The sequence below is a fragment of the Pistacia vera genome, unplaced genomic scaffold (genome assembly GCF_008641045.1).
Source record: "Pistacia vera cultivar Batoury unplaced genomic scaffold, PisVer_v2 Contig116, whole genome shotgun sequence".
Classification (NCBI taxonomy): Eukaryota; Viridiplantae; Streptophyta; class Magnoliopsida; order Sapindales; family Anacardiaceae; genus Pistacia; species Pistacia vera.
In genome coordinates, this window is record NW_022195204.1 from 25,757 (window position 1) to 97,845 (window position 72,089).

At 34.8% G+C, this 72,089-nt stretch overlaps 4 pseudogenes; all 4 read left to right on the forward strand.

Moving 5' to 3' along the window:
• Positions 1 to 25,950: 25,950 nt before the first annotated feature.
• Positions 25,951 to 35,542, forward strand: LOC116105045 (annotated as a pseudogene).
• A 13,614-nt stretch (positions 35,543 to 49,156) lies between these two features.
• LOC116105056 lies at positions 49,157 to 50,539 on the forward strand (annotated as a pseudogene).
• LOC116105064 lies at positions 50,536 to 53,762 on the forward strand (annotated as a pseudogene).
• Positions 53,763 to 70,779: 17,017 nt separating this feature from the next.
• On the forward strand, positions 70,780 to 71,991 carry LOC116105078 (annotated as a pseudogene).
• The last annotated feature ends 98 nt before the right edge of the window (positions 71,992 to 72,089 follow it).

Below are 72,089 nucleotides of genomic sequence, written 5' to 3' on the forward strand. Positions count from 1 at the left end.
CAAAATAAGGAGAGATATAAGGCCTTCTCCAAGATATAGTTATGTAGACTTAATCTATATGACTCTGATTGTTGGTGGTGAAATTCAAAGGGCTGAACCTGCCACTTATGAAGAAGCTGTAAGTTCGAAGGACAAAGCAGTGGCTGGCTGCTATGAGTGAAGAAATGCACTCCTTAAAGGTGAACAAAACCTGGTCACTAGTTTAGAAGCCTAAGGATCAGAAATGTGTAGAGTGTAGATGACTGTTCAAGATAAAGAAGACGTAAACCTTTTAAACCCTCCAAGATACAAGTCTAGGTTAGTCGCAAAGGGCTACACACAGAAAGGTATTGATTTTAATGAAATTTTTTCTCTAGTAGTTAAATTTAAAACAATTAGATTGATGTTGTCTATTGTTACTCACTATGACCTAGAATTAGAACAATTAGATGTTAAAACTGCAATCTTACATGGTGAACTGGAAGAAACTATTTTTATGAATCAGCCTATTGGTTTCATTGATAAAAAATTGCCTGAGCATGTGTGTTTATAGCATAAATCACTTTATAGACTTAAACAGTCCTCTAGATAATGGTATAAAAGATTTAACTCTTTTGTTGTTGGGATTGGCTTTAATAGGAGCAAATATGACAATTGCTTTTACTTTGCACTTACAAATGACATGCCTATATATTTGCTTTTGTATGTGGATGACATGTTGTTGATTAGTGAATCTAAGTCCAAAATAAATGGCTTAAAGGCATAATTGAGTGTTGAATTTGATATGAAGGATTTAGGGTGTGCAAAAAGAATCCTAGGAATGGTGATAGAGAGAAATAGGAAGTCTAATAGACTAAAACTTCACCAAATGTCATATTTGTAGAAACTCACATCCAAGTTTGGAATGTCTGACTCTAAGGTAGTCTTTATACCATTAGCTAGTCATTTTGTACTTAGAAAACTGCAGTGCCCTAAAATCGAGAGTGAACTAATCAAAATGGAAAACATACCTTACTCTAGTGCAATAGGCTCTATAATGTATGCTATGATCAGTACCTGACTTGATTTGTCTTTTGCAATTTCTTTACTTAGTAGATACATGTCAAATCCTGGTATTGAACATTGGGTTACATTAAAATGGTTGCTAAGGTACATAAATAGCAATGTGCATGTTGGTTTAAATTATTGTAAAAGATATGATACACTTGATCTTGTGGGGTATGTGGATTTTGATTTTGCAGGTGATAGAGATAGTAGAAAGTCCATTATTGCCTGCTGTTTTATGCTTGGAGGAAATTGTGTGAGCTGGAGATCCCAATTGCAACCTTTGGTTGCACTGTCCACGACTGAATCTGAATATGTGGCAATCACGGATGCTTTCAAGGAGGCCATATGGTTGCAAGGAATCCTACAAGAAGTTAACCTGCTGGATGAACTTGTGACTATCAATTCAGACGGTCAAAGTGCCATCCACTTGAGCAAAAACCTTGTGTATCATGAGAGAACCAAGCACGTAGATGTGAGGTTTCATTTTATGAGGGATCTCATTTCAAAAGGACAACTACGTTTGGAGAAGATACAAATTGAGGAAAATCTAACAGATATGGGAACCAAGGTTGTGACTGCATCAAAGTTCAAGCATTGCTTGGACTTATTGCATATAAGGTAACACATCAGAGTTAAGAAGGAACATTGAGATGCTTGTTACACTAATGGAGGGACAACCTGGAGGAGTTTGTTAGCTTCAAGGTGGAGAATATAAAAGTGTGAAGGTAAAAACATTAAGTCTGATGCTGCCGTTTTGGTCCAAGCTTCATGCAATCCTAATGGTTGATTCAAGGCTCATCTAACGGCTGACATTTCCCTAAAAATTCAAAGGTATAAACAGGGTTGCTCTTCAATTAAAGCTACAGTGAACAGATCAATTTTTTCTGCTCTTCTTCGACTTTGTAAAATTCTACTTTGTTGGATTCTTTAGTTTACTATAATTCTTGTAATCTTTGTGCAATCAATTGGGTTGTTAAGCGAATGTGGTGTTTTCTTCACGGGTAGAGAATCTTAGGGAGTCTTTCTCTTGGGTTTAAAGGTTACAGTAAAAGAGTTGAGTGATAGATTAGCAAAGTGAGCTGGGTAGTGTTTGAGAATCTGAAATTGTACTTTGTAAACGATATTGATCTTCTTAGTGCAGCAAGCCTTGGTGTTCTAGAGCTCAACGTGGACGTAGTAAACCATGGTAAACTCTTGTGTGTGTTTACTTGTTCTTGATTTCTTTTGTGATTAATTAGTTGATTAAAGTTTAAGATTAGTTCCAAATCGCAACACAGTCGTATCTGTGACATGCATAATGCTCAATAGTTACTCAACAATACATCCTCTTTTATTTACATAACGTAAGATAATTGCCATCCACTCTTTGTTGGATCCATCACGAGCTTCATCAACTAATATAGAAAAAAAAGCATCTCCAAGATCACTAATTAGTTTCTTGATGGTTTCAACTGCAAATGTATTGATTGTGTCTTTTTGGATACTAGGAGCAATCAATTTATCATGTCCAGGAGCATTCTCCAATGCTACTAATCTATATTCTTCATTTTGCTCAGTTGTATTGTGTAAAAGTTCAAGAAAGTTTCCCCGATTCATTGAGTTATCAAACTCATTATGGCCACGAAAAGGCAATCATATCCTTGCCGAAGAAGAAGCCGACTAGCAGAAATTGATCATTTCAACTGAATACGATAATCTTCTTGCTGTTGGTCAAATTTCTTATTAATAATTGTACTCATATGCTGCTTTTGGTTCATCAAAGCTTGACAATTTTTCAAAGCTTGGTTATGATAGTTGTTAGGACCTCTAATATGATATTTATAATTTTCAAGTCTCTTCCAATTGCGAAACCCAATAAAAAACAAAAGAATCACCACCACTTTGCTCACCTTTATCTGGTTTGAAAAGATAACAACATAAACAATATGCAGTATCATTCTTAACACTATATTCCAACCAGTAAAGATATTTGTCAAACCAAGAACATTGGAAACTCTATTCATGATCACCAGATTTTGATTTGGGAAACTTATGTAGATAACGCATTCTGACTTGGTCTCGAACATTAGAATGATAAAACGTAATTCTTGGTCGAAATTCAGGATCAAAAGGAAGATTTTCCAAGTTAACTTCAAAGCAAATTTTCTTTGAAGAAGGTTGGTTTTCATTATCCTTGGCACCAGAACAAAGTTGAGATGTCTCAGCAGTTGACTTTCTTTTAAAATATTTTTCCATATCTAAATAGAAAGAAATAAAATTATATAAATAGAAAGAAATAAATTAACTCACAAATTGAATTCTATAATAACTATGAAAATTATAAATTTTCCAACTATTCTTTATCTTTTCCATAGTATTCATCTAAATAATTATTGGTCTTAAATAATCAATCACAATTTTGTCACTTCTTAATGATTTTTGAGCATGGAAAAATGAAATTGAGTAGGATTTATATATATAAAAGTTAATGGAGCAATTAAGAAAGAAGTATTATAATCTCTCTCTCTCTCTCTCTCTCTCTCTCTCTCTCTCTCTCTCTCTCTATATATNTATTTATTTTTTTTTTTTTTTTTTTTTGTGAAACTAGTAAAACAATTTATTAAGCTGATTAATTTGCAACAAAAGATTAATGGTTACCTTCTTAACATAAGGGTGTTTATATATATATATATATAGTGATACTCTATATACAGTAAAACATCTCTATAGTGATACTTTATATAAAAATAAACTCTACACAGTCATAAAAAATTCTATTCCCAACTTGGGATAGTTATAAATAAGAATAAACTCCACATTATAATAAGTTATAATTTTTCTAATTCCTGTCTTAAGGAAAATTGCCTCCACATAGTAATAATTATGTGTATATTGCAAAAAAATAAATTATTTGTTACATTAAAGGTTTAAGATGAAATAAAATATTTATTTAAAATTGTTTAGGAGAATGATTTATGCTTTAGAGTTGTTACCACATCGTTTAACTTGCAAGTATATTACTCGTTAGCATGGACATGTTCTTGTTGAAGCCAAAATATTTATAGCTTCTCGAGCATGTTTGGAGCTTCTTGGCACGAAACTTTTTGTATTTCTGTACTATCATCCTTATGATTATTTCCTTTCTTTTCTTGTGTAATTGTAGCAATGATTTCTTTTTCAATTAAAGTGTACATGACTTATTACTCATTTGAATGATTGAGGAAGACATTAATATCCATTCGATTAGTGTAGTGAAATTGTCAAATCTGATCACTCAATTCTACAATGACTCTTCGATTTTTCTCATCCTCTTTATTTATAACTTGCAATTCATCGACATCAGGGGTCATAATTTTGTAATGTTTAAAACAATTAGCGATTGCCTGTGGCTTCACATCAGTTTAACCATATAGTAACTGTATTTACAATTCCACGAGTTTGTACGCACGGGTCAACCTGTACTCATCAAAAAAATATAGGGTATGTGTCCACCCTTATAGACCTGTAAAAATTAGACCTAGATCCGGCCTTGCCTTTTTTTGGCGGGTGGGTCAGGTATACCTATACTCGCATAGGGTAGGGTACAGTCCAATTTTTAGGGTTCGTTTAAATCGATTCATTTTAGACCTATATCAGTTTGAACATGTACCCTTTGGACCCAGTCTGTTCCCAGTCCATCTACCCATTTTGCCAGGTCTATCTATACTAACTATTATCCTTGGAATTCCTGCCAATCCTAAAGAAACGATCCCCATGTAGACTTGAACAGTAGAAAATGTGACAGTGAATAAATATAAAAAAATTGCTATTACTAATATTCCTCGATTCCATGTCTAGGAAACTTCCCATTTGAACGTAGTTGACAATTGACATGAGCCCCGACTATTTGCAAATTTCATGGTGATGTGTGAGTTAATACTTACATAAATGGTCTTATGTAAATATTTGAGTAAAGCCAGTGTGCCATTGAAGGAAGCAAATGTATTTCTTGATTTTCTGATGTATCATTTAATTATATTCCAGTCTTCCAGGAATACAGTATAGGCCAAAGGTCTTATCAGGTAAGTTTTAACGTGTAATTTGCAACTGCGATTTGTTACTATATATATCCGCATCAATTTGATGTTGAATGTTCTTAGTATGGTATTTGCTTGTTACAAGTTTAATGTTTCTCATTATAAAATCATATTATTTCCTTGAAAATTATTAGGATTATGTTTTTAGTATCATTACATTTCATGAGATTCAATAATCTACCTATGGTTCATATTATGGTAGGAATAAAGCTGAAGAATGAGAAGTTCTTCACTAATTTCCTTAGTTTCTGATTTGTTTTAGAGATGTTTGGATGCAAAGAAAATGAGAAAAAATAAATATAATTCTAGAAACAAAGAGAGCTTAATGATAGGCTAATATGAACATATAGACTTGTTAGGATTCACACTAAACATTTAAATACATTTATAATTTGTGAATTTGTATTGCATAATCTCCCTGGACATTGTCATGTAATGGAATTTCTTGTTTCTGAAGCTGACCAGACAAAGTGAGTGGGTCCAATACATGATAGAAAATTAAGTGTTAATCGTGATACTAACGACCATAATTAGATGCTTTGAATGCTATGAGTCGGTAGAGCCCATAGTTTTTGGCCAATTAGTATTGCATTGCCTTCACAGGGAAGTAGTTCAAGTACTTACCAGGATCAAACCATTAATTGGTTTATATTGGTTTTGGTGAATCTGAAAACATTTAGAACTTGATGGAAGCTCGGAAAGTCAGGTTAGTGATTCTTGGAATGGGGTTACAATCAATATGTTGTTTTCAGATTCTCTGTTCTTTTATTTTTCACTGGGAATATAAAAAAAATATCATAATATAAACCCAGTCAAAAAGAAAAGAACAGAGAATTTGAATTAAAATCTTCAAACCACAGGGCAAAATCTTCCCTACATAAGATGTTGATACATCTATCTAATCATAAAATGTTATGTTAACGTGAGTGAATAATATACTTACCCTATAATTGAATGGTTGTAGTAGCATCTATTAGAGGGAAAAAGATTTCGTGACATACTTAATCAACTTGTGTCTATATAAATATGGTTTCTATCCCCCAAGCTATGCAGACTTATGATTAGTACAAAATAATGGACATAGTCATCAAATATTGTTTAACTTTAATTATTGCTGTAACATTTACAACGTAAAAGTGCAAAAACCGATTTTGTATTAAATCAGTTTACTGTATTAATGGTTCACGTTTTGCTTTAGTTTCAAACGTTTCTTTTCAGTTTTTGTAACCATTATAACCGGAGTTATGACAATCATTAAGTTTGACCATTAAAGCTTGATAGGAGCTTTGGCTATAAATTGAGATTTTGGTCCCTAGGCTCACTCACTCAACTCAAACAAAATACACCATCACATTGAGTGTTCTGAGAACTTAGAAGAGCCAAAACGCGAGAGAAAACAGTGAGTGTGTGTTTGAGAGCATCAATGGCTAGAGGTAAGTTTCTTGTATTATCTTTAGTTATTTTGATCCCTTTAGTTTGTTAGTTTGTCAATTCCGCATCTAGGATCAAAGATTATTCAACATTTGGTATCAGAGCTAATAATAACTTTGCCTTGATGTTTTCCAAAAATTTCTAGAGCTCTCTGTTCATGGCCGTTTGAAAAACAATTTCTAAATCAAAGTTTGTTTTTTAGTTGTTTTTAATGCAAATAAATGTTAGAAATCATTAGGAAATTGGATTTCTATCATTTTTGAGCTTTGAAACAATGATTTTGGCGTTTAAATGGAGGATTTCTAGCTAAGTTTGGCTGCTGGCTCCACGGGTATGAACCGGGTCTGTGCTATAAAGGCGCACTCCTCAAATCAAGCACAAGATCATGTCACTTGATTTCAGGAAGGAAATATGCTTGTATCAGCTGTAAATATTCTGTAACAGTCTTGCATATCACAGCCATAAATCTTGTAACAGTCAGGGCTTATTTTTAGCATTCCTTCCTAGAATAGATTTTATACTCTTGTATATATTTCCATGTAAAAACTTTGTAATTGTGTGGTGAAAAATTCCAACGATAGCAATAAGAGTTTTTCAATCTATTGCTTTTCAAACTTCATCATGGTATCAGTAGAGCCTTCCTCCACCGAGAACTCGATCCCTACCACTAAAAACAACCATAACCCGATTTCTACTCCACCATCCCCAACAAAATTTCCCCTTATTGCTCTCAATATTTCTTCCTAGATCAATGAAAAACTCACACCCTTAGCCTTTCCCCAATGGTGTGCTCAGTTTGAAGCCCTTCTCATAGGGTACAACTTACTTGACTATGTCACTAGTGACAAACCCTGCCCCAATGCCACCGATCCCTCCATTTCCACCCTTTGAAAAATCCACTGGATAAGACATGACAAACTCATCCTCAGTGTCATTTTAGCCTCAACAACCACCACCATTGCCAAAACTTCCTAACAAGCTTGGCAAAAATTACATATCCTGTATGCGAGTAAATCTCGCACCCGTGCAATGCAATTGAAAGAAGAGCTCACTTTGATCAAGAAAGGAAATCAACCAATTCAAGATTATCTGCATATGGTCAAAGCTCTTGCTGATGAAATCTCCCTCATTGATCATCTTATCTCTGAGGTTGATCTTACCCTTTACATACTCAATGGTCTGGGAACCGACTTCCGCGAAATCGCAACTCCAATCCGTGCACGGGAACGTCCTCTTCAATTTGAGGAATTACATGACCTTCTTGTAGATCACGATGCTTATCTACGGTGTCTTGAAGCAACCTCCCATCAATTGGTTGCCTCAGCCAATTACTCCAATCGACGCAACGGCTCCTCCTTTGCAGGTAACAATTCTAAGGGTTATTCGAAGTCCTCTGGGTCTAACCGAACCAATCCCTCTCCACAACAACATTCATCCTTAGCCCAAAATCACCTAAATGGTGGCCCACGTGATAATAAGAAGAATAAACCCATTGGACAACGTCGGTACATACCCAAATGCCAAATCTGTGATCAACTGGGCCATATTGCAAAATATTGTTCCCGTGTGTAGTTCTCTAAAACAACAACAAATTATACCTCCACCTTACCAGTTGCAGACACAAAATGGCTCATTGACTCGGCGGCGTGTCATAATATCACTGGTGATTTGGCTAATTTATTAGTTCACACTGAATATGATGGCACCGACGAGGTTGTAATTGGTGATGGTTCAGGTTTGCGTGTTTCTCACATTGGTTCATTGGTTCTCTACTCACCTACACACACCTTTCATTTAAATGATACTCTTTGTGTTCCTTATACACGCAAAAACCTCATTTCAGTTCATCACTTTACTACCCAAAATCATGTTTTTGTTGAATTTCACCCTTTTTTTTCCTTGTTAAGGATCAAACCACGAGGGCAGTTCTACGCAAAGGTGCATGTGAAAATGGTGTCTACACCCTACCGAAATCAATGGTAAAATCTCCTCCACAAATTATTGCGAATGTGCATGAACGCACATCCATCGAAGGTTAGCACAAGCGGCTTAGACATCCTTCTAATAAAATTGTCCGTCATCTTGTCAACTTTTTTTCTCTTCCAATAATAAATGAAAAAGTTTCTTAGCTTTGTACCTCTTGTTTTATTAATAAAGCACACAAGCAACCATTTCGTCCCACCAGTCTTCAAAGTCACGCACCATTTGACTTAATCTATACTGATGTTTGGGGTCCCTCAAACTCGATTGGCATTGACAACTCATGTTATTATTTGATTTTTGTAGACCATTTCACAAAATACATTTGGTTCTATCATATGGAAACAAAATCTAGGGTTAGCACAATATTTCCTCAATTCAAACATCTTATTGAAACTAGATTTCAAGCAAAAATCAAAAGTCTTTACTCGGATTATGGTGGTGAATTCATGGCTTTAAAAAATATTTTTCTATTCATGGAATAAGCCACTATACCACTGCTCCCCATACACCACAACAAAATGGTGTTTTCGAGCTTAGACACCATCATTTAGTTGAAACAGACCTCACTCTATTACATGATGCTTCTTTGTCCTTAAAATACTGACCCCATGCGTTCTCCACCGCTGCATATTTGATAAATAGACAACCAACTCCTCTCTTAAACAACAAGTCACCCTTTGAAGCCTTGTTTCAACAACCACTGAATTACATAAAATTAAAGAAGTTTGGTTGTCTTTGTTTTCCACTCACTAGGTCATATAACTCCAACAAGCTTTAGCCCAAATCAATACCCTGTCTGTTTGTGGGCTAGTCGTCGGCCCAAAATGCATACAAATGCATTGACCCAAAGACCAATCGCATATATTACTCTCAGCACGTTCTATTTGATGAAACCTAACCTGGTCTTCCTTAAGCTCCCGAACCCTCATCGTCCACCGTCGTGTCACACATCCATGCGACAGCTCCAACAACACCGCCACCAGTGATTTCAGTAGGGGTTAACACCATTCTAGTACCTCCAGGTACCACCTCTGGTCTTTCTTTTTCTACTTCTTGTAATTTTGCTTTTAATCATGTATGCCTTAATTTCTCTTCATCGCATGACACTAGTGCCTCTTCATCTGATTCACACACGAATCTCATCACCCACGACAACACTTTGCACACAAATCCTTCCTCTGTACCCTGTGATTCCCCTGCACAGACCCCTGCCCGAACCCATTTCATGACCACTCAGTCAATGAACAATATTCACAAACCAAAACAATTAAATTCAGCCACCAAACACCCATTCCCAACACCATTGAACCAAGCTGTGTGGGACAAGCACTGCATGAACCTTATTGGAGAACAACCATGTCTGAGGAACTTACTGCTCTCATGTGCCATGGAACTTGGGAACTAGTTCCTCCACCAAACAATTGCACCCCAATTGGTTGCAAATGAGTATTTCGTGTTAAACACAAGGCTAATGGGTCTGTTATCAATTTAAAGCGAGACTTGTTGCTAAAGGTTTCAATCAACGGCCTGGTTTAGATTACAAGAAAACCTTTAGCCCCGTTGTTAAACCCGCTACAATTAGAACTATTTTAACCGTTGCTGTGATGCAGGGATGGTCCTTGAGACAAATTGATGTGAATAATGCCTTTTTGCATGGCCAGTTAACTAAACTGTGTATATGGCTCAACCCTTGGGCTTCAAAGATGCCTCGAAACCGACCCATGTTTGTCGGTTGAATAAAGCCATTTATGGCCTTAAACAGGCTCCTAGAGCTTGGTACTCTACACTGAAGTTGACCATCATGAATCTTGGTTTTACAAACTCGAATATGGAGTCCTCCTTATTCATCTATCACCAACACTATGTTTTTTTGCTATTTATTAATGTCTGTGGATGATTTGGTCATCACCGGCAGAAACAATAATTTTGTGTCACATATTATTCAACAACTTGGAACTCATTTCTCATTAAAAGACATGGGTTAGCTTCATTTCTTCTTGGGAATGGAGGTCATTCCGACCACATTAGGGTTGTTTCTCTCCCAACACAAATATATTATGGACCTTCTCTCCAAAACAAACATGATGGGTGCAAAAGAAGTCTCCACTCTATTATCCACAAGCACAACCCTAAAATTAGTTGATGGAACTACCTCTTTTGACAGTACTGAGTTCCGAAGTGTCATTGGAGGGCTTCAATATTTGTCTCTCACCCGTCCCGACATTTGTTTCTCCATAAACAAACTATCCTAGTTTATGCACAAACCCATAATAACACATTGGGCAGCTTCAAAGAGACTCCTCCACTACTTGAAGCAAACACTTTTTCATGGGATTCACATAAAAAAAAAAAAATCGGGTTTTGACCTCACAACATACTCGGATGTTGATTAGGCGGGCAATTTTGATGATCGTACATCAACATCAGCATATATAAGCTTCCTTAGATCTAATCCCATCTTTTGGAGTTCAAAAAAACAAAGAGCCGTAGCTAGATCATCGACAGAAGCTGAATATAGATCTCTTGCAAATGCCGCTTCAGAAACTGTGTGACTGCTATCCTTATTTAAAGAACTTGGGCTACCAATGAAAGCTTCACCCAAACTTTTGTGTGATAACTTAGGTGCCACTCACCTAAGTTTTAATCTAGTACAACACTCTCGATGAAGCATATCCAGATTGATTTACTTTTTGTTCGTGATATGGTTCAACATGGCATTCTCAATGTTCATCATGTTGGCACTCAAGATCAACTTGCAGATTTATTGACAAAACCATTATCAAGACAGCGCACATATTCTCTCAAGACCAAGATTGGCTTAGTCGATGGTAGCTCCATCTTGCGGGGGCGTATAAAGGAGGACTTCGTAAATCAAGCACAAGATCATGTCACTTGATTTCAGGAAGGAAATCTGCTTGTATTAGCTGTAAATATTCTGTAACAGTCTTGCATATCACGACCATAAATCTTGTAACAGTCAGGGCTTATTTTTAGCATTCCTTCCTAGAATAGATTTTGTACTTTTGTATATATTTCCATGTAAAAACTTTGTAATTGTGTGGTGAAAAATTCCAACAATAGCAATAAAAGTTTTTCAGTCTATTGCTTTTCAAACTTTATCATGTGCGACTCGGTTGGAGGTTGAAGATGACGATTTTTTTTTTTTTTTTTTTTTTGCATTTATTTAGAAATATGTCTAATTTTGCTCATTTTAATTATGTATATTATATTCATTTTGGTTTAATCATATGCATTTTGGATAAGTTAAATTGTGCAAAATTCTAAATTAGTTATGCTCATATTTATTTTTTCATGAATTGATTATCTTTTTTCTAAATTAATACATGCAATTATATATGGATAAAAGCATGAAATTAAATGTTATGCATAATATTACAACTTTAAATTATGCAATATCTTATGCTTAAGTTATGAGAATATTTCGTGATAATAATAACATGTAAGTTATAGTTAAAATTATGCAATTTATTATTCTTATATTGAGTTTTTCTTATGCTATATATGAATATTCTCAGAAAACTTAATTTTATAATGTCCTGTGATCCATATAATTTTAATTAATTAGGGATAAGCCACAACATCTTTAGTTAAATAAAATTATATATTATGATGAATATAATTGCAATTAATTATAATTAATATAATAAATTTTATCCCACAAGATTTTTTGTTATATTAATATAATTAATTAGGGTAGAATATCAAATTATATTTCTTAATTTACCCACAGGAATTATGAGAGAGAACATAATTTGATAGTTTTATCATAAAGATTAGGATAGAATATCAAATTACTCTCATAATATACCCACTAATTATGAATTAAGAACATAATTTGATGATTCTATCATAAGCTATACATGAATCTATTTGAATTAAAATTTTAGCTCAAAGGCAAATTTTATGTCAATAGATTCAATTCTTACATGTTTTGCATTGGTAAAACATGCAATTTATTTAATTAGAACTCAAATTTTTTATATAAGCAATTTTAATTAATGCAGCTTCACAACCTGCTAATTTCTTTGATATTCGTTGTGATATCCCTAAACTGAAAGGTGATAACTATAAGGTATGAAAAGAGAGAACTCTCCTCCATTTAGGATGGATGGATATTGACTATACTAGTAGGAAAGACGAACCACCAGCTATCACCGATACCAGCACTCCAACAGACATCTTGCTTTATGAACGATGGGAGCGATCTAATAGCCTCAACGTGATGTTCATTAAGACTAAAATTACTGCTAGTATATGTGGTTCTGTCAATCAACATGAAAAGGTCCAAGACATACTGAAAGCCTTTGATGATCAATTCATCACTTCATGTAAGGCGCTGGCAAACATCCTAATCGTGAAGTTTTCATCCATCAAAATCACCTACGTGAAAGGTGTGCTTGAGCACATCATGCATATGAGGGACATTGCGGTTCACTTAAGAAACTTGAGGTTGAGATGTCTGAATCTTCCTGGTGCACTATATCCTGAACTCCCTTCCACAATAGTACGGGCCATTCAAAATCTCGTACAACACACATAAGGACAAATAGTCAATCAATGAATTAATGACCATGTGTATTCAAGAGGAAGGGAGGCTTGTGATGGGGCTCGGTGAAAGTGCAATACTGGCAACAATGTGCGAGAAAGGCAAACCTCAAGCCAATTAGAAAGGGAAAGGTAAAATACTGCCCCAAGTTGATATCAAGAAAGAGGCCAGATGTTTCTTCTGTAAAAAGAAGGGACACATGAAGAAAGAATGTGCCAAATTTCATAAATGGCTTCAAGATAAAGGTAATCCAACCTCGTTTGTTTGTTATGAATATAATATGTTTAATGTTAATATTGAGACCAGGTGGATTGACTCTAGATCCTACAATCCATATTGCAAACTCCTTGTAGGGTATTCAAAATCTAAGGAAGCCAATGGGAAGTGAGCAAAGCATCTTATCTGGAAACAGGATGAGCTCACATGTGGAGGCTATAGGAACATGTGTTTTAACTTTAAGTAGTGGTTTTGTATTACAATTGGATAAGACCTTCTATGTTCCAAGTTTTTCACGAAACTTGATTTCAATTTCTAGACTTGTACTTTTGGGATATTCTTTTAATTTTTCAAACACATCATTCAGTTTATTTTATAATTCTGATTGTGTTGGGAATTGTATTTTGTCTGATGGTCTTTATCGTATTAATTTACAAGACAATATCACTTATAATTCAATGCATATTCACACTAGGTCTAAGTGGTGTATTATTAACGAGGACTCCTCTATGTTATGGCATCAGAGATTAGGACATATCTCCATAGATAGAATTACGAGATTAGTGAATGATGAAGTACTTAATACTCTAGATTTCACTGATTTTGAAACATGTGTGGATTGCATTAAGGGAAAGCAGACTAACAAATCTAAGAAAGGTACCAATATGAGTTTAGACATATTATAAAACATACATACTGATATATGTAGTCTAGCATGGACTCACATGGTCAGAGATACTTTATCACCTTTATTGATGATTACTCATGATATATATATCTCTACTTACTTTATAACAAGAATGAATCATTAGATACATTTAAAACCTTTAAGGTTGAAATAGAGAAACAATGTGGGAAGCAAATAAAGATCATGAGATCAGATAGAGGTGGATAGTACTATGGTAGATACACTGAGGATGGATAAGCACTTGGTTCGTTTGCTAAGTTTCTTCAAGAACACTGAATAGTTGCCCAATATATCATGCTTGGTTCACTAGACCACATGGTGTGGCAGAAAGAAGAAACCGAACATTGTTAGACGTGGTGAGGAGCATGGTTAGTAGCTCCAATCTTCCTAAATCCTTGTGGACTGAAGCATTAAAGATGGTTGTATATATATTAAACTGAGTTCCAACCAAGGTTGTCCTAAGGACACCATTTGAATTATTGAAAGGTTGGAAACCAAGTTTGTAACATATGTACATTTGGGGATGCCCGTCTTAAGTGAGAATCTATAACCCACAAGAGAAGAAGCTGGACTCAAGGACTATTAATGCGTATTTCGTTGGATATGCTAAAAGGTCTAAGGGGAATAGATACATGGAATAGTTGCCCAATATGCCATGCCTAGTTCATCAGACCAAAATGGTGTAGCAGAAAGAAGAAACTAAACATTGTTGGACATGGTGAGGAGTATGCTTAGCAGATCCAATCTTCCTAAATCCTTGTGGACTGAAGCGCTAAAGACAGTTGTGTGTTTATATATATCTTAAATTGAGTTCCAACCAAGGTTGTCCCAAGGACGCCATTTGAATTGTTGAAAGGTTGGAAACCAAGTTTGCGACATATGCACATTTGGGGATGCCTATCTGAAGTGAGAATCTATAATCCACAAAAGAATAAGCTGGACCTAAGGACCATTAGTGTGTATTTTTTTGGATATGCTGAAAGGTCTAAGGGGTACAGATTTTACTGTCCATCTCACAGCACTAGGTTTGTGGAATCAAGAAACGCCAAGTTTCTTGAGTATGACTTGATTAGTGGGAGCAATCAAATCAGGAACAACGGTCATAAACATGATCATTTAGATTCTCAACCTTCCACCTCAAGTGATAGATTGGTCATAATTCACAGCACCCCTAAAGTACAAACTAGTGTTGAACAACCAATCATTGAAGTTTTATGAGCTGTTGAGAATGTTCCAGTGGATCAAGTAGTTTAGGAATTACTAGAACCTCCTGAACAACCAGTTGAACCATAAGTTTCTCATGAAGATAATGATACAACATTAAAGAGATCCACTAGAACTAAGAAGTCAGCCATTCCTAGTGATTATGTAGTGTACCTACAAGAATCTGACTACAATATTGGAGTTGAGAGTGATATTGAGTCCTTTTCACATGCCATGAGTTGCAAAGAGTCAGAATTATAGTACAATGCCACGAAGGAAGAGATGAGTTCCATGAAAAGTAACGAAGTTTGGGATCTTGTTGAGTTGCCTGATGGTGCAAAAGCCATTGGATGTAAATGGGTCCTTAAACAAAGAAAGATTCATTAGGCAACATAGAGAGATACAAGGCGAGACTCATTGCTAAAGGATTCACTCAAAAGGAAGGAATCGATTACATGAAGACCTTTTCTCTTGTATCTAAGAAAGATTCCCTGCACATCATTTTGGCATTAGTGGCTTATCTTGACCTTAAGTTGCAAGAAATGGATGTGAAAATGACATTTCTTAATGGAAACCTAGAGGAGGATGTTTATATGAAACAACCTGAAAGATTTCCCTGTAGTGATGGTGAGCACTTTGGTCTGTAAGCTCAATAAATTCATATACGGTCTAAAACAAGCGTCCCATCAATGGTATTTTAAATTCCATGGAGTAATTTATTTATTCAGATTCATTGAAAACCTCATGGATCAATGTATATAGCAGAAAGTTAGTGGGAGTAATATATGTTTTCTTATTTTGTACATAGATGACATTTTTCTTGCAACCAATAATAAGGGTTTGCTACAAAGGTAAAACAATTCCTCTTTGAAAATTTTGATATGAAGGATATGGGTGAGGCATCTTATGTCATTGGCATAAAAATCCATAGAGCAAATTATGATGTATCTTGAGTATCTCTCAAGAAACCTATATCAGAAAGGTTTTAGAGAGATTTTGGATGAAAGATTGTTCACCAAGTGTGGCTCCTATTGTAAGGGTGATGAGTTCCTTTTGAACCAATGCCCCGAGAATGATTTTGAAAGGGAACAAATAAAGAACATTTCATATGATTTTGCTGTCCAAAGCCTGATGTATGCTCAGGTCTGTACAAGGCATGACATTGCATTTGTTGTTGGAATGTTGGGATGGTATTAGAGTAATCCAAGTATGGACCACTGGAGAGCTACAAAGAAAGTGATGAGGTACATTCAAGGAACAAAAACTACATGCTTATATATAGATGGACGAAATATATAGAAGTAATCGGCTATTCAGATTCAGACTTTGCTGACTGTGTTGATTCATGCAAATCAACATCAGGATATGTTTTAATAATGGCTAGTGGAGTTGTATCTTGGAGAAGTGTCAAGTCCTTGATTGTTACTTCCACCATGGAAGCTGAGTTCATTTCCTGTTTTGAGGCTACTTCACATGGTGTATGGTTAAAGAGTTTCATATCTAGGCTTAAAGTTATGGATTCCATTTCTAGACCATTGAGAATGTACTACGAAAATTCAACTATTGTCTTTATGGCTAAGAACAAGAAAAGTGAAAGTCGAAGTAAACACATTGACATTAAGTGCTTAGCCATAAGAGAACATGTTAAAGAAAAGAAAGTGGTCATTAAGCACATAAGTACTTAATTGATGATCGTTGATCCTTTGACTAAGGGCATGCCACCATTGAAATTCAAGGATCATGTAGAGAAAATGGGACTTGATTCCACTATGTAGTTGTATATACAATGTTTGGGTGAAACTCTAATTTATTGTGATTTTTTCTCATATTCATGTGCATTTTAATTTTATTTGATAAAATTCAATTGTAGAACCAAGTATAAACATAAGGTTTATTCATTAAGTAAAGTTTCCATATATATAGTGAACTTGAGAAATTAAATGTATTGTAATACATGGAAGATAATACTCATTTTTAGAGGACTTGTCGCCGTGATTCATGTATTTGTTTCTTAAGAAAATAATGGTTTAAATGTGTGGATTGTGGACCAAGTGGGAGAAATGTAACATTTACGTTACATACAATGTAAAAGTGAAAAAACTAATTTTGTACTAAATCGGTTTATTGTATTAATGATCCACATTTTGCTTTAGTTTCAAACATTTCTTTTCAGTTTTTGTAACTATTATAACCGGAGTTATGGTAGCCATTAACTTTGGCCATTAAAGCTTGATGGGAACTTTGGCTATAAATTGAGATTTTGGTTCCTAGGCTCACTGACTCAACTCAAACAAAAATACATTATCACATTGAGTGTTCTAAGAGCTTAGAAGAGCCAAAACGCGGGAGAAAATAGTGAGTGTGTGCTTGAGAGCATCAATGCCTAAAGGTAAGTTTCTTGTATTATCTTTAGTTATTTTGATTCCTTTAGTTTGTCAATTCCGCATCTAGGATCAAAGATTATTCAACAATTGCATCTTATAATCAGGTCAAACACAACTTCATTAAGTCTGTTAATTATTGTAATGACATGAAACCCACCAATAAAATGAAGTTTCAAGCAAGATGAACATCCTACCATACCTTTTTACTAGAAATTGTTGGAAATGAGAGGGACAAAAATAAAATCTTAGACCATGAAAGATGAACACTTGTGTGGTGAAGAAAGAACATTTTTTATTCAATGAAACATTGACAGGTTCTCCACAATTCATACAACTCTAATTCCCTTTTTATATATTTGTAAAAGGATTAGATTACATAACAATTAAGAGTAGTTTAAACATATAACTATAAATAACTATAAATTGATTCAATCTAAAACTGAAGATAACAAAATTTGAAAAGAACTAAAAAACTTCAGTTTACAAGTCATGCCGCGACATCCATTTTTGTGTGCCACGGCATTAAGCATTCTAGATTCTTTTGGTCTTTTGTTTTTGCATTTCTGCCACTGCATACATATAGTACTTTGTCGTGGCATGTCTTCTTCTACCAAAAAGGGTTATCTTCAGTAGCAACTTATATGCATTATTGCCTTTAGACATCATCACATTGATTAACTTTCACCAAGCTTGCAACTATATATTAATTACCACCAAATTAAAAGATTAGAACTCATCACCTATAACAATTAATTCTAATCAAATAGTGACCACTATATTTTTTTGTTTCTTTGTTTGAGTTAGTAGAATAAGTTGAATGGATATCGAGAAGGTAGTTGTTCCTTCTCATAAGAGGAAACTACAAATAATTTTCTAAACCGTCAAATGTTTCATAACATGGTCATAATTGTTGATAAAGATGACACCGAGTCTTGTAGTTGCGACATAAGTGAAATGCAAGGCAGCGTTGATGAGGCTTTTGATTATGATTTTGGTGAAGATGACAGTGAGTTTAGTGAAGTTGATGAGGGTTGTATGGGCAAAAAATCGTATTGGGCTTGACGAGGCCCAATAATAAAATAAACAGACTATGGCCCAAGGTTTTAGCCCAATTCCGGTTAGGCCTATGCTTAAATCCATCTTGGGAATTGCCTTTTCTATGAGTTGGGTTATCCTGCAAGTTAAGCTAAGATAGGTCAAGCCCACAACAGTCCATAAATAGGAAACATAATCATATTGTGTTTCCACTTCTGTTAAGATCTCGGATCTCATAATGTTTAAGCTTAACCTGATAAAGGAAAGGGGTCTTATCTTCTTCCTATTTGCAACTCCTTTACCTAGTAGGATTCAAAGTCCTACTAGGATTCGAATCTCTTGGGTTCACTATATAGTGGAGCAAACCCCCTCATTATTCATTCAGAAAATCACCTGCAGCACCTAAGCTCTCAAAGTTTTTGCTCCGAAGAACCGCCGCATTATTCCAGTACTCCTTCTCGTCCTTAGCCCTTACTAAAATAGCCTCAGCCTCATTGACTTAAGCGTTGGAGTGTCTATGATAGGCACCACACCGATGTCTATCTAGCCTTCACGTTCTCTTTTGCTCTTTGTGCAGGTACAACAGGTTGTTAGTGGCTCACTTCATATAGGATCTGTCCCTCTCGATTTGACCGTAGATTTTACTGTGACAAGGGTGAGGTCAGTTGCAATAGCTGCAAAATGTGGTTGTCCGATAGTTTGGGATATCTGTCAAAGGAGCAAGAAGAAGAAGAATCAAGCTGGGCTAGTTTCTATTTAAGTAGACAGATGAAGGATGAGATGGAGGATAGACTTTTTTGGGAGACATGTATGGCTGTAGGGTATCCATAAAATTTCTTTACACACACACACACACCCCTTATTTCATTTATGTTATTCTATAGGCACGTAGTCACGTACAAACATCATACAAACATGTGGGTTCAATTAAAAATAAAATAAGTCTTTATATGTTATGAAATTTACAATTTTGACCCCACTTAAATTCATGTTGATCCCACAAAAATGAATTATTAATTAACACTTTTTTAAATTCTCTCTTCTTCATTTCCTCTTTTTTCTCTCATATTATCTTTTTCCGTTGGTTGAATATTCAAGAAAGGTCATCCCTTTGGATTACAAGGTAAGATGATTTTTTTTTTTTTTTTTTTTTCTTAAAAATCTTTTCTTTTAGCTTTCTTAATTGATGAAATATCATGAGGTATGAGTTTTTGTTGAGTTTAATAAATGAGTTTGAATTTGGAAGATTAAATTCCTAGATTTTGATGTAAGTTTTGATTTAATCTTATTTATGTTGAGTTATAGGTTAATTAGTTGTTGTTTTAAGTTGGGTTTGATAAATTTTGGTTCTTTATTGAGTTAATTTTGAATGGGTTTAATGAATTGATGAAACCTTAAGTTGTACAGATTTGGGGATTTGGTTTAATTTTGATAAATTGGTTAATTGTTTGATATTTAGAGTTGAATTTGATGAGTTTTCATGGGTTTATGAGTTGAATTTTATTGGGTTAATAGAAATTGCTTGAAAAGTCTAAGTTATAAGATTTGGGGCTTCAATTTATAGTTGATGATTTTGATAAATTAAGTTGTAATTGTTGTGGGGAATGTACCGGTGACAGTTAGAATTTTCAGTAGAAGGGAGGTGGAGGAGAATGTACCGGTGGTGTTGGAAATTTGTAATAGTATGTAGGTGGTAGGAAATGTACTGGTGTTGGGGGGATTTGTAATAGTATGGAGGTGGGGGGGAATGTACTGGTGGTGGTGGAGATTATATATATATAAATATTTCATTTTGCCTGATTTTAAGTTTGTTTGTGGAATATGATTATTTATTGTTTCTTTCTGAATTGATAATGTAAAGAATTTCGTTTCTTCTATGTAACAACTGTTTCTCCATTTATATTAATTTGACTGGCGATAAATTATTGAGAAGTCATATAAAAAATTTCTATTCATTTTTGGGACTTATCATATGTTCCAATTGGAAGTTAGGTCATTCACATATCTTCTGATTTTGAATTAATTTTTCATTTATGGGAATCTTTTTAAGAAATATTTATATATTACAGATAAATTGAATAAGAAAACTATTCAACTATATATCAATTTTTTTAATATATTAATTATCTTACATTTCTTCGATATATGAGTGGGCCTGAACTCAATAAACTATGAAGCTAGTAATTAGGGTTTCTCTATCAATGGAGATTGGAGACAAATATTTCAATCTTCTGCTCAGAATTTTATTCGGATATTCAAAGAGTACAGTTAAGGAATATATTAAATTAAAGCATTGACTTTGACATTTGTGTTTATATTCATAAAATTAATTATCCCTTGGCATTTTTTAATTTATAATATTCTTCCTATATTTTTCATTAATATTATGTAGGTGATATATATATATATATATATGTCAAGTGACGAGGATGTTCTTCAACATTTAGATAACATAGAATCTTATCATGTATCTACATTGACAAAAAGTTTCATTAAAAAAAATTAAAGATATTTCTCTTAAAAAAAAAAAAAAAAAGATAATTGTATTTGTTATGTGTGATTTTTCCATTAAGTTCGAAGAAGTCAGAACCTCACGAGGTTATAGTTTGACCTATAATTAGTTCAGTTTAATACTTGTCTGACCCAATATAAATTCGTCGAGATATAGCTTGACCCAGTATAAGCTAGTCACGACCAATCCTGATAGTTGTTTGAACAGATCATAGATAAGCTTAGATCCTTGATATTTCGGAAGAGATCAGATCAACAACAATGATAACACGATCTTAGCACCTAATCGTGACAATATTAGAGTTGCATTCTAATTTTGATTGTAATTCTTTTAATTTCGCTATTTTCTTTGTAAGAAACTTGTATATAAACCCCTTCCAGTGATGGAAGAGGGGTTAACAAATTGTCCTAAGCATATTATTATTTCTTGTAAGCTCTTTAAGCAAATAAGAGAAATAGTGGACGTAGGCTTAAGTCTTAAACTTGTCAAACCACTCTAAAAATTCTCTTGTCATTACTTATATTTGCTCTTTAATTGTTCAATTGCTAATTTTTATTAAATCACGCATACATCCGTTCCGATTCCACCATAATCAATCAGATCTATATGGTTGGTACAATTTTTCGTATCAACAATATTATTTTATAATACATCTTTAACTTAATAGTATAAGTCAAGACATAAGTTAAAAAAATTTATTATGTATCACAAAAATTCTCCTTGAACTAAAATTACTGCCAATACCAAATCACATCAATCAACAACCTAGAGTAAATTTACTAAGCTTAATCATGTGGAAAAGAGATCTCTGTAATAATTAACTTAATTTTGTTGGAGGTAAGAAATTTTTTGGCCCAATAACTACTTTTGGGTGGTCGAGTGGTTTAATAGGGACTCTTGGATGTATTATTTAAGAGATATTAAGTTCGAATTCTTTTTTTATTGCCAATAAAAGTAGTTATTGAAATTCTTACCCAGCTAGTAGTTCCAAGGCCTTGGAGGATTAGTTGAAGTGCGTGTAACTGATCCAGACATCTCGATTATTTAAAAAAAAAAAAAAATTGGCCCATTTGTGTGTTGAAGAGCAACTCAATATTTTACTAGATGGGAAACGTCAAATTGATCGAATTGACGAAGAGATTAATGGTTGTATATTAATTATGAATCGATTGTTAATGACATGTTTGTGTTATAATTAATTAACTTGTGATGTATAAGTTGTTAAGTAGAATCAATCAATTGCGTAAGTCGAGGAAAGACTACTGTAGATTCGGTATGACATTAATAACAAATCATGTGTAAATTATAACTAATTTAAAAAAACATAACGGTCGTCGAGGAATGGATCAACATGAGATGTATTTCATAATTTCATTGACTTTGAAATATTTGTCTTTCACAGTATAAACAAATTTGTGAAGTAACGCGGTACCTTGTATTGGCGATATATACCTAGTATCATAATATAAAGTTTTATAATTAATTAGAGGATTGATGGGATTGGTCGAACAACCCCGTGTTTGATTTCATCAAAAATTCTAAATACTACTTGCACATTGCAATTAAAAAATAGAAAGGTAGAACCTTCTAGCCTATGCTTGCGTTCAATTTACAACCAAAAATTAATAAGCTTTGACTGAGACGTATTCAATTAATATATTTTTTAAGTTTATAAAATTAATTAGATAAATATTACTCTATGATTGGATTTATGTACTTTACACAAATATATCTTTTAACTGATGATGTTGATATTGAAGGTTCGCAATACTAATTAAATTAATTGATGAGAGCTACAGTTATATAGACACGGTAAAATGTCATGTGGGTGAAATGAAATCATATACTTGGCGTAGACGTAAACAGGGATGCCTTTATGAGGTAAACGCTTTTTCTCACCCAATTCTTTTGCCTTCCAAAAAGTTTTAAAATACCTATTTTTTACCCAAATTAATATTCATTATTGTCCAAAGCTGATTTGGTGGTGAAAATTCTCTCCATCATCACATTTAATACTTCAGTCTCCTCTCTACAAAACTCCTCTCACTTTAGCACGCACCTGATTCTTACTGATTGTCGTCATCGCAAAACAGGATTTCTTTTCTTAGCTGATTTCTAAATTTCGTACAAATATTCAATCAGTCATCACCAATCGACCATGTCTCCACTCTACAAAAACTCTCTTATCTAGGTCTTGGTAACTCGCCAAACACTGGTTGAGAAAGTGAATATTTGAATATAACATATATAAAACATTGGATGAAAGAGGTATTTTGAAACTTTTTGGATGGAAAAGTGTCTTAAGGCAAACCTTGGTGGGAAAAAGTCTTTACTCTGTGTTATAATCAATAATAAAAAAAATGTCAGTATCCGTCCCTAATAATCGAAAGTTCAATTGCATACAATATTACTTGAGGCGTTTAGCCTGATAATTAATTTTAAGCAATTATGAAGAATAAATATTGTGAAGTTGCCGAAGCAATTTCGCGTGTTTTTTATTTACCCAGCCCTTTGAATATTCAAATCTTACATTCGTAATTTAAATTTGACTTATCATGATATATAATATATACAAATTTGCTAAGAAAAGTAATAGAAAAATTGTAGAACTATGTAATTGTATTGTGTGAATGAGAAATGAAAATGTGTACAATATATCGACTTAATTCTAGTTATAAGGTAAAGTAATGATTCGAAATAATAACAAGAATCTTATGACTAAGTATAAAATATATAAGAATCCTGCTATAATGCAGCGGACGAGATTTACTTAATGACGATGGGACCACGGCCCCCCAAACTAACTTTGAAAAATTAGATTGTATAAATATTATGTTTAGTTGCATTTACCCCCTTAAGACTTGACATTTTACCCTCTATAAACTTGGATTTTGCCCCCAATTTTTTTTGTTTATTTTTGGCCCCATCGGTGTGAAATACTGGATCCCACTGATTAAGGAAACAAATAAACAGATATCCATACATTAATACAGAATCCTATGCCTTAATATGATAATATATGCCTAATTTAGTGATCCTATATCAAAGAAATATTTCTAAAAAGTATACAATAATCTTATGAAGTATAAAAAATATCGAGAAACAATAATCTAAAAACTTAAAATTCGGTACATAATTTTTCAAGGCGGAATGTGCCAGAATTTAAGAAAATACTATGGAAAATACGCTTAAATGAATTTCACTATTTAACACAAAAAAGTAGTATAATTCATATAGAATTTACATCCAAAAAAGTCTCGCGACAAAATTCATATAGAGATTTCATCCAAAAAGTCTCGCAACAAAATTAATGTTGGCACTTGGCATAAAAGAATGGACTTATCAATCTTCAATCCTTTTTTTTTCCGACCATCCCTACCTCAAGACTCTTAAGATAAAAACAAACAGCAGCTTAATAGATTGAGAACCTAATCTCATCTTTTTTGTCATCTTAATACGCGAAGGATAGGAGACAAGAGGAGAAAGCAAGCAAAGGAACACAAGCACAAGACATGTACACAGGATATGTCTGGTAGGATGTCTAATTATCAGGCTTCAATCTTCATTACCAGCCGGCATACAGTCAATCACTCGAGCTTACAAGCTGTATATAAGCTTAGTTAAATATAATAAATTATCCTACATACAATAGATTATACAGCCACCATCAAGGAAATTTAGAAGCCTGGTGGTCCAACTAATCTAGCATATATCAAATATTATTCATGAAAACTAATCATATGCCATGAATTCATTTTCTTTTTTAGGCTCTGACTTCTGTGACATTTCACATTTGGTGGATCGATTGGTTCCAGCGGCAACACCAACCAGCCAAATCTTATTTAATATTGACCATTAGTGTATTCACATGATGAGAAGAAAAAAAATAAGTAATTTGTGTAATTAATTAGATCTCTCCAATGAATTAAACAAAACTTCTGCCTTCCCTTTTGTTTTGTATTGCATCACAATGTGTGTATCTTCTTCAGCGCGGGTGCCCATTTTCTCTTTTCTGTTTAGTTTGAGCCGACGAGCTCCGTTAGGATGCTATGCTCATCCTTCCTCAGTTTGGACCTGCGGGCGATGTCTCCTTTTGGATGTTTGTTCAAATCCTTTTGTCAGAAAGAGTGACAATGTCTTCTGGTCTTTTTTGGACCTCTTTGGAGGTTAACCCCTATTTATGTATAGTTTTTTCTTTTATTAAATTTACCTTTTCTAAATAAAAAAAAAAATGTATATAAGTATTTGAATAAAATTTAGAGATGATTTGAACTCTACTAATAGTTTGTTTTTAAATAAAATCGAATTTGGTTTGCATACATATGTCAAAAACTGGTTCATATTGTGCTGCCTGTCCCCATGAAACCATGATTGTTAAAATATATATAAAATATAATAAATAAAGTGTCCAACTAGCATTGAATCCAAGACAATTTCCTTCAAAGATAAGTAATTTTAGCTAGTGAGTCAAATAGATGGATGAGACAACTTCAAAAAATTAAACAGTGTGAACCAGATAACACTGTTCGCTAATCATGCCTAATTGTTTCGTTAAATTAGCTGAGGTCAATAAACACGCCAGGAAATAAATAAAATTAATATTAGTGTACCAAGTACCAAGTCAAATGAAACTTCTCTCTGAGCGATTGTTAACATCTTTTAAAAGTTTTCTTTACCTGTTCCCCAGCAAGCTGGCCTACAAATTTTGTTTAATGGAGAAAATCTAAGCCTTTACCTTGTATATAAGGGTGCTTGTGTTAGCAGTTAGCACGCAAAACACACAGAGATAGAGAGATGAAGGGTGGCTAGTTTTGTTCTTGATCACCGTGTGACAGTGTTAGGAGTTTGTCATGGAGGGAGTTGAGGAAAAATTTTACAAGGAGAGTTGCCCACAGGCTGAGGAATTGTGAAACACATCATATGGAAAAGTGTTGCGAGCAATTCAACTTTGCCTGCAAAGTTTCCTAGAATGCATTTTCATGATTGTTTTTGTTCGGTAATGCATGATTTTTTTTATCTTTTTATAATAATATGCTGCTCAAGTGTTCGATGTTAAACATTGTGAAATGGATGTCTCTCAGGGTTGCGATGGCTCAGTTTTGATAGACTCAACACCAAACAAACTCAGCCGAGAAGGATGCGATTCCGAACCAATCTTGGAGGATTTGATGATTGAAGAAGTGAAGACCCAGTTGGAGAAGACTTCCCTGGAGTTTCTCTTGTGCAGATATCTTAGCTTTAGCACTAGAGACTCAGTGTTTCTTTCCAAGTAAACTAAAAACACTTCAAAATCATAATTTTAATAATGGTTTCTAATTAAAAAAGAAAAACTCAGTAACCATGCATGCCATTATTATTGCAGTTTAAGAAGCCACTGTGGAAGGTGCTAACAGGGCGAAGAGACGGAAGGATTTCACTTGCTTCTGAGTCTCTTGCCAACATTCCCTCACCCTTCTTTAACTTCACCGCCCTCAAAACAATCTTTTGCCAGCAAAGGCCTTACGTTCATGATCTAGTTGTCCTATCAGTTAATTAATTAATTAAAGATGGTATATAAACTTTATTAACAAACGTGAAGAAAAAGTGGGGGATTAGCATGAACTGTTTAAGTTATTGGAGAAGTAGTGTAGTACTTTTTCAAACTTTGACACAATATTTACTTGCTGTGAAGAAGATTTTGCCAAAAAAAAGTTTTCTGTTGAGTAACATTTTCTGTGGCTTTTACTTGGGGCCATTGATATGACTTAATAAAGGCAATTGATATATTAATAATGGCTTATTACCTTTTGTGGTTAAATCGGCAAGTTGTATATTTCCATGCATGTTAATTGAAGGAATTGGTCATAATCGAGTGGCACACAATTGGAGTTGGCCATTGCAATTTCTTCAGCAACAGCTGTACAATTTCACTGAAATGGCGGTCGGATCCTTCTCTAAATCCACAGTACGCTTGCTTTCTTGAGAACCCATGCAGAAGCCTTGGGGACCAACACAACTTGTGCCGATGGACCCCGGGAGCGGCCTAAATTTCGATAATCATTACTACAAGATTCTTCTCAAAACAAAGGACTATTTCCAGTCTGATGCCGCGCTTTTAACTAACAAAGGCTCCAACAATATCGTGAAGAGTTGACCGACTCTGAGAAGTTTTTCACCGAGTTTGCTCAATCCATGAAGAGAATGGAGCAATTGAAGTTCTTACAGGGTCTTCAGGAGAGATTAGAAAGAAGTGCAACGTGATCAATTAAAATATTATTTAAATACAATTTCCATTGCTGTACTATGAATGTTTAGTGTGTGGTTGAAGAGATCCTAATTTTGAATAATCTATACTAAAGGATAGTTTAAGTGTGTAATAATAATAGAAAGAGTTTGTGATGATTCACGATATAATGCTCTGAGATCATATTTTGAATAATCCTGTATAAAGGATGTTTAGTGTGTAATAATAATAAAAGATTTGTTGTGGATCACCATATAATGCTATTTAATTTCAGGCTTATTAATTTATGATGACAAAGATATATCATTTGACTAAAAATATCTTTAAGTTCAGCTATAATTTTGCAATGATTCATTGAACTAAAATATCTTTAAGTATACTAGAGACCAAATGCCGCATATAATTGGTGCTTGTTTGAGATTGGATTTGAAAGTTTGGGATCAGAGAATGAGCACTGTCAAATCAGACATAAAGTAGTAGGATAGAAAAATGAATTGGGATTCCGCGGTTTGCCACTTGCCACCTGTGGAGGTCTTAGATCTATTGAGTGTACGCAGTTTGTTATGTACCTTCCTCTTTAATTGGCTGCTTTTTGGAGGTGTTTTTCTAACAGCATAAAGTTGATGCTTGATGAGACCGATTTATTTGATAAAACTTATTATTTTATTAATTTAATTAAATTTTATCTTAATTATATTATTATTATATTACTGCATAATTAAGCAAATGGCTTTCTGATGGATAGGACAGGTGATGTTTATTTTTCGGGTCGAGATATCTTGAGGTAGGGAAGGTAACGTCTTTTATAAGCCTTTTATATGTTTATATTTCTCTTTTATAATGAAAGCTTACTTAACAAGAAATTTTTGTTTTATTTATTTTTTGACTTTATAATCTTAATTAAACAGAAGAAAAGAAAAACAAATTATGGTATAAATGTTTATCATGTTTATTATTGGTATAAAAGGAAGACCAAAAAGTTAAACATTATATCCACTATTGAGGTAAAAATTTCAAGTTTTGTTATCATTTGTCCAGTATGAATCCACTAATTATAATTCTAGGTTGATACTCTCAAAAACAACATAGACGTTGTAATACATAATTTTGACCATTATATTCATTGTAAAGACACATGAAAACTATATATTATATGAAATTCAACATCAAACATTAAAATGGAACTGATAATATATATATATATTCTCCTAATTTTTTTTCTTATTTTCTTTGAAGACATTATTGTTAATTTTTTTATTATTAAGGTGTTACATCAATTTACATATCTCAATTAATCTTTTAAGATCTTGAAACTGTTAGTAGAAAAAAAATCTAAATGATGATTCTTATTAGTACTTGAGAGGATTTGAATTCAAAAACTTATATAACCTTATTTTATTAGGTAAGCATCGATAGTCTAATAATAATTGAAAACATTATTATTCCACTTGCAAATTACATATATATAATATTTTATTCCCAAAGACTAAGTGCATAGCATTTGGCACCGTCAAAAAGCTTTCGTACATATAATACAAGTACTGACAATTAGGTGACGAAAGGAGATGATTCATGCATTTCAACAACTATAATGTGAACAATAGTGCAGCCTGGCTTTATGGAAGGAAATAATAGAAGACAAGACAATAGGTCATTAAAGTCGTGCGAAATCATGGAATTCATAATTAATTAATTAGCTAAAGCAAATGGTAATTAATACCTAGATGAAGAATTAAGAATTCTGGCTTTGTTTCAACCGAAAATATTTTTTAAAAGGAAAATTAATCCCTTGCACATGCTTGTTCCCATACAACTGCTATATATAGAATAAGTATTTTACAAATTAAGTGCCGCACAACCTGCCTTGAGGATTATTTTAGTAATTACCCTGGGTTAGAATGAGCATTTACAAAATATTGTTTCACCTAGCTAGGGAAGTTTGGCTCTTCGATCTGTATTTTATTCAAGATATGAATCATCCTGATTAAATTTTTCATGAAGTTTGGTTCAATAATCTACCAATTATGTCATGGCCGTTTTGTTAACCAAAATGTGAAAAAGGATAAACTGTGGAGGTCCTTATTGTAATTTCCTTATGCTTTGTTCACAGCTCTAAAACTGTGTCGTTTCAGTTAACACAATGTCTTCTTTGTATAAAGACTCACACTGTATGTGCTACTGTAACTGTTAATCAAAGAATCAGTTGATTCACGATCTGCAGAACTTCTTCAGTCTCTGTTTTTCCATCAGTTTTTCACTTTAAACTTGATTTTCAATGTTAATTTTGATGTATTATGTAAAAGTCATTTGAGAATACAAAATGAATGGAAGAGTAAATACTAAAAGTCAAACTTATTATATTTACTATTCCATTCATTTTTTGTCACATCACTTTGTATATTAATCCTTTAAGATTTATTTGTACGTGTAGTATTACTCTTTATAAATTATCACGCATCTAAAAAAAATGAAAACGAATATGAAAAAGAATGTACCATTAATTTTTGTATAAGGCACAACATATATATGTTTATGTTGACTGGACATCTGAAGATAAAAATTAATAATGAAAGGATGAAGGCAATCAATTTATAATTAAGAAAAAGAATGTATAATTTTTTTCGCACCCATATATTATCCTCTTAACAAATTCGTATTATTTGGCAAATTATTCATGAATATTCAATGAATTTGATGCAGTAATAAACAGTATATGAACAGTGAGCAGTGTTAAATAGTGTCGATGATGTTAGAATGCGACGAATTTTGGTGTGGCACTCCGAAATGGGCAAACAAGTTAGGCTCGTGGCAATGTCACGAGTTTTTCATTTTTTACCCTTTCAGAATCATTTTTTAGGCGTTTTTTATGTTTTTGAGGGGTGTATTTGCAAACTTCTAGAGGTTTTTGGGTTTATTTAAACCTTTTGGAATGTTTTGGGACTTTTGTGATAATTGTTTAATGTTCTTTTTCTAGGGTTTTTTATTAAGGCAAACTATAAAAAGGTTGTTATAGCGGTAATAGACAGTTTTTTTTAGATGATTATTTTTATTAATGAAAGTTAAGAACCTTTTGTGGTTGCTTATTCAATCCAGTATCCGAACTTGATACAATTCGGTGGTGGTTTATCGTATCAATTGTTCCTTGATTGTTCAGTCATCTTATTGTTTCGACATCAGAATTACTTCAATAATTGGCTGAGTTAAACTTTTAATTTAGTTCTTCTTCTTCAACATTAATGAAACATGTAGAGAACTGGCTTTTGAAAGAGAATTTTTTAGTAAGTTTCTCTACAAGATTCCTGGTGGATTGTTGGTTTTGGAATGGCTATATAATGTGGTCTCCACTGGCTTGAATTTCATTCAAATTCTAAACAAAACAACACCTGAGTGTTACACTATATCATAATTTTGAGTTGTTACCAGCTAGCTAGAGATCGATCATCATGAAATCAAGCTTCATTGCCTTGTTTAAATTCACCATTTACAACGGTTGAGATGGACCCTGGAAGCATAAATTTTATTTTTTAAAAATTTGGGAATTGCAAATTTAGGGAAAGAGAAATTTTATTTTTAAGAACATTGGGATAAAATTTAATTTTTTAAACAATTAGTAATTGCAAATTTAGGGAAGCATAAATTTAATTTTTAAAATTTTTGGGGAACATACGTGGCAGTTAAGGTGGCCACTGCCACGTTAGCTGTCACATAAGGGAGTAAGAGAAGGGAGTAAGAAGAGGGAGTAAGGCTAACATTATTGTATTATTATATGCTCAAAAAATTAAGCTTATTGATTAATTTTTCTATTCATAAATAACGCTTTGATTTCATGATTTGTGAAATAAGTTGTTGGAGTTGTTGACTACTTCAGCATTAATGGGCCAAGCAGACACATTCAGGGGTCCATGAAAAGCCATAGGCAGTTTGGGCCTTTCCATGAATAGCTACTAAAGAATTCCTTTAAGTTATTAATTCTTTATTGGGTTTGGGCTTAGGGTTTAGGAATCGAAATCCTTAGAATACTATGTTTTAATCTTTTAAACCTAGTATATAAACATATTTTTCTCTTGTAATAAATGATAACAAACAATAATGTAAATTACATTTATTGTAAACGAAAGCAGTGAGGCAGTATTACAATAATATTGACTCAACTAAAAGTAGCATGTTAATTGGATGAACTAGGATAAAATCATGCGTATTTCTTCTTTCTCTTTATTGTTTGTGTTTGTTTGTTTACTGTTATTTTGGTTTTCATATCTTTCTATTCGTTCATAAGTATCGAAGGTATGAATGGGAGCCAACCAATTAATGGGCTAATGTCATTTCCTAAAAAATGGATTTGCTTAATGGGTTAATGTCATTCCCTTACTTGATTTCATGATTTGTCCTAAGCCTTTGCACTCTTGCCGGGCGTCTGTGCTCGTTTTCTCTTTTGTGTTTGATTTGAGCCTACGAGCTCTGTTAGGGCGCTTGTGCCTATCTCTCTCATTTGTTTGGAGCCTGTGTTTTCCCTTTTGGGCGTTTGTCCACATCCTTTTGTCCAAAAAGATCGGTACATCTATTTTGGTCTTCTTTAGACCTCTTATGAGGGTATGCCCTTGCTTTCTGTATAGTTTCTCTTTTTTTATGAAATTTTTATTTTGCAAAAAAAAAAAAAAAAAATGCTTAAATTAAACTTAAAAGGACAAAATGGTGCTAAACTCCTGCAAATTTTTGTGCATAATTAGCCAACTTTGCTCCAAGGTAATTTGGATATCAAAAAGTGCGAATATAATCTAGATATTTTTCCTTAATGATATCAATGTTACAACTGTTTATTATACATNATATAAGGAAACAAAATAAACAGAATATCCTATACATTAATACAGAATATCCTATGCCTTAATATGATAATTATATGCCTAATTTGTAGTGATCCTATATCAAAGAAATATTTCCTAAACTAAGTATACAATAATCTTATGAATGTATAAAAAAATCATCGAGAAACCATTAATCCTAAAAACTTAAAATTTCGGTAACATAATTTTTTCAAGGCGGAATGTTGCCAGAAATTTAAAGAAAATACTCATTGGAAAATACGCTTAAATGAATTTCACCTATTTAATCACAAAAAATGTAGTATAATTCATATAGAAATTTCATCCAAAAAAGTCTCGCGACAAAATTCATATAGAGATTTCATCCAAAAAAGTCTCGCAACAAAATTAATGTTGGCACTTGGCATACAAGAAATGGACTTAATCAATCTTCAATCCTTTTTTTTCCGACCATCCTACCTCAAGACGGGACTTAAGATAAGAATAAAAACGCAAGCTTAATAGATTGAGAACCTAATCTCATCTTTTTTGTCTATCTTAAGTACGCGAAGGATAGGAGACAAGAGGAGAGAAGCAAGCAAAGGAACACAAAGACAAAGACATCGTACCACAGGATATGTCTGGTAGGATGTCTAATTATCAGGCTTCAATCTTCATTAACCAGCCGGCATACAGTCAATCTCTCGAGCTTACAAGCTGTATATGAAAGCTTAGGTTAAATATAATAAATTATCCCTACATACAATAGATTATACAGCACCATCAAGGAAATTTAGAAGCCTGGTGGGTCCAACTAATCTAGCTATATATCAAATATTATTCATGAAAAACTAATCATATGCCATGAATTCATTTTCCTTTTTTAGGCTCTGACTTCTGTGACATTTCAACATTTGGTAGGATCGATTGGTTCCAGCGGCAAACACCAACCAGCCAAATCTTATTTAATATTGACACATTAGTGTATTCACATGATGAGAAGAAAATAAAATAAGATAATTTGTGTAATTAATTAGATCTCTCCAATGAAATTAAACAAAACTTCTGCCTTCCCTTTTTGTTTTGTATTGCATCACAATGTGTGTGTATCTTCTTCAGCGCGGGTGCCCATTTTCTCTTTTCTGTTTAGTTTGAGCCGACGAGTCCGTTAGGATGCTTATGCTCATCTCCTTCCTCAGTTTGGAACCTGCCGCGGCGCATGCTCCCTTTTGGATGTTTGTTCAAATCCTTTTGTCTAGAAAGTTAGACATCTGTTTTGGTCTTTTTTGGACCTCTTTTGGAGGTATACCCCTAATTTATGTATAGTTTTTCTTTCTTTTATTAAATTTACCTTTTCTAAATAAAAAAAAAAAAAATGTGATATAAGTAATTTGAATAAAATTTAGAGATGATTTGAAACTCTAACTAATAGTTTGTTTAAATAAAATCGAATTTGGTTTGCATACATATGTCAAAAACTGGTTCATATTGTGCATGCCTGTCCCCATGAAACCATTGATTTAAAATTATATATAAAAATATAATAAATAAAATGTCCAACTTAGCATTGAATCCAAGACGAATTCCTTCAAAGATAAGTAAATTTTAGCTAGTTTGAAGTCAAATAGATCGGATGAGACAACTTCAAACAAATTAAACAGTGTGAACCAGATAACACTGCTCCTAATCATGCCTAATTGTTTCGTTAAATTAGCTGAGGTCAATAAACTAACGCCAGGAAATAAAATAAAATTAATATTAGTGTACCAAGTACCAAGTCAAATGAAACTTCTCTCTGAGCGACTTGTTAACATCTTTTAAAAGTTTTTCTTTACCTGTTCCCAAGCAAGCTGGCCTACAAATTTTGTTTAATGGAGAAAATCTAAGCCTTTACCTTGTATATAAGGGTGCATTGTGATAGCAGTTTAGCACGCAAAACACACAGAGATAGAGAGATGAAGGGTGGCTTAGTTTTGTTCTTGATCACCGTAGTGACAGTGTTAGGAGTTTGTCATGGAGGGGAGTTGAGGAAAAAATTTTACAAGGAGAGTTGCCCACAGGCTGAGGAAATTGTGAAACACATCATATGGAAAAGTGTTGCGAGCAATTCAACTTTGCCTGCAAAGTTTCTTAGAATGCATTTTCATGATTGTTTTGTTCGGGTAATGCATGATTTTTGTTTATCTTTTTATAATAATATGCATGCTCAATGTGTTCGATGTTAAACAAGTGTGAAATGGTATGTCTCTCAGGGTTGCGATGGCTCAGTATTGATAGACTCAACACCAAACAACTCAGCCGAGAAGGATGCGATTCCGAACCAATCTCTGGGAGGATTTGATGTTATTGAAGAAGCGAAGACCCAGTTGGAGAAGACTTGCCCTGGAGTAGTCTCTTGTGCAGATATCTTAGCTTTAGCAGCTAGAGACTCAGTTTCTTTCCAAGTAAACTAAAAACACTTCTAAATCATAATTTTAATAAATGGTTTCTAATTAAAAAAAGAAAAACTCAGTAACCATGCATGCCATTATTATTGCAGTTTAAGAAGCCACTATGGAAGGTGCTAACAGGGCGAAGAGACGGAAGGATTTCACTTGCTTCTGAGGCTCTTGCCAACATTCCCTCACCCTTCTTTAACTTCACCGCCCTCAAACAATCTTTTGCCAGCAAAGGCCTTACAGTTCATGATCTAGTTGTCCTATCAGGTAATTAATTAATTAAAGATGGTATATAAACTTTATTAACTAAACGTGGAAAGAAAAAGTGGGTGGATTAGCTATGACTGTTTAACTTATTGGAGAAGTAGTGTAGTACTCTTTCAAACTTGGACACAATATTTACTTGCGTGTAAGAATGATTTTGCCAAAAAAAAAGTTTCTGTTGAGTAACATTTTCTGTGGCTTTTACTTGGAGGCCATTGATATTGACTTAATAAAGGCAATTGATATATTAATAATGGCTTATTACCTTTCGTGTTAAATCGGCAAGTTGTATATTTCCATGCATGTTAATTGAAGGAATTGGTCATAATCAGGTGGGCACACAATTGGAGTTGGCCATTGCAATTTCTTCAGCAACAGGCTGTACAATTTCACTGGAAATGGCGGTGCGGATCCTTCTTTAAATCCACAGTACGCTGCTTTCTTGAGAACCCAATGCAGAAGCCTTGCGGACAACACAACTACTGTGCCGATGGACCCCGGGAGCGGCCTAAATTTCGATAATCATTACTACAAGATTCTTCTGCAAAACAAAGGACTATTCCAGTCTGATGCCGCGCTTTTAACTAACAAAGGCTCCAACAATATCGTGGAAGAGTTGACCGACTCTGAGAAGTTTTTCACCGAGTTTGCTCAATCCATGAAGAGAATGGGAGCAATTGAAGTTCTTACAGGGTCGGTCCTCAGGAGAGATTAGAACAGAAGTGCAACGTGATCAATTAAAATATTATTTAATACATTTCCATTGCTGTACTATGAATGTTTAGTGTGTGGGTTTGAAGAGATCCTATTTTGAATAATCTTGTACTAAAGGATAGTTTAAGTGTGTAATAATAATAGAAAGAGTTTGTGATGATTCACGATAAATGCTCTGAGATCATATTTTGAATAATCCTGTATTAAAGGATGGTTTAGTGTGTAATAATAATACAAAAGGTTGTATGGATCACCATATAATACTCTATTTAATTTCAGGCTTATTAATTATGATGAACAAATGATATATCATTTGATAAAAATATCTTTTTAATTTAGGCTTATTATTTGTGAACAAATGATATATCATTTGACTAAAAATATCTTAAGTATAATAGAGACCAAATGCCGCATTATTAATGGTGCTTGTTTGAGATTGGATTTGTCAAGTTTGGGATCAGAGAATGAGCACTGTCAAATCAGACAAAAGTAGGATAGGATAGAAAAATGAATTGGGATTCCGCGGTTGCCACTTGCCACCTTGTGGAGGTCTTAGCTATGAGTGTACGCAGTTTGTTACGTACCTTCCTTTAATTTGGCTGCTTTTTGGAGGTGATTTTCTACAGCATAAAGTTGATGCTTGATGGAGACCGATTTATTTGATAAAATTTATTATTTTAATTAATTATTACTAAACTTTATCTTATATTATTATATTATTCTACGCATAATTAAGCAAATGGCTTTCTGATTGGATAGGACAGGTGATGTTTATTTTTCGGTCGAGATTATCTTGAGGTAGGGAAGGTTAACTGTCTTTATAAGCCTTTTATATGTTCATTTTCTCTTTTATAATGAAAGCTTACTTAACCAAAGAAATTTTGTTTTATTTTTTATTTTTGACTTTATAATCTTAAAACAGAAGAAAAGAAAAACAAATTATGGTATAAATGTTATCATGTTATTTTGGTATAAAAGGAAGACCAAAAAGTTAAACATTATATCCACTATTGAGGTAAAAATTTCAAGTTTTGTTATCATTGTCCAGTATGAATCCACTAATTATAATTCTAGGTGATACTCTCAAAAACAACATAGACGTGTAATACATAATTTTGACCATTATATTCATTGTAAAGACACATGAAAAACATAATTATATGAAATTCAACATCAAACATTAAAATGGAACTGATAATATATATATATTCTCCTAATTTTTTTCTATTTCTTTGAAGACATATTGTAATTTTTTTATTATTAAGGTGTTACATCAATTTCATATTCAATTAATCTTTTAAGATCTTGAAACTGTTAGTAGAAAAAAATCTAAATGATGATTCTTATTAGTACTTGAGAGGATTTGAATTCAAAAACTTATATAACCTTATTATTAGGTAAGCATCGATAGTCTAATAATAATTGAAAACATTAATTCCACTTGCAAATTACATATATATAATATTTATTCCCAAAGACTAAGTGCATAGCATTGGCACCGTCAAAAAGCTTTCGTACATATAATACAAGTACTGACAATTAGGTGACGAAAGGAGATGATTCATGCATTTCAACAACTATAATGTGAACAATAGTGCAGCCGGCTTTATGGAAGGAATAATAGAAGACAAGACAATAGGTCATTAAAGTCGTGCGAAATCATGGAATTCATAATTAATTAATTAGCTAAAGCAAATGGTAATTAATACCTAGATGAAGAATTAAGAATTCTGGCTTTGTTTCAACCGAAAATATTTTTAAAAGGAAAATTAATCCCTTGCACATGCTTGTTCCCATACAACTGCTATATATAGAATAAGTATTTTACAAATTAAGTGCCGCACAACCTGCCTTGAGGATTATTTTAGTAATTACCCTGGGTTAGAATGAGCATTACAAAATATTGTTTCAACTAGCTAGGGAAGTTTGGCTCTTCGATCTGTATTTTATTCAAGTATGAATCATCCTGATAAATTTTTCATGAAGTTGGTGTCAATAATCTACCAATTATGTCATGGCCGTTTTGTAACCAAAATGTGAAAAAGGATAAACTGTGGAGGTCCTTATTGTAATTTCCTTATGCTTTGTTCACAGCTCTAAAAGTGGTCGTTTCAGTTAACACAATGTCTTCTTTGTATAAGACTCACCTGTATGTGCTACTGTAACTGTTAATCAAAGAATCAGTTGATCACGATCTGCAGAACTTCTTCAGTCTCTGTTTTCCATCAGTTTTTCACTTGGTATCAGAGCCAACGACAAACGTCCAATGGCTACGATTCTTCGGAAAATCAAATCAAAAACATGGAGAAGAGTCTTCATGGCTCAGCTCTTCCAAGTACTCAGCGTTTTCGTCAAATCGCAAGTTGTTAGCCCTAAGTTGACACGAGATAGCTATACCAACAATTATAAGTTCTGGCGATCTCAAGTTCTGTCGCAGCAGGAGCGCATGAGCTTGAAACACTGACAGGTTCAATTCCATGTCCTTCACCTTTTATTCTTACAGATCCTAAATGTTCAAATGAGCTAAGTGATAGAACATCAGCTGAAAACCTAGCTAGAGAAACAATAAATCCAGCTATGTGCTTGGAAAAGAACTGATAAATACTTGTCACTTGGCTTTTGGCTTCAATTTCTGAAAATATGTTCTCCACTGTATCGAAGTGTCAGTTTTCTACTGAAGTTTGGTTTACACTCGAAAATGAGTTTTAATTGACTCCAAAGCCAGAGCTTTACATTTAAAGAGCCTGCTTCAGTCAACAAAAAGGAAATCTCAGCGTTAGTGAATTTGTTAAAAAGATGAAAAACATTGTGAAAATTGTACAGTGGACAAGTATTATCGATGAAGAGCTCTTAGTAGTGTTGGAGGGTTAGGGCCAGAGTTTGATGCTGTGGTTGTAACTAACTTCCAGAATCGAATCCAAATTTGATTCTATCACTTTACAGGAAGCTCAATTTCTACTTCAGAAATACGAAATGAGGCTTGAAAAGTTTAATACTGCAGATTTTCATGGAGGCTCAGTCAACATAGCTTCACTCAACAATGCACAAAGTCTGCCATCTCTGACCACCAAAAAAAATGCGTACAACAGCTGCTGGTTTGACCACTGTGTCTACAACGTCTGATGGATTACCTAATGTGTCACCTTCCTTGCCAGGAACTCAGTTTTTTACCTGTGCATGCTGGCTCTGTTTATCAAGGTAGTCAGAACCATTCATCCGATATTGGTCCTATGTACGGACAAATTGCTTCCTATTCTTCCAGACCTTCAGGATATAAATCTGGAGGTAGAGGCAGAGGTAGATCTAATGGTCGAGGGAGGCCAATCTGTCAAGTGTGTAACAAGGTTGGTCATACGGCTATACAATGCTATCATCGCTACAACTCTGCTTATAATGGGACTCCACCGCAGTTGGATCTTCTCACAATTTGGCATGTCCAACTTGTCAATTCTGGATACAACAGTCGTCCACCTTCACAGCAGTCCCATTTCATTCAACAGCAACCTCTGGTATATCTCTTATGGATCACAGACTCAACCAGCCACCACTACTGATTATCAGGTTCAACAGCATTACAATGACTCACAACATAGGCCTTCTGCCACTCATTCTCAGCAAGGGTTTCATGTTCCCAGCCAACAGACTCAAAATCTACCTCATACACCAAACCAAGCTTACTTGTGTCAACCATGTCCCATCCACTAGTCAATCCTGTAGTGCACAAATCACACCCAATTTCAATGATCCGTTGACCCAGCCTGGTACATGGACTCTGGAGCCCCTGACCATGTAACTGCTGATCTTAATCAATTAACCGTCAGCAGAAATTATGATGGAGTTGAGCAACTACAAGTTGGCAATGGTGAGTCTCTACATATACTCATTTGGTTCTACTTTTCTGCCAAATACCTTACATTCTAAAAGTCTACATCTAAAAAATGTGCTGTGTGTTCCTAGGATTACAAAAATCTTCTTAGCATATCTAAGTTCACTAAAGTAACCATGTTGTTGTTGAATTTGACTCGGATTGTTGCATTGTTAAGGACAAGGCTACCGGGAAATACTACTGCAGGGAGGACTTAAGGCTGGCTTATATCAGTTGCATATTCCATCTAGGTTTCTTCGTCTCATTTACCTACTAGGCTTGACAGTTCTGGTCCTTGTGTACCTCAGTCACTTGTGCTTCAGCTAGTCAGTCCAGTCACAATAATGTACTGAAAAGGATATGAGTCACTCTTGTTATTCTAGAAATAAGATGGCAGGTTCTGTAAAAACAACCTAATGATTGTAATACTATCCTGCATACTTGATTCTTTTCCTATTAATAAACACAAAACTTGAATGGTTCTACTTCCCTACTTTCTAACTGTTTTCATAATTTGGTGATGCTTTATCTACCAATCATACATAATTACAGTACCAATTTTTCATATCTCATCACATTTAGGCACCAAAGCACTCTCTACTGAAAATATCAACATATCACATAGTTCACTACTGTTTTTCATGTTAATAATACCAAAACACATATGCTATCTCTTTGGCATAATAGGTTAGGCCATCCTCACTCAGATGTGTTACACAAATTCTATTTCTATGGATAAACAACCTTCAGGATCAGATTCTGTTTTACCCTTCTGTGATGCCTGTAGATTAGGCAAATTGCATAGAAATCACTTTCCCTTGTCTCAATCTAGAGCTACACACCCACTCGAGTTAGTTCATAGTGATGTGTGGGGACCAGCCCCACTGACCTCCCTAGAAGGGTTCAAATACTATGTCCCTTTCTGATGATTACCGCGGTTTATTGGCTGTTTCCCTTAAGGACAAAAGCTGAAGTCAACTTTGTTTTTATAGTTTCACCACCTGGTTGAGAGACAATTTAATTGTGAAGCTTAAAGTCTCTCAATCCGATAAAGGTGGAGAATATAAGGGTTACTGTCATATTGTCTGCTGCTGGTATTCAGGTTAGGCATCTTGTGCTCATGTTCACCAGTAAAATGGAAGAAGTGAACGCAAACATAGACATATAGCAGAGACTGGCATCATTTTACTTGCTCATGCCTTATGCCACTGCATTATGGTGGTTTGCATTTGAGACTGCAGTCTTCTTGATTAATAGAATGCCTACCTCTGTTTTAAATCACATTTCACCTTATCAAGTACTCTTTAACAGACCACCAGTGTATTCGAACTTAAAACCTTTGGCTGCACTTGTTTCCCTTTTTAAGAGTTTTAATAAACATAAACTCAGTTTCATTCATCCAAATGTACTTTTGTGGATATAGTTTAGTGCATAAAGGTTATAAGGTTTAAATTCAAAGGCAAAGTTTATATCAACCTAATGTCCAATTCAATGAACAAGAGTTTGCATTTGCCACTAAACCTGACAGTCTCACTCTGTTGCTATACCACCTGATTCACTAGAAACACCTCTTTCCTTCCTAGTTTTCTTATGTTTCTGTTCAGCTCCCATCTGATATAAGTGCCAAAGTCTTCCTGCAGTGGCTAATCCTGATTCATGCCAATTCAACAGTTGGTAAGTTAGATTCTGCATCAATTTCAGCACTTCAATCTCCTTCTAATATCCTTGTAGCTCACTTTAATTCTGCTGTCTCTTTGTCTCCATTGCATCATACTACTGCCCAATAGATGCTCCTACCATTTTAGGTCCAACTTTTCTGTACAAATGTTACAGGACCAGACTCACTATAATCACACACCTTTGCCACCTGCTCTTAAGGTTGATTCTACCCATTTTAAAAACAATGGACAATCAGGTAGTCACTATCCTTGCCCACCAATCAGCCTAGTTTACAGCACTCTTCTATCTCTGGTTGCTCTCTTGTAGTAGATTAACTCCATCACAATCTCTGCTCCTGGTCCATTCTTTACCCATGGCCATTAATTCACATCCAATGATTACTAGATCTAAACCTCTTTACAACCTTCTACTGCCCCTACACAAACTTGGTCTACCATCATCACACAAATGAATCTTCACAGCAAAAACAGCCCTGCACAACTTAAATTCTCAACAACAAACCAGATCTGTACATTCTTATACTGCCCTTACATCTTCTACAACCAATGTTCAACTGAACCTGCAACGGTAAGTGAAGCTCTTGCTAGTAATGAGTGGAAAGAGGCTATGCAAGCTGAGTTTAATGGTTAAGCAAAATGAAACCTGGAGTCTTGTTCCTAAGACTCGATATGAATGTAGTTGGTAACAAATGGGTTTTCAGGACAAAATTCAATGCTGATGGGTCTCTCTCCAAATATAAGGCTAGGCTAGTTGCTAAAGGCTTTCAACAAACACCTGGGGGGATTACTTTGAAACTTTCAGCCCGTTATTAAGCCTAGTACCATTAGAATCATTCTTACAGTTGCTATTCTTCCGGATGGGACATTCAACAGATAGATGTAAATAATGCTTTCCTTAATGGCCAGCTAAATGAAAATGTTTATATGAGGCAACCTGAAGGTTTGAAGTTTCTACCTTTCTTCATATGTGTGCAAACTTAACAAGGCTCCTATGGTTTAAAACAAGCTCCAAGAGCATGGTTTGATAAACTCAAACAAGCTTGCTGGACAAGGCTTTAAGAATTCAGTTTCAGATTCAGTTTATTCATCTTCAAGGATAATGCTCAAGTTCTCTATGTTCTTATTTATGTGGACGACATCCTAATAACTGGATCCAACAACTCTTCCATTTTACAACATTGAAAACTTAAATACTCAGTTTGCCTTGAAAACACTTGGTCAGTGGACCTATTTTCTTGGTCTGGAGGTAACTAGAACACATGAGGAAATTCACTTGAAGCAGACCAAATAGTTACGGATTTGCTCAAAAAACCAAGATGCAAGATGCCCATTCCTGCCCCACTCCATGGCTGCTGGCACAAAACTTTCAGCTACAGATAGTGAGTTGTTTAAAGACCCCAGTTTGTATAGAAGTACCATTGGTGCCCTTCAGTACTTAACCTTAACAAGGCCTGATATTAGTTTTACAGTCAACAAACTAAGTCAGTACCTTCAAGCTCCTACTGAGTACAATGGCAAGCTTGCAAGAGGGTTTGAGATATCTTAAAGGAACAAAGTCTCATGGTCTCCAGTTCAGACCAGCAGTTTCTCTTCACCTTGAATGCTATGCAGATGCTGACTGGGGTAGTAACTTGGATGACAGGAGGTCCACCAGTGGATACTGTGTATATCTTGGGCCCAATCTGATTCAATGGAGCTCCCGGAAGCAAAGTGTGGTTGCCTTATCATCTACGAAGCTGAATATAGAGCATTGGCACATACAGCAACTGAATTGGCATGGCTAGAAAGTTGTTTTCTGAGTTGGGAATATCCCTCAATTCTTGTCCAGTATTTGGTGTGATAATGTCAGCGCTGGTGCCTTAGCTTCTAATCCAGTTTTTCATGCTCGAACAAAGCATATAGAGATTGATACTCATTACATCCGGGATCAAGTTTTAGCAAAAAAATTGCTGTGCAGTATGTCCTTCAAAACTGCAGATAGCTGATGTGTAACCAAAGCCCTCTCCATTACTCAATTTCAAGAGTTGAAACAGAAACTCTATGTTGTTGACACTCCACAGCCTGTAAGTATTGACTGAAATCTTACAGTGGTTAATGTTGCCTATGTGTATGAACTGAATTTGGTGAATGAAGTGGCTGTTGAAATTTTTTTTATGGTAATCTGAAATATGATGAACTGAAGTGGTTGTTGAAATGGTTGTGTTAAGTTGAAATGAGAGTTTGTGTGAGAAGTGATTGTTGCAACTGTTCTGGTGATTAAGTGGGTGTTACAGCCTTGTGACTAAAAGTTGCAGTGTGTTAAATTTTGTGATTGAGGCTGCAGTAGTTGCAGGTGTAGTTTCTGATTATTGAAATGCTCTGTAGTTGGAAAGGGTGTTTTGCAGTTGAAATTGGTAGTTGAAATGAATGCAAATAGTAGTTAAAGTTGTCTCTCTATTACTGAAATGCTCTGTAGTTGGAAAGGGTATTTTGCAGTAGAAATAGTTGTTGAAGTGTTGAAGTTGCTGTTTGTATTGAAGTTGAAATGGTAGAAATAGCTGTTGAAGTGTTGAAGGTTGAAGTTGCTGTGTGTATTGAAGTATTGAAATGGTAGAAATAGCTGTTGAAGTGTTGAAGTGTTGGTTGTTGAAGTGTTGAAGTTGCTGTTGTATTGAAGTATTGAAATGGTAGTTGAAATGACTGCAAACTGTGTGTGAATGTTGAAGTTGTTGGTTGTTGAAGAGTTGAAAGTTGCGTTTGTACTAAAGTGTTGAAATAGTTCACTGAAATGTTGAAAAACTGTTTACTGAAAGTGTTAAAGCTGCTGTTAAGTGGTTCACTGAAGGTTGAAGTGCTGTAGTGGTTCAGTGTTGAAGGTGTGTTTTACTGAATGGTGAACTGAAGTATTGAAGCTGCTGCTGAAGTGTTGTGAGCTTCACTGAGTGTGAAGCTGCGTTAAGTGTTGAAGCTGCTATTAAAGTGGTCATTTTTACTTTACGATTTGTTCAGTCTCTTTAAGAGAAAATGATATACAAAATGGAGTTCACAAAAGGCAGCAAAAGGATAGCAAGAGCAAAGGAGAGTCCAGTTTAAGGGGGAATGTTAACCAAAATGTGAAAAAGGATAAACTGTGGAGGTCCTTATTGTAATTTCCTTATGCTTTGTTCACAGCTCTAAAACTGTGTCGTTTCAGTTAACACAATGTCTTCTTTGTATAAAGACTCACACTGTATGTGCTACTGTAACTGTTAATCAAAGAATCAGTTGATTCACGATCTGCAGAACTTCTTCAGTCTCTGTTTTTCCATCAGTTTTTCACTTTAAACTTGATTTTCAATGTTAATTTTGATGTATTATGTAAAAGTCATTTGAGAATACAAAATGAATGGAAGAGTAAATACTAAAAGTCAAACTTATTATATTTACTATTCCATTCATTTTTTGTCACATCACTTTGTATATTAATCCTTTAAGATTTATTTGTACGTGTAGTATTACTCTTTATAAATTATCACGCATCTAAAAAAAATGAAAACGAATATGAAAAAGAATGTACCATTAATTTTTGTATAAGGCACAACATATATATGTTTATGTTGACTGGACATCTGAAGATAAAAATTAATAATGAAAGGATGAAGGCAATCAATTTATAATTAAGAAAAAGAATGTATAATTTTTTTCGCACCCATATATTATCCTCTTAACAAATTCGTATTATTTGGCAAATTATTCATGAATATTCAATGAATTTGATGCAGTAATAAACAGTATATGAACAGTGAGCAGTGTTAAATAGTGTCGATGATGTTAGAATGCGACGAATTTTGGTGTGGCACTCCGAAATGGGCAAACAAGTTAGGCTCGTGGCAATGTCACGAGTTTTTCATTTTTTACCCTTTCAGAATCATTTTTTAGGCGTTTTTTATGTTTTTGAGGGGTGTATTTGCAAACTTCTAGAGGTTTTTGGGTTTATTTAAACCTTTTGGAATGTTTTGGGACTTTTGTGATAATTGTTTAATGTTCTTTTTCTAGGGTTTTTTATTAAGGCAAACTATAAAAAGGTTGTTATAGCGGTAATAGACAGTTTTTTTTAGATGATTATTTTTATTAATGAAAGTTAAGAACCTTTTGTGGTTGCTTATTCAATCCAGTATCCGAACTTGATACAATTCGGTGGTGGTTTATCGTATCAATTGTTCCTTGATTGTTCAGTCATCTTATTGTTTCGACATCAGAATTACTTCAATAATTGGCTGAGTTAAACTTTTAATTTAGTTCTTCTTCTTCAACATTAATGAAACATGTAGAGAACTGGCTTTTGAAAGAGAATTTTTTAGTAAGTTTCTCTACAAGATTCCTGGTGGATTGTTGGTTTTGGAATGGCTATATAATGTGGTCTCCACTGGCTTGAATTTCATTCAAATTCTAAACAAAACAACACCTGAGTGTTACACTATATCATAATTTTGAGTTGTTACCAGCTAGCTAGAGATCGATCATCATGAAATCAAGCTTCATTGCCTTGTTTAAATTCACCATTTACAACGGTTGAGATGGACCCTGGAAGCATAAATTTTATTTTTTAAAAATTTGGGAATTGCAAATTTAGGGAAAGAGAAATTTTATTTTTAAGAACATTGGGATAAAATTTAATTTTTTAAACAATTAGTAATTGCAAATTTAGGGAAGCATAAATTTAATTTTTAAAATTTTTGGGGAACATACGTGGCAGTTAAGGTGGCCACTGCCACGTTAGCTGTCACATAAGGGAGTAAGAGAAGGGAGTAAGAAGAGGGAGTAAGGCTAACATTATTGTATTATTATATGCTCAAAAAATTAAGCTTATTGATTAATTTTTCTATTCATAAATAACGCTTTGATTTCATGATTTGTGAAATAAGTTGTTGGAGTTGTTGACTACTTCAGCATTAATGGGCCAAGCAGACACATTCAGGGGTCCATGAAAAGCCATAGGCAGTTTGGGCCTTTCCATGAATAGCTACTAAAGAATTCCTTTAAGTTATTAATTCTTTATTGGGTTTGGGCTTAGGGTTTAGGAATCGAAATCCTTAGAATACTATGTTTTAATCTTTTAAACCTAGTATATAAACATATTTTTCTCTTGTAATAAATGATAACAAACAATAATGTAAATTACATTTATTGTAAACGAAAGCAGTGAGGCAGTATTACAATAATATTGACTCAACTAAAAGTAGCATGTTAATTGGATGAACTAGGATAAAATCATGCGTATTTCTTCTTTCTCTTTATTGTTTGTGTTTGTTTGTTTACTGTTATTTTGGTTTTCATATCTTTCTATTCGTTCATAAGTATCGAAGGTATGAATGGGAGCCAACCAATTAATGGGCTAATGTCATTTCCTAAAAAATGGATTTGCTTAATGGGTTAATGTCATTCCCTTACTTGATTTCATGATTTGTCCTAAGCCTTTGCACTCTTGCCGGGCGTCTGTGCTCGTTTTCTCTTTTGTGTTTGATTTGAGCCTACGAGCTCTGTTAGGGCGCTTGTGCCTATCTCTCTCATTTGTTTGGAGCCTGTGTTTTCCCTTTTGGGCGTTTGTCCACATCCTTTTGTCCAAAAAGATCGGTACATCTATTTTGGTCTTCTTTAGACCTCTTATGAGGGTATGCCCTTGCTTTCTGTATAGTTTCTCTTTTTTTATGAAATTTTTATTTTGCAAAAAAAAAAAAAAAATGCTTAAATTAAACTTAAAAGGACAAAATGGTGCTAAACTCCTGCAAATTTTTGTGCATAATTAGCCAACTTTGCTCCAAGGTAATTTGGATATCAAAAAGTGCGAATATAATCTAGATATTTTTCCTTAATGATATCAATGTTACAACTGTTTATTATACATCTTCATGTCTACATAAAAATATTTAATTAGCAAGCTTCTAACCAGTGAACATCAGATAGTTTTTTTATAGAATTTGATGTGGGTCTGCTGGTCAAACACTCAACTTAACTAAACTTGACTTTGATATTATGATAGAACTTGAGGTGGGTATGAAGGTAGTTGCTTGCTCTATCTCCTCACTTGCTGGTCAAGTACTCAGCTCAACTGAACCTGACTCTGATATCATGATAGAACTTGAGGTGGGTATAAAGGTAATTGCTTGCTCTATCTCTTCACTTGCTGGTCAAGTACTCAGCTCAACTGAACCTGACTCTGATATCATGATAGAACTTGAGGTGGGTATAAAGGTAATTGCTTGCTCTATCTCCTCATCTGCTAGTCAAGTATTCAACTCAACTGAATTTGGCTTTGATACCAAATTAGAACTTGAGGTAGGTCTGACTCCTCATCCAACAAGCCCATATTAGGCTTGTTGGATGAGGAGTCAGACCCACCTCAAATTCTATCATGATACAACTTGAGATGGGTCTGACTCCTCACCCAATAATGTCTTGTTGAATGGGAGGATTATCTCCTCTTATAAACCAATAGGCTTAAGCATGCCTAGTCGGTGTGGGACTTCAACAGTTTTCATTATATAAAAAAAAAAAAAAAAAAAATTGCTGATCCAATTATTTTCATGTGCATTTCAAGATTTCCGAGAATCACCCTATTCCTATATACGCTTAAAAAATTTATCATTTTCTTTGTTTGATTGTTTTCTAAGTTTGTATGCGTGTGTGCGTCATGAATGGAGATTTAATTTATTCCATCTCCATATATTAAATAAATGATTAATTGCTCCCTAATTAGAAGCATCGATATTCAATGATATATTATTAAAAGATACATTGTGTCAAATATTTGCTCAAAATATGCTTTATCTTAGGAAAATATTTAACATTTACAATATACAAAAACAAATTAAAATATATGAGGCTTTGTATTGTATATCTACATAAAATCCAACATCTCCTTTCATATAATGTATTAAATCCAAAAACATAATAATATGCAAAGATAATAAGATTTTGAAAAATCTCTACAAGTATAATGCAAAATGAAGAATGTAAACCCCAAAGGTTGGCCTAGCATCAAGGAGGCTTACTATATTCTTTAAGTTTCTGAGTTCAAACTTTAGGGTCACCTACCAAAGTAATATTATGATTTACTTGATCCTTTAGGCTTGTAGGGTATTTCACGAACTCCGAGAATTAGTTGAGGTGTATACAAGCTGGTTCGGACACCCCGATTACAAAAATAAATAAATAAATAAAAATGAAGAATGTAGATTACCTAATTAACTGACTATACGTTAAAAAATATGTACAAGAGGACATTTATCAAAAATTTAAGCTACATTATGAAAAATCTCTACTACAGAATAATCTTTTATTTTCCCTGAAACACCTATCAAACACAACTATACATGGCCCTAGCCGCTTGCTTGACTGCCTGGCATATTCCTCTCTTTCTTGATCCCTAACCGGATTTTAGAGAAATTTTTTTATTTCTAAGTCGGTGTTATATATTTATGGATTACTATATTCCCTATATTAATAAATCAGGTAAATGATAATGTAAGTTAAGAATAATGATAAGCCCGTAATATTGGAGTTTTAATGATATTTAAAAAAATGCGTAGCTTGTTATTGACATAATTTGGGAGTCCAAAAAAATTTAATTTGTGCCTTCAATTTCATGATTCATCACCAATCCTACGGCTATAAACATCGTTAAGCCGATAAAATTATAATAAAAATGAGAAGGTCGTCACTGCTGTTTACCACTATTGCAAGTGTCCCGAATATATCTATTCATGGCGGAGTAATGAGGATCTATAGCTAAGCCATTAAACTAATCGCCTAATCGGAGATAAAGTCAGTTCATCAGAGAGAAAGATTTTGGGACGAATAAACAATTGAGTATCTGATTTGACCAAACCCACAAGCTGGGGATGAGGAGAACTTGTCCTCATTTTTTTATTCTTCAATTTAAGTAATTGAAGTTTTTGTCTCACATCAACTGTTGATTTACTTGCCTATAAAGAGCATGTTCTTGCTCGTTAGTTTGTGCACCTTTTCGCTTCTTATTCAATTCTATTCTATTACGTACAAGCAGGTGCTAGATTTATAGCTCATTTCTTTCGTCTTCCCTAGAAGAGCAGAAATGTCGATGTCTAGAAATAGCATATTCGTTTTCTTGGTTTCTCTTCTCGTGTTTGGAGTTGCTGAGGTTTGTAATGCAAAGCAGCCGCACCCAAAGTTGAAGATGAACTTTTACGTGACAAAATGTCCAGAAGCTGAGGTGCTTGTGAGGAACATCACATGGAGCAAACTTAAAACTAAACCTGCTTTGGGTGCTAAACTTCTTAGGATGCATTTCCACGATTGTTTTGTTAGGGTATGTGTATGTGTCCATATTGCCTCAATGATCCAATTACTGCAGGCAATAAACATTATAATATATTTAGAGCTACATGACGTTCTAAATATATATTATATAATTTATGAATTATGCATGATTTTATGTATATATAACTAACGCTTTGTATGTCGTTGTGAATTTGAATTTGCATGGCAGGGTTGCGATGCTTCTGTATTGCTGGATGCAGTGGACAATACCCAGGCTGAAAAGGATGCAAGACCTAATCTAACACTGCAAGGTTTTGTTGAAATTGATGAAATTAAAACCGAAGTAGAGTAGCTCTGCCCTGGAGTTGTTTCATGTGCTGATATTCTCTCCTTGGCTGCTCGTGATTCCGTTTCCTTCTTGCCATTTCTTGATCATGATTCTGATTCCATCCCGCCGGTATGCCCTGGCCTTAACTATTTATTAATTTGAACTAAAAACAATGGAAATTAAAATCTAAGTAACATAATATGTTATGGTTTAATTAATTGCACTTTAAGCCTAGTGGCCTGTGCTTACTGGAAGAAGAGATGGCAATACTTCCCTTGCTTCTGAAACAAACGGAAACGTCCCTTCGCCATTCTCAAACTTTTCGATCCTCATGAACGGATTTGACAGTAAAGGTCTTGTCGTTAACGATTTTGTGGCACTATCAGGTACAAAAATTTCGTATGTTCTTACTAGTTACATAAATGCAATTATTCTGAACTTAATTAACGTCCTTGTGCGGGTGGCCATTCAATTGGTGTTGCTCACTGTGGAACATTCTCTGCTAGACTTTACAACTTCAACGGCACCAGTGAAGCTGATCCTTCCCTTAATGCAGCTTACGTTGAAATCCTAAAAGCTCAATGTCCCAATCTAGCCAATCCTGCCACAACTGTGGAAATGGATCCGCAAAGTTCCGTATCATTTGATAGCAATTACTTCAAAATCCTTCTCCAGAAGAAGGGTCTATTCCAATCCGATGCTGCACTGCTCACAAATTTAAGGGCAGCAATCAGAGTAGCAACGTTACAGAACTCAAAATTGTTCTACATCAAGTTTTCTGAATCGATGCTAAAAATGGGAAACATCGGAGTGCTGACAGGAGATGATGGAGAAATCAGGAAGCAATGTCGCGTAGTGAATAGTAAATGAAAAAAGAAGCTAGCCAGCTGATTGCAATTCCCATGGATATTTATATCTCGCGACAAGTGATGATCTTATCTCAAAATAAAAATATTAATTTATGTTGACATTCTTATCAATAAATTAGACACTGAAGAGCAAATTAACTCTCCTCTCTTTATGGTCTTGTACACGTGAAATCCGTCCAATGAAAAATTGTCCATCCATTTGTCAATTGTTCATAGGGCTTCCAACTAGGGGTGAAATCGAGTTAGTCGAGCCGAGTATCTGGGTACTCGAACTCGACTCGATTGCTAGAGTACTAAGTTTGAGTTCGAGTTCGAGCTTGGTTGACCTGATAAATCGAGTTCGAACTCGAACTTGGTACCTAAAAGTCAAATTCGAATTCGAGCTCGATTAATCGAGTTTTAATTGAGCTTTTTGAGCTTAATCGAGTTTTAATTGAGCTTTTATACCAATTTTGCCCTTAATTAAATACCGTTCTAGATATAATTATACTCAAATGTCTACCAGATAACAATACCCAGACCCCCTACATTTTAGAATTTTGCTAAAACACCTCAGCTACAAAAAGTTTAAAAGTTAACAAAATAACCCTAGCCACCAAAGACCACCGCCAACCACCAACTACCATCGTCGGCCACCGGCAATAATCGTCATATTAACGCACTTCCCGGTGGGATTTGACCGACTGTGCACCGATCTAGCTATTTTCGACCAAATCGGAGGCAAAAAACCGCTAGATAGCCGTGGATTTGGCCGAAAACAACCAGAATAGATAGGTCAATTGTGGCATTTTTCGACTAGATCCACGACGATCTGGCTGTTTTTGGCCTTCGATCTGGCCGGAAACAGCCCAGATCAGTGTGTCTTTGATCTGGCCAAAAACAGCCAAAACATTACACGGCTAGCCTGATCTCGTTGGTTGGTCCGTTTTGGTGACTAACATCGGTGGCCGGCAGTGGTCTTGGGGTGGCTAGGGGTATTTTGTTAAAATTTAAACTTTGTTGTTGGGGGTGTTTTAGCTAAATTCTCAAATATAGGGGGTTAAATGAATTTATTTAAATAATAATAATAATATTATTATTATTATTAAAAAAGAAGGGTAATTAAGTAAAAGCTTCTATCAATAATATTTTTTTCTTCCCCACCAAACATATTAATTATTTATACTCGCTAATTTAACCAAACATATTGATATAATATTCCTCCGTAATCTTCAAGGTAATCTATCTCGGAGGTAATCCTATCTTTTCCGCAATAAAACATTCTCCAAGCCAAACGCACTCTAAAAATAAAAGAATATATATTCTCTCTCAAGAAGGTGCTTATTTAGTTTTTGTTGGGTGTTGTTTTTATGCTGATAGAGGGTTGGTTTCCCCGGCTTATATTTGTGCATTCTATTTGGAGGAATTGCCCAAAGGTCTGCTTTAATAATTGGTTAGTGCAAATTCTGGGTTTTTGTCTGATCTGGCGTTGGGCTTTTGTCCTCTTTTGGTTGGGTGCTAGGCCTATTGCTTCTGCTGGTTTGGTGGCTCTTTTTATCAGCTCAGTCGGTTGCCTATTTGGACTTTTCAGTGCTGCTGCTTTGCTCTGCTTTTTGGCTGGTCTGGTTTTATTGCTGGCGAGATTGCCTTTTTCTCAACTGAAGAGTTCTTTTTTGCATAGTGGTTTCTTGGTTGCTTTAAGTTTGCATAGATTTTTCATTTAGGTTTTGGATGTCTCCAACATGAGTCCTTTACTCCTTTTTTCTCTCGTCTTTATTCTTGTGCATTTTTGGTGGATAGGAGTTTTTCAGTTGTGGAGCTGGGTTTCTTTTGCTTGGGGTTGCACTCTTACACTGGATTATTGCGTTTGTGGTGTTGGGTTTTGGGCTCTTTTTTGTACTGCTTGTGCAGTTGATCTGTTTTTCAGAAGCCCTGCAATTTTTGTGTTGCTGGTCTTTTTGTAATAGACCTCTTTGTTCAGTTAGGTAGCTATTATGGATCGTAAATCCGTGCCTTTCCTCTTGTTTTGTCTTGCTTGGTTGCTTGGGCCTGTCTAAAGACCTTGATTTTGTAGGGGTCTTCTTTTTAGGGACTCATTCTTTCATTCTTTATATATTACTTTTTAAACAAAAAAAAAAAAAAAAAAAAAAAAAAAAAAAAAAAAATTGAAACGGTAAAAACGCTTTTTTTGCCTCTCACAAGTCACACCGTCGTCTTAATAGGTGCACAAGAGACAAAGAAAAAACAATGTCATAACTATTGTTACTTCTTTTGTTTCATATACACATATCAAGAGAAGATCATTAAAAAAAAAAAAAAAAAAAGGAACTGTTGCTAACCTTCTTTTAAAACCCCTCGTAAACACATCTAGATAGTAACCTTCTTTTAAAACCCATCATAAACAAATCTAGATAATGTGTTGTGGTCGTTACCTAGTTACACATGCTTTGGCCGCTTGCTTGATTATCAAGGGAGAGCTACACATATTAACGGTCTATTTAACTACGGCTTAAGGCTTAAGTTAAGCAAATAATGTTTTAATTATTTGCAGTCTGAGCCCATGTGGGAAGTGCTCAATGGAAGAACATATGGCAATATTTTCCTTGTATCTGAAGCCAATGGAAACCTCCCTTCACCATTCTCAAACTACACCACACTTCAGAAACTATTTGCCAGTAAAGGTCTTAACGATGACGATCTTGTGGCTCTATCAGGTATAATTATTTAATTTACAAACTTAATGTCATATGCTTTTATTTGAGTTCCATGAATAACACAATGCAAGAACGTACAAAGATTCAAGAGTTTTGTGAACTGAAATAATGGCAGGTGGCATACCATTGGTGTTGCTCATTGTGGAACATTCTCAAATGGGCTTTACAACTTCACCGGTAACGGCGATACCGATCCTTCCCTAGATGAAGCTTAAGCTAAAACCCTAAAAGATCAATGCCCACCCATTCCAACTAATCCTGCCACAACTGTAGAACTTGATCCTAAAAGTTCCTCCTCATTTGATGGTAATTACTTCAATATTCTGCTCCAGAACAAGGGCTTATTGCAATCTGATGCTGCACTGCTCATTGATAAAAACACATAAAAGAAATTAAGTGAAAAAGTTTCAGAAGTCAAAAGGTTTCTTCAAGGCTTTTGCTGATTCTATTAAGAAGTTGGGAAGCATTGGAGCCGGAAATGTAGGAGAAATCAGGAAAAAATGTCGCCTAGTGAATCCTCAACGAAAATAAGAAGCTATAACATATCCCACATCAATTGGTCACTTTGGACTGACTTTTTTGTTTATGTTTATGAATGTTCTATATGCATGAGAAATGATAAATTGTAAATGTTAACGTATAGCTACAGCAAATATATTGTTTGTTATGAGCCTGTGTACTCTTGTTGGGCGCCTGTTCCCATTTTCTCTTCTCTGTTTGGTTTGAGCTTGTGAGTTCCGTTAGGACGCCTGTGCTCTTGTCCCTCCTTGGTTTGTATTACAAATCTTCTACATTATCACAAGATTATATTTATTTCATTTATTTGTTGACTTTTTTACTTTAGGAAATATCTCTTTGATATAGGATCACGTTATAATAGGCTTGTAATTAGCAAAGAATTTATTCTCTCTTTTGTGTATATATGTGTATTTTTCTTTTACCGAAGGAATATAGAAAAACATCAACCAATTCCCATTTCATTTCTTAGTTCTGTTCTGTAATTTATTATGGTATCAGAGCAAGTTTTTCTTTAAAGTTCTTTTTTTTCAAACACAATTTCCATTCCAAATACTCAAACTCCAGCAACGCTTAAACTTTAGCAAGAGCAATTCCAATGTCCAAAGAAGATCAATCCCATTCCAAACACTCAAACTCCAGCAACAGCCATTCAAATATGGACCCATCAAATCCATTCTTTGTTCATCATTCAGATCATCTTGGCCTCATGCTTGTCCCAACAAAATTGAATGGCACCAACTATCAATCATGGAGTAAATCCATGATCCATGCCTTGACAGCCAAGAACAAAATTGGTTTCATCAATGGTTCTGTCAAGCCTCCATTAGAGACAAAACAACCAACTGAGTTTGCTCTTTGGAATCAGTGCAATAGCATGAATTTATCATGGCTCACTCACTTAATAGAACCAGATTTAGCCAAAGGAGTCATTTAGGCAAAGACAACTTATCAAGTATGGGAAGATTTCAAAGATTAGTTTTCACAAAAAAATGCACTAGCCATCTATCAGCTTCAGAAATCATTAGCATCACTCTCATAAGGTAACATGTATGTATCTTCATATTACACGAAGTGTAAAGGCTTATGGGATGAGCTAGATTCATATCGAACCATCTCTCATTGTGATCAATTGAAAGCACATATTGAGCAAAGAGAAGAAGATCGAATGATGCAATTTCTCATGGGTCTCAACGATGCCTATAGCACTGTTCGTAGCAACATCCTCATGATGTCGCCACTGCCCAATGTGTGTCAAGCACACTCCCTTGTTATTCAAGAAGAAACACAATGACAAATGACATCAGAAAGTACATAGAACTTTTCCATTGCAGCAGCAACTCAAAGCCGCCAAAGCAATTATTTCAGAAAGCCCAAAGACAAACATTGTGAGCACTCTGAAATTTTATTGCAAAATTTGCGATAAGAGAGGTCACACTGAAGATAGGTGCAAATTCAAAAATGGCACTTAGAATTCCAACAACTCAGCAACTCTAAGGAATCAAAACAATCAGTCTCAACAACAACAACAACAACAACATTGATCCCATCCTTTTCATGCTTCCAATGCAACAGAGTCTTCGCGATCTATGTGTGGAGTTAATTTTGAAGACAATAACTCACTGAACGCAACACATGGATTTACTACTGATCAATTGTAACAACTTGCTCGTGCTTTGTCTCAGATGACACCAAATCACACAACCGATAATGACAACGCATATGCAAATGCTGCAGGTCTGTTTTCTTCTTCTAATGCTATTGATTCTGTTTTCACTAAGCCTTGGATATTGGATAGCGGAGCAATATACCATATTACCACATACTCCACTCTTTTCACCCACACAGACATATCACTAACACCAATTGTAAAATTACCTACTGGATCTTCAGCCTCTATAACGTCTACAGGAACTATACCATTTAACTCTAATATCACATTAAATAAAGTTTTGTGTGTCCCATCCTTTCATTTAAATTTGATGTTTGTTAGTAAAATCACCACTGCCCTAAATTGTTGTGCCATTCTTTTTCCCACTTTCTATGTCTTGTAGGACTTGGCTACGGGGAAGATGATTGGCTCGGGTAAACAACATGGTGGTCTTTATTATATGTCTCCATTGCAAAGGACACCTACCTCTCATCAAGTTTCTCAACCTTCCAACCTATGGCACATGCGTCTTGGACATCTGTCTCCATCTCGACTAAAATTGGTATCATCGTTATTGTCTCCCAATAATAAAGTTTCCTTTGATAATAATTGTCATGTTTGTCCTATGACTAAACAAACTAGATTACCATTTCCTTCTAGTTTTATATCAACTCATGCTCATTTGATTTATTGGATTGTGATATTTGGGGTCCTCACAAAATTCCTACACATTCAAGGGCATGTTTCTTTCTCACTATTGTGGACAATTTTACAAGGTGCACATGGGTATTTCTCTTGCAATTAAATCAGAAACTTAAACTATTTTACAATCCTTCTTTACCTTTGTTCATACTCAATTTCATGCTTCTGTTAAAGCCATCTGGGTAGACAATGGCTCTGAATTTCTATCCATACGAAATTATTTTCAATTACATGGTATAGATTATCAGCGTACTTGTGTCTATACTCCACTACAAAATGGAGTAGTTGAACGAAAGCATCATCATCTTCTAACTGTTGCATGTGCTTTACTTTTTCAATCTCGACTTCCTCTTATTTTTTGGGGTGAATGCATATTGACAGTTGTATATCTTATTAATTGACTCCCTACACCATTGCTATCCAACAAATCACCTTTCGAATTTTTGTGTAATCGTCCACCATCACTCAATCATTTGAAAGTTTTTGGTTGTTTATGTTATGCAATTGTTGTTAATCCTATTCATAAATTTGAACCACATGCTAAACAATGCATTTTTATTGGGTACCCCACCGGTCAAAAGGGTTACAAATTTTATGATTTGGAGACACAAAAAATTTTTGTTAGTCGAGATGTCAAATTTGGCGAAACCACATTTCCTTCGGTTTCTTCTCAACTTGATTTTGGTTTTGTTTTACCAAATTTTTCGCATGATGCCACAAACAGCTTGCTTTTCCCTTATGATTCTAACCTAGACACTTCACCTTTCCCTTCATCATCTCTTCACGATCAACCACCAAGTCCTTGTCATGCTCATATTCCCTTAACAAAAAACAAGGAAACTCAAGGGATAGATTCTGAGCATTTACAATCTCGGTTGACTGAAACTTCACCAGAAACAGCCCCTTCTTCCAATACGCCTAACCTTTCCCCTCCGTCACATATAGACTCACCAGCTTCCCCTAATCCCCTTATACGTCAATCCACTCATCCAAAGCAACCCCTGACATGGCACAAAGACTACATTTTGTCTACTCAAGCCAATCATTCAACCTCGACACCAAGTTCAGCATCAGGTACTTAATATCCTCTTTCTCATTTTCTTTCATATTCTCATTTATCTTCTGCCCACTGTACATTTCTAGCTAACATTACAGGTTATACCGAACCTCACTCTTATGCTCAAGCTATCCTTGATCCACATTGGAAAAATGCGATGAAAGCTGAATTAATAGCATTAGAACAGAATAACACCTGGAGTATGGTTCCTCTACCGGCTGGTCATAAACCCATTGGTTGCAAGTGGATCTACAAAATCAAATATCGATTTGATGGCACTATTGAGCGTCATAAAGCTCGCCTTGTTGCTAAGGGATATACTCAAGTTGAAGGTATTGATTACCATGAAACCTTCTCTCCCACAACCAAGCTCACTACACTCTGTTGCCTTCTTGTTGTTGCTTCTACATGTCATTGGTTCATTCATCAATTAGATGTCCAAAATGCTTTTCTTCATGGTGATTTACGAGAGGTAGTATACATGGAACCTCCACCTGGTCTTCACCAACAGGGGGAGAACCTTGTATGTCGGCTTAATAAATCCCTCTATGGTCTCAAACAAGCATCAAGAAACTGGTTTTCTACCTTTTTCGCTGCCATTCAGAAAGCTGGTTATCAGCAATCAAAAGTCGATTATTCCCTTTTCACCAAAGATAGAGGTACTTCTTTTATTGTAGTCCTTATCTATGTTGGTGATATAGTCCTTACAGGCAATGATCTTCAAGAAATGGAACATCTCAAGAAGTTTCTTTTCAAACACTTTCGCATGCAAGATCTTGGTGACTTAAAATATTTTCTAGGCATTGAATTTTCTCGATCAAAAAAGGGAATTTTCATGTCTTAAAGGAAATATACAGTAGACATTTTACAAGATTCAGGACTTCTTGGTGCACGTCCAGACAAGTTTCCAATGGAGCAAAATTTGAAGCTTACTCTTACAGATGGGGTTTTATTAAGTGATCCAACTAAGTATATAAGGTTGGTTGGTAGATTGATTTATCTTACTATGACAAGGCCTGACATAGTATACTCTATTCGCACATTGAGTCAATTCATGCATGAACCCAGAAAGCCACATTGGGATGCAGCTTTACGAATTCTCAGATACATCAAGGGTAATCCTAGTCAAGGTTTACTATTTTCTTCTACAAACAATCTTACTCTTAAGGCATTTTGCGATTCAAATTGGGGAGGGTGTTGTGCCACAAGAAGATCAGTTACAGGATATTGCATTTTTCTTGGAGATTCTCTCATCTCATGGAAATCCAAGAAACAAGCCAATGTCTCTAGATCATCTGCAAAAGCAGAATACCGAGCCATGGCAAACACATGTTTGGAGCTGACATGGTTACATTACATATTGCAAGATTTAAAGGTTGCACAACCAACTCCTACACTTTTATTTTGTGACAACCAGACAGCCTTATACATCGCAACAAATCCCATTTTCCATGAACATACAAAGCACATTAAGATAGACTGCCACATTGTTAGAGAGAAACTACAAGCTGGAATGATTAGTCCTTCGTACATGCCCACACACTTACAATTGGCGGACATGTTTACAAAAGCTTTAGGAAAGGACCAATCTGTGCCGTTACGTAACAAGTTGGGACTTCATGATATTCACTCTCCAACTTGAGGGGGAGTATTACGAATCTTCTGCATTATCACATGATTATATGTATTTATTTTATTTATTTGTTGACTTTTTTTACTTTAGGAAATATCTCTTTGATATAGGATCACGTTATAATAGGCATGTAATTAGCAAAGATTTTATTCTCTCTTTTGTGTATATATGTGTATTTTTCTTTTACTGAAGGAATATAGAAAAACATCAACCAATTCCCATTTCATTTCTTAGTTCTGTTCTGTAATTTATTAGTTTGGAGCCTGCGTGATCCCTTTTGGGCGTTTTTTCCCATTTTTTTGTCCAAAAAGATGGATAAATTTGTTTTTAATCTTCTTTAGATCTCTTCTGAGGGTATGTCCCTAGTTTCTGTATAGTTTCTCTTTTTTTTTTTATGAAATTTACCTTTTCCATATATATATATATATATTAATGTACGCATCACAACAACCTTAAGTATTATGATATCTTAAAACAAAGAATATTAATTTCTCTTAACATCCTAATCAATTAATTAGTCACTTAAAGGCAAAACTCTCCCCTCTTTATGGTCTTTTACATGTGATATTTATCCTCCAATGAAAAATTGTCCATCCGTTTATTAATTGTTCACAGAGCAATTTCCCACCACCTCCCCTCAGGTTTTACGAAAAACCCTAGTCCCTCACTTAATTTGAAAAATCCAAAGACCTACCCACACTAGTTGTAATATTATGACTTTTTTTTTATTAATTAATGTTAGCATTTCGAATTAGTTATCATATTTCCATCAGCTAATAAATGAGAAATTGATTAAGATTATTATAGGTACATATCAAGAAGATGACAACCAATTCTCTAACAGAATAAAAGATTAGTGAAATCAAGCACAAATTAAACAAGCGCCACAAAGATGCAGTAACGGGGATGATTGATCCATAGAAAGTGTTTGAAAGTTTTAATCACTTTACCAAGTTGATTAAACTTATGCGGAATGGATTAATCTTGTTCATTTTGTTCTTAATGGTTGCTCATTCATCATCAACACAAACAAAAACATTCATGGCATAATGTAAAGCATGCAAAGCAAATTTACATGGTTCAACAACCTATCTACATCCATGGGACCAAGTCCAGACGAAGCTAATCCACTATAATAAACATTTATAGTTCAATTACAAAGTCCAAGTTAAGCATCAATTGAAAAACATTCCCTGTTATATCAACACTTCAAACTTCACCTTTTGGTTGCACTTCAAACTACCACATCTAGCTTCAATTCACGAGACCACCTGGTCAGCCTAAAGCTACTCTCAAGGTTCAACACCGAAGACACACTTCAGCTCCAAAAGCTTGAAACTCTGTCAAGCATCAACAAGAAACAACGTTCCAGCCATGAATAAAACAAAGTATAACAAAGGTACTTGTAAATCTACCAAGCATATGAAACCTAATTCAAAACAAAAGAAACTGCAAAGAATATGTTAGGATATATGAGGAAACAGAACCACCAAGAAGAATGGGAATTAAGAGTTTAAGGGAAGAGAACTTTATTGATTATTACTTGCCAAACCCTAATTGTTTTAGACTTTATATAGCCTTACACATTATTCTAATTCTAAAAGGACTCTAATTGCCTAATTCAAATCTAATTGCTTAATTCAAGAGATAGTCTAATTAGATAATAGCACAATTATAAAAGGATTTAACCTAATTATTTTAATTCTATCCTAATTCTAAAATAATCCTAACATTGCCTTCCCTTCTGGCTCAACCTTATCCTCAAGGTTTAAAGGTGTGACACCATCAACAAAAGTTATCGTGGTTCATCCTTGCGCTCAGCACCATCCTCCTCCATTAGCAAGAGAAAGAAATTGGCCTTGTAACGATGCCCAGGTTGAAAACGCTCATTGCAATTATAGCACAAACCTTTGTCACGCCTTTCTTGCATCTGTGCAGCCGTGAGTCACTTAACAGGCAAGGAACCCGATTGGTATGGTGTCGGCAAAAGGGCCTGCTATGCTGAAGGAACATTAGGAGCTGATTTATTAGGATCCCAAGATATGGGACCGACAGATTGCAAGTATAGGTGTAGATCCTATAGCTTGTCCCCTTGCAAATGGGCAAGACTCATGGTGTGGTTGAGGGTATATGGCCGGAAGGTTTGCACCTCCCTTTAGATTTCCGGTTTGAGCCCTGATATGAAGCAACTTAGAAGGAACTTACCTGGAAGGCCAAAAACTTGATTAAAGAGTTCCTCAAATTCTGTTTAATAAGCGACTACAGAACCTACTTGAGTTAGTTTGGCCAACTGCCGTTGGTAATTGACAAATTCCAAAAGCACAAAACGAACATCTAAACCCTATAGGAAAGAACTCCAGGAACGGATCTATCCCTTGGAATGCATCCAGCGATACCATGAGAGAGCGGGCCCATCCATGTGGAAGGAAAAGATCGTTAACCGTTGCTTGGTAAGGATATTATGGTAATCAAGGAATTGCTCGGCTTTAAACATCTAGCCGCGTGGATTCGTGCCATCAAAGCGGGGCACCTCCAATCAGAAAGGCTTAAAAGGTGGTGTAGACCTAGAAGAACACAAACTCGAGCCGGGTGAGGGAGTGCCATTGCCACTCGCATCATTGTCCCCCATGGTCTCTTTCTGTTGTTGTCCTTATTCTAGCTTGGTGTCAATGGTAATTTGTTTTAGTGTAATAGCCTTCAAAAGACCTTCTAGGGAATCAAGTTTGCCCTCTTGAGCATCCAATTTGGCCCCATGTTAAGAGACAAGCTCATCCAGAGCCTTTAGGCGAGAAGGGTCAACCATGGACAGGGAACAAGAGCACCAATTGTTAGGATAGTGTTTTTGCTTTATACGAGGAAACATAACCTCCAAGAAGAATGAGAATTAAAAGTTTAAGGGAAGAGAACTTTATTGATTATTGCTTGCCAAACCCTAATTGGTTTAGGCTTCATATAGTCTTACACATTATTCTAATTGACTCTAATTGCTTAATTCAAGAGATATTCTAATTAGATAATAGCATAATTATAAAAGGATTTAACCTAATTATTTTAATTCTATCCTAGTTCCAAAATAATCCTAACAAAATATGCAGAGAACTTTCAAAGTGTAAGTGTGAAGACCGAAACGGTGTCGTGTCACTTAAACCGATACGTTGTCATTTCAAGTATGAATCTGGACTATCAGTTTTGAGAAGATCCAACGGCTGTGCTTAGTCCATCCTAGTCAATGATATATAAGTGAACTTTTCTCTTTAGTCTTTAGGTTTTTGATTCGATTGAAACAGGGTTAGGTTTTTGCTCTTTTAGGGTTCATCCTTTGTTCTGAAATCTTGGTTCTGTGTAACGGGTTGAGTGATTGATTTGTCATTCTGTTTTGAGGGGTTTTGTCTCTCGATTGGCTAGGATTCTGAGTGTATAGTTTCTTGGGCTATTAGTTACCAGATAGGGTGATTTCGGGTTTGATTGAATCTTTGTGTCTGTAATCTGTAAATTGATTTCCAAATAGTGCAGTGAGCTTCAACGTTTCCGGAGTTCAACGTGGACGTAGCCTTCCTAATCTTGGAAAGGTGAACCACAATAAAGTTGTGGTGTTCTTGATCTTTTGTGGTTGTGTGTGTTATTGGTTATAATCTGTGTTTTGTGAGTGTGTTATTACAACAGTGGTATCAAAGCCTTTCACCTTAGAGCCTAGAGTGAGTTTGAGATCCGAATTTGAGAAAATTAAATTCTAGGGTTTCATCGAAATTGGGGGTTTTCTAAAATTTCTAGTTCTAGGGTTCTTAGGAGTCTTTAGTATTTCTCCAAACCAGAAATAATCTAGAATCAACACTGATTTTTGATTATGAGCACTATTAGTTCAACCCGCATGGAAATTGCGCAGTATGACAGAAAAATTGACTTCAATTCTTGGAAGAAGAAAATGAAGGCCCTACTTTCGAACAATAAAGTAGGGATTGCACTAGAAAAGGATGCTGAAAAGTGGTCAGTGGACAAGTTAAAAAGAAAGGCAGAAATAGACGAGGAGGCGTACAACTTGATCGTGATGAACTTGGCATACAACGTGCTGAGGAAAGTGGACGGATTGGAGGCTCCAATCACACTCTGGGGTAAACTTAAAACTCTGTATGCTTTACAAAATGCACCAAATCTTGCTTTCTTGAAGGATGCACTTTTTTCATATAGAATGAACAATAGTAAATCAATAAAAGATAATATTGATGAATTCTTGAAAATGACTATAATCCTAAAGGGTATTGACCAAGAATTAGGTGAAACGAGTTTAGTAATGATCCTACTAAACTCACTGACAGAGGACTATTAAGTTGTTAAGAACGCTTTACAGTATTCAGGCACAATCCCTAGTGTAGATCTTATAGTATCAGGACTAAAGGCTAGGGAATTAGAATTGGGGGTTCAGAAAAGAAGTGGCAACAATCTGTTTGTAAAAGGAAAACCTGATCTAGGTAGTTCCTCTAATGGCATGCAAAGAAACAATTGGTCTAAGGCTAAAAAGAAAGGAAAAAGGGGTAACAAGAAAGGGGAGACTAGAAAATGCTTTCACTGTAATAGGCCTGGTCATTTAAAAAAGAATTGTTATAATTAGATTAGGAAACAAAAATCAGTGAACACTGAGAGCAATGTTGCCTGTACTGACAAAAATATTACTGATCCAGAAGTTCTAATTATGTCTAGGACAGATCAGACTCAGGACTGGGTATTAGACTCTGGATGCTCCTTCTATATGAGCCCTAACAGAGAGTGGTTTCAGGATTTTAGGGGTGGTGAATATGAAATTGTCTATATGGGTAACAATAACACTTGCAGAGTGTTAGGATTAGGTAACATTACCCTAAGGCTAGATGATGGAAAAATTATTGTGTTATCAAATGTTAGGTACATTCCTAAACTAAAGAGGAACCTAATATCCCTAGGTACCCTAGATGAGTCAGGCTATAGCCATAAGGCTGAAAGGGGTTGTATAAATGTGTTTAAGAATAACCATATTGTTCTAAGGGGATTGAAGAAAAATGGGCTATACATTTTGTGTGGCAGTTATTACTCTGAGAATGGGAACAGTGCCTTGGTCTCCACAAATCTGAATGATGCTGATAAGTGGCATTTGAGGTTAGGTCACATGAGTGAAAAGGGTATGAGTATTCTTAGACAATAGGGGTTATTTGGTAGAGATAAAATAACAACCCTAGATTTATGTAAAACTCGTGTTTTAGGAAAACAACATAGAGGTAGTTTCATCAAAGGTATACACCTATCTAAAAACCGTTTAGACTATCTCCATGCTGACCTTTAGGGGCCTGAAAGAATTAGATCTCATGGGAGGAATTCCTATTTTTTTTCAATTGTTGATGACTTCAGTAGAAAAGTCTGGGTATACCTACTGAAGTCCAAAGATGAGGCACTGTCTAAGTTCAAAACCTGGAAGACACTTGTGGAAAATCAAATTGATAGAAAAGTGAAGGCTTTAAGGACAGACAATGGTTTGGAATTCTGCAATACGGAGTTTGACAATTACTGTAGGGATCAAGGTATATTAAGGCATATGACAGTTAGGAAAACCCCTCAGCAAAATGGAGTTGCTGAGAGAATGAACCGAACATTGTTAGAGAAAGTCAAGTGCCTCTTGTTCACCTCAGGTCTCCCAAAAACTTTTTGGGGAGAAGCATTGACCACTGCTGCCTACTTAATAAACAGAAGTCCTAATAGCTCCATAGGTTTCAATTGTCCAGAATCAAAATGGTCAGGAAGAGAATTAAACCTTAGTCATCTAAGAGTGTTTGGATGTGCTGCTTATGCACACACTAGTGATGGGAAATTAGAGCCCAGGTCCATAAAGTGTATATTTTTAGGATACCAAGAGGGCACTAAAGATTACAAATTGTGGGATAGGATTACACCAGGGGTTAAGATCATTATTAGCAGAGATGTGATTTTTAATGAAAGGGATTTCCTCTGCAAGTTTGCTAATGTTGATGCAGGTTCTCCAAGCAAAGATGTAACACAACCAAGCACTACACCAATTGAGGTGGAGGCAACCATTAGGCAACCAGAGAATAGCCATACTGAAGGGGATCCTACACTAGAAGAAGGAATAACACCTGATGAACCTGACCAAAATAAAGATGAAATAGAGGAGGGACAAGGCCCTTTGCAGGATGATTTGCAGGATTACCAACTGGCAAGGGACAGGACCAGAAGAGACTCATTTGCAGAGCTGGTTTATACAGCCTTAATGGCAGCAACTGAAATTTTGAGGACAGAACCAGAGTCATACTCTGAAGCAATCACCTCAAAAGACAAGCATAAATGGTGGCAAGCAATGACAGAGGAAATGAATTCTTTACAGGTAAATGGGACTTGGTCCCTAGTCCCTAAACCTAAAAACAAGAAAATTATCTAGTGTAAATGGTTGTATAAGATTAAAGAGGGTGTAGATACTAATGAACCACCTAGATACAAAGCTAGATTGGTGGCCAAGGGGCTCACCCCAAGAGAGGGCATAGACTTCAATGAAGTCTTCTCTCCCGTTGTTAAATATAAAACCATTAGAATGATGCTATCTGTAGTAGCTCACCAAGACCTAGAGTTAGAGCAACTTGATGTGAAAACAACATTCTTTCATGGGGACTTAGAAGAACAAATTTACATGGCCCAACCAGTAGGTTTTTTAGACTGCCTTAGACCTGACCATGTATGTAGACTGCATAAGTCCTTGTATGGACTTAAACAGTCACCTAGACAATGGTATAAAAGGTTTGATACCTTTATACTTAACCTAGGATTCACTAGGAGCAAATATGATAACTGTTTTTACTTTGCCTTGAAAGATGCCATGCCTATTTACTTGTTGCTTTATGTTGATGATATGCTACTGATTAGTAAATCAAAATCAAAGATAACTGAACTAAAATCTGGACTTAGTTCTGAATTTGATATGAAAGACCTAGGAGTGGCTAAGAAAATATTGGGAATGATGATAAACAGAGACAGAACCAGGAATACCCTAAAGGTTCATCAAACACTATATCTGTAGAAGTTACTTACCAAATTTTGAATGTCTGATTGTAAGCCTGTAACAATGCCTCTTGCAAATCATTTTATTCTGTCTAAGTCTCAATGCCAAAAGAACTCTGCTGAAACCATTAAAATGGAGACTGTCCCTTATTCAAATGTGATAGGGTCTGTGATGTATGCAATGATTAGCACCAGACCAGATTTAGCTTTTGCAATTTCTTTATTGAGTAGGTTCATGTCAAATCCAGGAAGTGATCACTAGATTGCACTGAAATGGGTACTCAGATATATAAACTGTACTGCATGTATAAGTTTAGAGTATTGTAAAAGAACATCTACACTTGATCTTGTGGGGTTTGTGGATTCAGACTTTACAGGTGACGGGGATAGCAGGAAGTCAACCACTGCCTACTGCTTCACCCTTGGAGGGAATTGCATCAGCTGAAAATCACAACTCCAGCCTTTAGTTGCCCTATCAACAACTGAAGCAGAGTATGTGGCACTAGCAGATGGTTTCAAGGAGGCTATATGGATGCAAGGATTATTGACAGAATCTGAATTAACTGACAGCAAAGTGACTATCTTCTCAGACAGTCAAAATGCTATACTGTTAAGTAAAAATCCTATCTATCATGAGAGAACAAAACATGTGGACGTGAGATTTCACTTTATCAGAGACCTAATTACCAAAGGGCAGATTGAGTTAAAGAAGGTTCCCACTGAAGAGAATCCAGCAGATATGGGAACAAAAATTGTCAGTCTAGCCAAGTTCAAGCATTGCATGAACTTGCTATTCTTGAAATAATCAAAGCATCACCAGAGCTATGAGGGAATAAGTTGAGGCAAACTGCACTAAAAAGGGGGAGTCAGTAAGAGAGTTGGTTTCATGTCTTCAAGGTGGAGATTGTAAGTGTGAAGACCGAAACGGTGCCGTGTCACTTAAACCGAAACGGTGCCGTGTCACTTAAACCGATACGCTGTCATTTCAAGTATGAATCTAGACTATCAGTTTTGAGAAGATCCAACGGCTGTGCTTAGTCCATCCTGGTCAACGATATATGAGTGAACTTTTCTCTTTAGTCTTTAGGTTTTTGATTCGATTGAAACAGGGTTAGGTTTTTGCTCTGCTAGGGTTCATCCTTTGTTCTAAAATCTTGGTTCTGTGTAACAGGTTGAGTGATTGATTTGTCATTCTGTTTTGAGGGGTTTTGTCTCTCGGTTGGCTGGGATTCTGAGAGTATAATTTCTTGGGCTATTAGTTACCAGATAGGGTGATTTCGGGTTTGATTGAATCTTTGTGTCTGTAATCTGTAAACTGATTTCCAAATAGTGCAGTGAGCTTCGACGTTTCCGGAACTCAATGTGGACGTAGCCTTCCCAATCTTAGAAAGGTGAACCACGGTAAAGTTGTGGTGTTCTTGATCTTTTGTGGTTGTGTGTGTTATTAGTTATAATCTATGTTTTGTGAGTGTGTTATTACAACACAAAGGTATATTTAGGCTTGAAATAAAATGCATGGGAGAAGATAAATATAAAGAAACTTGCACACCAATGCAAGGGACAGCCAACCAAAAAGCACTTTTTTGTGTTTAGCCATTTTGAAAAAGTTCTCACCAAACTTTCTAAGGACCAGTATAAATTAAGCAAAACAAACTTTCTAGTACACCTAATGAGCTAATTACAAGTGTACAATGACCATTTACATATGTCTCAGATAAGGATAAAATTCTAACATCAAATAAAGACGTAATATGTATAAAGGAAATCTGACTGGGCCAGTGTCATCATACAAACACTTAGTGTCATGACACCTATAAAAATATAAAACGATTGTGCATTAACAAAGTGATGTTACGACATCAAAAATCAATATCACCACACTGAATTCATAATTTGACAAAAATACTTACAGTATTGAAGAAATTTTACAAAAAAACTAGGTAAGAGATCGGGTGAAGATTGAAGGTTGAAGGTTGATAATAATAAGGAAAAACAGTCGCTAAAACTTGTGATTGATGAACGAAATGCCAAACTGGTTCGTGATTTATCGTTGTTTAATTGTTGTACAACTTAATTAAAGGTTGAAGGTTAATTGCATTGCTCGTCTTTTAGTTGATTAATACTTGTAGTCAATATACTGAGTGCTTCATTAATTTAGGTCCTTTCTATTAATACTGATATTTGATCTAGCACAAGCATCTAATCTTCCTGTTTTACATGAAAGATTATGAGATATATTTAGTAAGAGTTCTCAAAACCACAATAACTTTTGGAACATATATATATATAATGCAAAATGAAGAGTTTACATAACAGAACAGCTAGCAAGAGATATAATTTAGAAATACTACTGAAAATATGCCATAGAGTTCAGTGGCTTCCATCGATGCCTGAAAATATAGCATTGCATCAGCCACGACCAGTCCAACATCACCCTAAATGGCAAGTGGGATTATATAGAATTAGAGAGCTAACAAAGTATGATTATTTATTTATTTATTTATTTCAATGACCTGTCGATGTTAAACCTTATATATATATATAAGAATCATGGCTCCACGTTCCCAAGTCTGCTACAGTTGGCGCCAGATCATACGAAAATGATAACTCAAAAAAACCTTATATTTCATTGTAGTTGACTTGACTTGACTTGATGGTAAATTACTCAATGGGATTATATATATAAATATTTTGAGAAGAAAGAATATTACTTTTACAAAGTTTACATGTAAAACGATGTGATACAAAAAGATTAGACAAGTAAATAATCTAAAATAAATTACATGTCAACTAAAAATTAATGCCACATCATTTTGTCTCTATTATGCCTCTTTCCTTAATGAAATTTATATTATCAAATAAAATAAAAATAAAAATAAATGGATTTTTTTAAAACAAATCTCTTTTTAATCAACTACATATACTATCTCAATTAAATTTTTGAGAAATGTTAAAAAAACATTCTTTTTCACCTCTGATGCACGCTCTCCTCTCGATGAGTGCATAACATACAAAGAAAAATATATTATTACTTATTTATATAGATATATCAAAAGAAGTCTAAATATTTTGAGATTTTTTTTTTTCCCTTAAGAAAAAAAAAATGTGTTGCTAACCAGTGGCGGATCCAGGATTTTTGTCGAGGGGGGGCCTCCGCGGCTTCACCATTATTTGCCAAATAATTAGTGAAAACTTTAAAAAATCACCAAACTTTAATAAAAAAAATAATACAATATTAAAAACCTGAGACAACAGAATATACAATAACACAATATTTTCTTACTTGAATAAATATTTGAGAAACAAAATTTTGAGTAAAAGTGTTGAGTAAACCTTAAACAAAACCTTCTTTTAATATTTTTATTTTTTGGCTTTCAAAGATTATAATATAAATTTTCATAAAGTTGATTCAACCTAGCCTAATTAAACTGAAATCAACCAAAACTTTAATCAAGTTAACGTTATGTTGACTTTTAATATGAATTAATAAAATAGGAAATTTTTTTTTAGTATAAACATAGATAATAACTCAAATTTCTTTAATAATTTTGAACAACTGAACGGTGACGTTTAAAATGTATGAAAGTGGTGGATGAAGGGTGAAGAATAACGTCCTTTAAAATATAGTTAAGGTTTTAATTTGAGAAAGCAGATTTATTCTTAGACAAAAAATACAAAATAAACTCACAAGATTAATATATTTTTCTCTCAAATTAGAATAAAAAACCTCAAAAAGAAAAAAATGATTCAATCCTTAAATAAACTAAATTGAAATGAACAATACACATACCTAAAATCGATAAAACAGAAAATGAAGCTAATTATGACACCTTGAGTAGCGAAAATTTAACAATTTCAGTCTTTAAAAATTTTAAGAGCGAATAACATGAGAAAGAGAAAGAAAGAGTAAAGAATTTGGGGATAAAGTCATAAAAAACAGGTAAAACTGTGTAGAAAAATACCGGAGAGAGTTTTAAAATTTTAATATGATGTGGACTTGGAATATATATATATATAACAAGTTTTTTTGTAGACCTAGATATATAGTATGTATAATAGTTCTTATTTTTTAAAATATGAAGGTGGGTCTGAGTATATATGTTAATTAACAATTTTTTATGGTCTGTATATTAATAAATTTTTTTTTCAAGTCTGAGGTTATGCCCAGGCATACCCTCTAATGGGCTGAATCCGCCCCTGTTTCTAACCTTCTTTTGTACTACATCTACGTTTTTTCTATCTCATTTATTTTTAATTTAATTGTTATACATTTGATACCATTTTGATATCATAAACTTTTGCTTGCTAAGTTATTATGAGATACTTGCTTGATTTTCAAGAGACAGCTGTTAGACAACATTGTTTTGTTTATATATTGACCCCAAATACATTAAATTTAAATAAATTCTTTTATTTCTAGGTCGGTCTATACATCCCATATTGATATATCGTGTGAATTGGATATTAGACACAATTTTTCGCTGGTTCTAATTAATGATATATTTTAACGTATATGCGCTGAATAATATTATTGTAAATTTATTAATTTGGAGTCGTTCAATTCATTCCTTCGGCTATAGCCATCGTGTACTAGATTAATGAAAGAATAATGAAAATGGAAAGGTCGTCACCCTTCACCTCCTTTTTTAAGTCTCTTGTATATATCTCTTCATCGAATAAGAAGTCTAAGCCATTAAACTAATCAGATATGAGATCATCAGTTGAGTTTGGAAGGAATAATTAAACAAACAAGTGGGTATTTAATTTGACCAAACCCAAACAAGCTATGGTTAGACACAACTTGCTGATTTTTTTATTCTTTGACTTGATTAATAAAAAAAAAAAAAATTGGTTTTCCATTGAGTGTTGACGTGCTTGCATATAAAAGGCACACTCTCGTTCTTCAAATTGTGTGCCTTTTGCCTTCTTGTTGATTTCTATTCTACAACCAGCAGAAATGACGTCTAGAAATAGCATATTCATTTTAATGGTTTCTCTTCTTGTGTTTAGTGTGGCTCGGGTTTGCAATGCAGAAGGGCCGGCGTTGATTCAGAACCAATACGAGACAAGTTGTCCAAAAGCTGAGGAGCTTGTGAGGAACATCACATGGAGACAACTTAAAGCTAGACCTGTTTTGGGTGCTAAACTGCTTAGACTGCATTTCCATGATTGTTTTATTAGGGTATATATGTCATCCCTATCGCCTCATGGAACCAATTAATTGCATGCAGCTAAACTTATAATGTCATGATTGGATAATGGATAATTTAGATTTACCAAATCTAACAGTATTTAAGTTTGATCTTAACACTTTATTGTTTTGAACTTGAAATGGCATGCATGGCAGGGTTGCGATGGTTCTATATTGCTGGATGCGGTGGACAATGTCACCAAGGCTGAAAAGGATGCAATAGCTCATACAACCCTGCAAGGATATGATGAAATTGATGAAATCAAAACTGAAATAGAGAAGCTCTGCCCTGCAGTTGTTTCCTGTGCTGATATTCTCGCTTTGGCTGCTCGTGATTCTGTTTCCTTCTTGCCTTATCTTGATTTTGATTCCATCCCGCCGGTATGCCCTGGCCTTAACTATATATTATTTGAACTATATAAGAAGCATAAGGTAAAATTTGTTTACTATGGTTTAATTGCAGTTTAAGCCTTTGTGGCCTGTGCTTACTGGAAGAAAAGATGGCAATATTTCCCTTGCATCTGAAGTCACTGGAGACAATATCCCTTCATCATTCTCAAACTTCACCACACTTCATAATTTATTTGCCAGTAAAGGTCTTGACGATGACGATCTTGCTGCTCGATCAGTTAATATTTAATTATAAGACTTTATAAGTTAATGCAAGTACGTACAAGATTCAAGAGTGTGTAAACTGAAATCATGCAAAGCCCTTGAGCTGGCAGGTGCCCAACCATTGGTGTTGCTCGTTGCGCAACGTTCTCAAATAGGCTTTACAACTTACCGAAAACAGTGATGTCGATCCTTCCTAATGCAACTTTCGCGAATTCCTAAAAGTTCAGTGCCCACCACAAAAATCGTGCCACAACTGTTGAATTTGACCCTAATAGTTCCTCCACATTTGATAGCAATTACTTCAATATCCTGCTCCAAAACAAGGGCCTATTGCAATCTGATGCTGCACTGCTCACGGAATAAAATGCAGAAAAAGAAGTGGAAAAGCTTCAGAAGTCAAAAGATTTCTTCAAGGCTTTTTGATCTATGAAGAATGAGGGAAACATAGGAGCAGGAAATGC